General features: G+C 45.5%; 3 protein-coding genes and 1 long non-coding RNA gene across 4 annotated transcripts; 3 read left to right on the top strand and 1 right to left on the bottom strand.

The window, feature by feature from the left end:
• Positions 1–43295: 43295 nt before the first annotated feature.
• On the top strand, positions 43296–43794 carry LOC109941426 (uncharacterized). Its single transcript, XR_002264027.1, has 3 exons — positions 43296–43437; positions 43566–43656; positions 43732–43794. It is a non-coding gene; the product is annotated as an uncharacterized lncRNA (long non-coding RNA).
• Positions 43795–46528: 2734 nt separating this feature from the next.
• On the top strand, positions 46529–50486 carry LOC103636604 (putative cysteine-rich receptor-like protein kinase 35). The gene is made up of 6 exons (XM_008658964.3): positions 46529–47599; positions 47913–48199; positions 48292–48502; positions 48606–48849; positions 48946–49102; positions 49216–50486. The coding sequence occupies exons 1-6, from the start codon at positions 46720–46722 to the stop codon at positions 49561–49563; spliced, it is 2127 nt and encodes a 708-aa protein (XP_008657186.3). The 5' UTR covers positions 46529–46719; the 3' UTR covers positions 49564–50486.
• LOC103636603 (uncharacterized) lies at positions 50142–53002 on the bottom strand. Its single transcript, XM_008658963.4, has 4 exons — positions 52519–53002; positions 52320–52430; positions 51748–51816; positions 50142–50652 (listed from the first exon to the last, which is right to left on the bottom strand). Exons 1-4 carry the CDS (start codon positions 52771–52773, stop codon positions 50602–50604), a joined length of 486 nt encoding a protein of 161 aa, XP_008657185.1. The 5' UTR covers positions 52774–53002; the 3' UTR covers positions 50142–50601.
• Positions 53003–55362: 2360 nt separating this feature from the next.
• On the top strand, positions 55363–62612 carry LOC103636602 (conserved oligomeric Golgi complex subunit 1). The gene is made up of 6 exons (XM_008658962.4): positions 55363–57747; positions 58807–59001; positions 59668–59972; positions 60288–60473; positions 61136–61313; positions 61729–62612. Exons 1-6 carry the CDS (start codon positions 55549–55551, stop codon positions 61870–61872), a joined length of 3207 nt encoding a protein of 1068 aa, XP_008657184.1. The 5' UTR covers positions 55363–55548; the 3' UTR covers positions 61873–62612.
• The last annotated feature ends 8867 nt before the right edge of the window (positions 62613–71479 follow it).

Raw genomic sequence — 71479 nt, 5'->3', positions numbered from 1 at the left:
CGGATAACAAACCGTTGCCTCTTCTCAGGGCCCTGAGTAGGCCTGTTTCCTGCACTCCCCTTGATCTTTCCAGAACTTGCATATTTGGATTCGATTGCCAGTGCTATGCTGACAGCCCTTCCATAGGTAAGGTCAATGCAAGTAGCCATTTTTCTTTGCATCCTATCATTCAGTCCTCGCATGAAACAATTCTTCTTCTTCAGATCAGTGTTAACTTGATCGATTGCATACTGTGACAGATGATTGAATTTATTGAGATACTGATTAATAGTATCCCCTCCTTGCTTCAGCTTCATAAATTCTTCTTGTTTCATGTGAAGTACACCTTCTGGTATGTAATGTTCGTGGAAAGCCAACTTAAATTCTTCCCATGTTATCTGATGATTGGCCGGTTGAACAGCCATAAAATTTCCCCACCAAGTGCTGGCAGGGCCGCGCAGTTGCTGGGCTGCGAATAAGGGCTTCTGGGTTTCAGAACATCGCAGAAGTCCAAAATTTTGCTCGATGACACGAATCCATTCTTCTGCTTCTAAAGGGTCTTCGGCTTTGACAAACAGCGGTGGACGTGTTTCGGAGAAGTCTAAATAAGATGTCTCACGGGGTCCTTGCGGATAACCCTGTCCGCCTTGTTGTTGAAATTGCTGACCCGCTATTTCCCGTAGGAAACGGGTATTATCCGCGATTGCATTTACCAAGGCGGCGATAGCCTCGGCAAGCGTGGGAGGAACTGGAGGTGGATTCCGGGTGGACTCCCTCCCACTGGAGGTTCCGGCTGCATCCTGTGATCAGGTCTTGGACGGCATCTGTGGTAATAAACATTTGGAAACAAATATAATATGCCAAAGAAAAACCATCCAATTTACATTACTAAAAAGAGTAATGTTACAGACTCGATTTTATACAACAGGAGTACAGTACCCATTATACAATACACTACTAATCTTACAACTATACTATTCCTACTTCCTATCACTTTTAGTAGCTTCACTGTCGGGTGTGGGAGACCATTCGTCGACCAACTTCATGGAGGGAGGGGGCCTAAAAAGGTCCAGTTCACCACCAAAAGCTTCTCCCGCTTCATGAGAAGGTCTGGCTTCTGCCCCGACAGGATTTGCAGGTATGCTGGGGTGTAATTGCGAATACATTACATGAACTTCTTCATGTAGGGTATTGCAATATGCCTACAGATTATCAATAGCTGAGCTAAGTTCTTCGACTCGAGCTCGAGCCTTTGCTTCCTTAGCCCAGGCAAGCAAACGAGACTGAACCGCCCAGTAAAGCGCTAAGTCTCGATCAGCGAGCTGATCCTGCAGGCGGTGGATGTGGCTTCATAATTCATTTATTCTGTCGCCATTCTGCGACCCATATGTTCGTCCTGCGTTGAAGTTCCGCTTGAAGCTGATTTACTTGGGCTTCAAGATCCCCAATCGGATCGTTACTCCCACTACTACTATCGTCATGTCTGGGAGCGAGTTGATGACGGGGTACACCAATTGGGCCAGTTGACTTGCGCGCGGTTTTCCTCGTGCGCGGCGGCATCTCTAAGGGGGAAATTTTATTAGTATAGTTCTTAGCATGATGCATGTATAATTACAGAACCAACCTTAGTTGATTCATACCTTCTATACATTGCACTCCTCCTATCTGGTCTTTCATATAGATTCTTCAGATATAAGGGGTAAGAATGGAAGAAATCTTTCTAGGTAAGTCTTTAGAAAATCCTTTTGAAGATGCCTCATAATATCTGCAGGGAAGGGCTTCACTCCGATACCAGCTGTGATGGAACCTCCCAAGTTATTAGGCCCACCTACAGTTGTCCTTGTCCAACGGACCTCAGACAACCCTGTAGATGCCCCTGAATTACTTGAAAAGTTTGGTATCTGCTTTTCTTACTTTTCCCAAGAGCGTTTCACCCATCACGCAGACATTATAGACCATCAGAGATACAGAAATGCGGAAGCGATTACATAATTTACATTTATTCGAAAGTAAGATAAAGTTAGTTATTACAGACCAGCGTATAAACACGAGTGCAGAGTACTTATTATTATTATTACAATACCAAGGGAGTGTAACACCCCAGGTGTTGCCATGGCTGGAGCACACCTTGGCACTCAAGACTATGATCACATGTGGAAGAACTTAAGGAGCAAAAGTATAAGGGGCTTTGGAAACTAAGTTTTTACCAAGAGTTGGGAATGACCAAAGGCATTACCCTAATTGTGTGCAACTATCACCTTGGGAGAGGGGGAAAGAACCCTAGGCCTCTCTTAAACCCTATCTCCCAAAACCATGGATAAGAGGGGAAAGAGAGTGAGCAAATGTGCAAAACATGGGTAATCTTTACCCAAACCCTAAGCAACATTATAACCATCAATTAGGGGAGGGAAATATTACAAAAAGGCCCCTAGGGAAACCCCATTTCAAATCTCCAAGTGGAGAGAGAGAGCTAGAGCTCTCTAATTCCCTCTAAGTCCCATTTTAGCCCTAAATCAAAGATCAACCGTGTTCACTTTAAAAATGGCGCCAAAACCACTTGGGTTCTATACCAAAAATGTGCAATACCACTTAGGGCACCCACTGGAAAAAGTTGAGCTCGAGACTCGGACGTTTGACATGCCATGGCATGGCTTTTGTCGTGATATGCTCAGTATGACACACCTGTTTTGGCACCCGAAGATCTCCCTCCCTAGGCCGTATCTGCCCCGGCGTCTCACAGTTGAGTGACAGCCCTAGGTGCCAGGAAGAGGTCTGCGCCGGACTTTTGCAAAGATTCGCACGTTTGCGACCTTTGGCGACATTTGAACACTGGAAGAAACAAACCGCCACGTGTTCGACGCCGTCTGCCGCGCCAGAGCACGCCCGCGCGCGCGCCCGCGCCGCGCCCAAGCCAAGCCAGTGCCCTGGTCCGCGTCCGCGACTATAAAACGCCCAGGAGCCTTGGCCGTACCCCTCCGCACGCGCTCAAGCCTCACCGGAGCTCAGTTCGCCGCTGTTTGCCCATACGCGACGTGCCCGCGGCCACCCGAGCCCCTGCCACCGTAGACCGGCCAGCCCAGCCATTCCCAACCCCGTCCAGCCCTCGGAGAAGACTGTGCACGTCTCCGTGAAGCTCCCCGAGCGAGGAATCGGGCTCTGCTTCACCGGAGAGGCCGGCCCAAGGTCACCGGACTTCAACCGACCGCCGGCAACCGTGGACCGAGGTACACCGTGCACCTCTCTTCGATTCCTTGCACGGTTAGACTCCTTAGACCTCCACGAAGCTCCCTATGCCCTTGGATTGAACTATGCCGCCGTGGATAGGCCGGAGCACACGCCGCCGACGAGCTCGCCCGCCTGCTCGCGTGGACCGGGCGATTCCGGCCATCCCCGACGACGAGCCGTACCTCGACGTGATCGCCAGACCCTCCCCGAGCCAACCCTACCCTTCGCCGGACCTCCCTCGCCGCCGGTAAGCCGCGCCACCCTTTTCTTTCCCGCGGCTACTGTTTCAGTTGAGGGAGGGACTGCGGGTGAGAGGGAGAGAAACCCAGGGGGTTAAGTGAAAGGTCAGAGACTCAAGTGAATAGTGCCTTAAGGGTAGATCTGCGAGGTTTGAATTGTTTTAAACCCAGGGACCTCGGCGCAAACTGTTTTTTCAGGAAAACTTAATTAAAACCTAATTTAAATTCAAACAGAAACTTTAAAAACCCATAACTTCTGTTTGGTTTATCCAATTTTGGTCAAACCAATTTTGCCAGACTCTAAATCATGTAACCTATTTAGGAAAAATATAAAACCCCTTGGTGCTGTGGAAAACTTAAAAGTTCTGATTTAATGTTAACTTTGGCCAAAAGCTAAATAATAGTAAGAAAAATAGTTAGGCTATTTGACTAAGGTTAGGAAAATTTGGAGAAGTTTATATTCACCTACTAACCTGTTTAAAAATGTTAAACCCCTCTGTCCATTACATTAAGTTAGTTTTAACCCCTTATTCCAAATATGCTTAAGTTTAAGAAAAATAGGAAAAGTGACACAAATATTGAACCAGAGGGCACCCCTATTTTTGTTAAGATACTTAGTTAATGTAGTTCACTAGAAAAATATATCATACCCTGTTTTAGTGTAAAATAATTAAGATCTCTTTTATTTTAATAAAACAAGTGAAACTTAGAAAAATTCTACAAAAATAACCCCAAGGTAAAAACACCCCCACCCTTGGGATAACTATTGTTTTATTAGAAAGAACTTAGGAAAAATATGAAATCTGCTGTTTGACATTTTTCAAATAGTAATGTAGTAGAAAGAGCCTTTTTGACATGAAACTTAAGAAAAGCATAACTAAATAACCACCCCTTAGTTTTCTGTGATTTTTAGCCCAGAGGCCTATTATTACCATAGGATGCCAACAAAAATAACCTTTAGGACAGAGCCTACCCCTAACTAAGAGGTGTAGTGTAAAATGGCCCATCTTGCCCAACTGTGGTTATTTTTTTGTTTAAAGCCTAGCTTTTGTACTTAAGTCTCAAATTCTTAAAACAAGCTAAAACAACAAGTGACAACCCACTGTAATTTTTACAGAATTTTTAGAAATTATTAAAACCATGATGTAGTTCAAACCTACCTTAGAAACCCTAAATGGAAAATTAAATAAAGGAAAATGAATAATGTGAAATAATGATTTCCAAAACCTTGTACTCTGTCCACTAGAGTGTATCAAGACAATACAAATTCTACTGTGTTATCCTAAAGCCAAACCTAAGCTTAAAGGGTAATAAGTCAAAGTCCATGTATACCACTAGAAGCCCCACAGAACCAGGAAACCCTAAGTTAATTCTTAACTTAGTTTCTTTAACTTAATGTTCTTAAATCTTGCATAATCATGACATACATGTTCATTGCATTTCGATAGACTGTAATCTTGCGGACGGAGAGTACATCCTCGTGCCGGAGCAAGGAGCTGCCCAGGAGGTTGCCCCCGATCCAGCACCAGAGCCAGCACCAGAGGACCTGCCTGCCACTGCTTTGGAAGGCAAGCCCCGGTTTTATGCATAACCTATTATTTATGTTATTTTACTTCACTTAATGATTGTAGGATTGATTGTGCACTTAGGTGTAGGAATTGTTTGAAACCCTAGTTGCATGATCTCAGGAATCCTTTTGAAATGAATACTAGTATGACAGGTCGAGTAGTTGCTTTAATTAAATAGGATCTCGGTAGAAGACGAGTGATTTTTCTAGCACTCGCGCGAGATCAGGAAATTGATTGTACCCACTTTCACACTATCATGATACTAGTTGGTGGACAACAATCCATGGGGATTGGTTGTTTACGAGATGGAAAATGGAATAAGGATTAACGTGTGGATACCTGTGTCAAGCGTTTGAATGTACTAAACACATACCGAGAAATATGGTAAATCGGTAAGCCTAGTACCTGAGTGAACCTGCCCGCAGATTGCCCTCCTCACGCGACCTGAGACGAGGTCTCCCATTCCGGTTATGGTGGGTACAAGTGCGGTCACTGCACGACGGCCAGTCGGGGTCAGTGAGGCATTGTACGCCAAGGCGGTGAGCCCCTTTCTGTTGCCAGGGAATCGATGGGGACGGTTGACGTGTGTGGGGACGGAGTGCCCCTACATGTCGTGTGTTTAGGTTTACCTTGCAAGGATAAAAACTCGATTCGAATCGTCTGCTTCTCGCAGCTAATGAGACTGCTTGATCCATTGTACTGCATTGAGTAATAAGTGGAAGTATGATGAGTTGAGATAAGATGTTGACTGTTAATGATGCTTGCTACCATGTATGAGTAGATAGTCCACTTTTAGCCTTAAGAGAGTCACACTTAACTTTGATTAAGTTAAAATCTTGATTTAGAAACTCAGCTAGTGCTTTTGGCAACCAAACCCCACAGCCAAACAGCTGCATGTCTAGAGGTAGAGGAGTAGACTCCTCACACCGGGTAAGTCTAGCTGAGTATTAGTATACTCAGCCTTGCTTGTGGCATAATTTTTACAGGTTCTCTGGAGGACATGGTTGCTGGAGTGACTTGGCCGTCCACCTTACCACCGGGTTGGACTGTTGAGTGGGACCCTGCCTCGGCTGAGGAGGAGCATGAGGAGTGATGGGACAGGCTTCCCCATCTCTCCATTTATTTATCGTTAGTTTATTCCGCTGCACTTCAAAACAATGATGGGTACTTTTGCAAAAACTCCGATGATGATGATGGTGATGTAATAACTTAATACTCTGACATGTATGGTTTTATGCTTTATTGTATTTGCTCTGTGACTCACCTTCGAGTGAGATTGTGGTACTTGATCCTGTCAGTGGCCGTGTCGGACTAGATCCGAGGGATTGACGGGTTATTCCCATTTAAGTGTGGTCCAGCCTCTAAGGCGGGGCTTAGGCACTTAAGTTGGAATAATTCGGGCAGTTCCGCCACAGCTGGTATCGGAGCTTGTACCACCACAGAGGAATCAATAAAATGTAAATACCATCAATTTTTCTAAATAAAATTGGATAGAAACAAGGTTGGATAGATAGTAGGACGAGCAGGATAGACCTAGGACGTGAAGCCTTAGGTTACTAGAAGGGTAGCTAGGTGGCTAAGTAATTAGGCCCTACAGGCCACTTTTACAGGATGGGAGTTCCTCCCTATTCCTTTTAGCTTGTTGTGAGGTCGTTCAGGACGAGCATGCATGCATTCATAATTAAGCAATGGATAACTAAGTAAGGACTTAAAAACAAGATAACAACCAGCTAGGTCCTTAGTGCCTTTTTACTTAACTACAGAAAGGCTGAGTTTTATTTTTCTTGTTCTTTTTATAATTCTTTTCTTTTGCTTACGCTTAACCGTACACAGATGACTTCCCACGGATCCTCCGATGAAGGAAATGCACTGACCCACACTGACGGACTTGCACGAGAGGGCTTTCCCCGCATTTTGTGGGAGGTGCTTCAGGGGGCTGGATACACGACACCCCCTCAGTACGCGGTGCAGCAGTTCGAGAAGCACCGGGTGCCCCGCTGTAGGGTGAGGATGACTCTGCAGCCTCATCCCCTGCAGCCAGGCTGGCGCTCCTTGGACTCAGAGTCTTTCGGGTACCGGGCAGAGGACACGATCGAGGCGATCGCTCTGCATGGATTGACTACCTTCTGCGGGTTCCATCCCTTGGAGCTGGCTACCCATCCCATTGGCTTGTTCCCCGCTGAAAAGGAGGACGACCCAATGTGGAAGGATCGGGTGGAACATGCCAAGGACATCTGGGCCATCTACCTAGGACAGACTGCGCACTTAACAGTACGGTGCATGAATGCTCTGTACCGTCTGCAAGTGATGCGCGGTGAGGCAATGTCCCATTTGATGGCACTGCTGGAGGCAACAAAGATCACGCTGGATAACCGAGAGGAGCTTGTGGTTGACCTATCTCAGGAAATGGTGGAAAAGGACTTGCAGGTGGAGCAGCTATCCACTGATATTCAGGAGTTGGAGGAACTGGTGGGCACCAGGGAGAACACCATCGAGGTTCTCGAGGATCAGCTCCTTAACACTCAGCAACAGCATGCTTAGGCTAACGAGCACCTGGACATGCATCACCAAGAGATCCAGGACCAGGAGGACGACGAGGACGTCGACATTGAGGGAGGAGATGAGCCTGCCTCCAGTGTGGACACTGCTGGCTCGGGAAGACCACCCTCCCCCGAGTCCAGTGTTGCTTCGTTCGCTCACTAGGTGTCCAGGGTAGGCTTAGAAGTCGGACAGTCGGACTCCTCGCAACTAGCTTAGCTTTTGCACCCTTGGGGTACTAGGCTAGATAGAGTTGAGTCATTTTGGAACAATTTGATGTAACCGTGTTAAACTATCTTGGGAGCTTGTTTGATGGATGCTATTGTCAGTTTAATTTGGAAGGAAGAATTTATGCCTCCTAAAGAATCCCTTTTGTTGAAGTTAGATCTTTCATGCTGTTTTTAACTTTTTCCCCGTGTTGAAATCTTGAAATTGGAACTGTGGTGTTAAGTAAGTATGTGGTTTTTCAGATGGCTGGGAGGCAGCGCCGTGGCCAGAACGAGCACGTTCCACCACCACCCCCACCTCCCACTCTGCAGGAGCTCATGGCTCAGCAGAATGAGATCCTGAGGCAGCTGGCTCAACGTCAGCCACCACCCCAGCATTATGGTGGTGGAGACCACCAACGTCACCCCGCGGCGGCCACCTATCAGGAATTCCTCAGCACCCAGCCTCCACTGTTCACAAGGGCGGAAGACCCACTTGACGCAGATGTATGGCTGCGAGTGGTGGAATCCAAATTCCCACTGCTCCATGGAGTTTGCTCAGAGGTCACCAAAGTCAGGTTCGCCACCCAGCAGCTTCGCGGACCTGCAAGGACTTGGTGGGATCATTTTCTTGCTATGCAGCCAGAGGACCGAGAGGTGGAGTGGAGGGAGTTTAAGGCAGCTTTTAGAGGACACCATATACCAGCCGGGATCATGGACAGGAAGCTCAATGAGTTCTTGGCACTCACTCAGGGCAACAGGACAGTGTTGCAGTATGCCCAGGCCTTTAATGACTTGTGCCAGTATGCGGGATATCATGCGGATACAGATGAGAAGAAGAGGGACAGATTCAGAAGGGGGCTCAGCACTAAGCTCCGGGATCGTCTCAACGCCGTCAGGGCCAACAGCTACAATGAGTTAGTCAACATGGCCATCTCCCAAGAGGACTGCATTACCGCTAGGCAGGCAGAGAAGAAAAGGAAGACCCCTGTGGCAGGACCCTCAGCTCAGCCACAGCGTTTCCGGATTGTGTCCGACCCCCAGGGCAGGGGACCCCAGCAGCAGCAAGGGCGATGGGTAATTCGACCTCAGCAGCAGCAGGCACCCAACCGCAATCAATTTCCAGCACAGCGGAATAATCAGCAGCAGTACCGCCAAGCCAATGACAACAGGTGCTTCACTTGTGGCAACACTGGGCATTATGCCAAGAATTGCCCCAGGAACCAGCAGAGGCAGGGGCAGAATGTCAATCAGAACCAAGGCAAGAGACAGAGGGTGCAAGTGAGGCAGGGCAGGCTGAATTTCACCACGATGGCTGACATTCCAGAGGGAGCACCCGTCATGACTGGTATCTTTACAGTTTTGAATTATCCTGCTATTATTCTATTTGATTCTGGTGCATCGCATAGTTTTATCAGTGCCAAATTTAGTGCCAAATGCCAGTTGCCCTTTCACCATACCGATGGGGGCATTACAATTTCAACACCAGGAGGCAGAGTTGCCACTTATCAAGTCAACAGGCAAGTGCCTATAAAATTTGGTAGTCTGGTAATTAGAACCACCCTTCTCATCTTAGGATTGGATAGCGTGGATATTATTTTGGGAGCTGACTGGTTGACCAGGCATCAGGCAGTATTGGACATTGCAGCCAGAGCCATTGAAATCCATTCCCCTGCTTATGGCGAGACTGTATGAGTTTCTGGTGATGTCTTTTGGGCTGACCAATGCCCCGGCTTATTTTATGTATTTGATGAACTCAGTATTCATGCCAGAGTTAGACAAGTTTGTGGTCGTTTTCATTGATGATATACTGATCTATTCCAAGAACGAAGCCGAGCACACCAAACACTTGCATACTGTACTTCAGAGACTGCGTGATCATCAGTTGTATGCTACGCTGAGTAAGTGTGAGTTCTGGCTGAAGGAGATCAAATTCTTGGGTCATACCATTTCTCAGGATGGGGTATCAGTTGATCCTGAGAAGGTGCAAGAAGTGATGGATTGGAAACCCCCGACCACAGTAAAGCAAATTCGGAGTTTTCTGGGATTGGCAGGATATTATCGACGATTTATTCCGGATTTCTCCAGAATTGCCAAACCAATGACTGAACTGTTGAAGAAGGGAGTCAAATTTGAGTGGAGTCAAAAGTGTGAAGATGCCTTTCATACCTTGAGACAGCATTTGACAACAGCCCCGGTGTTAGCTCAACCTGACAATACCAAGCCATTTGAAGTTTATTGTGATGCTTCTGGTACTGGTTTGGGATGTGTCTTGATGCAAGAGAGCAGAGTGATTGCTTATGCTTCCCGGGCACTCAGGCCCCATGAGCAGAACTACCCCACACATGATCTAGAGTTGGCAGCTGTAGTTCATGCTCTTAAGATTTGGAGACACTACCTGATGGGAGCTCACTGTAACATCTACACTGATCACAAGAGTCTCAAATACATCTTCACCCAGGCAGATCTGAACATGAGGCAAAGGAGATGGTTAGAGTTGATCAAGGACTATGATCTGGAGGTGCATTACCACCCTGGTAAGGCCAATGTTGTGGCAGATGCCCTAAGCAGAAAAGCCCAGTGCTATTGCATGGGCATGGATGTGGGAGTTACCACCCTGTGTGATGAATTGTGCAAACTGAACCTGGAAGTTGTTTCTTCGGGTAGCCTAAGCTATATCTCGGTGGAACCCACATTGCAAGAGCAAATAGTTCAGGCACAGCTTGGGGATAAGGGAGTTCAGGTTATCAAAGAAATGATCAAGCTGAAGGCAGAGAAATATAAGTGTTTCCGTCAGGACAGCAAGGGAATCCTATGGTTTGGAGATCGATTGGTTGTTCCTAAGGACCCTGAGCTCAGAAAGAAGATACTAGATGAAGCTCACCTTTCCAAATTCTCCATGCACCCTGGTAGCAACAAGATGTATCATGATCTCAGATCTTTATATTGGTGGACTAGAATGAAAAGGGAAATTGCCAAGTACATATCCGAGTGTGATACTTGTCAGAGGATAAAAGCTAGTCACTTGAAGGCAGCAGGCCCTCTGCAACCCCTTCCCATACCATCTTGGAAATGGGAGGACATTTGCATGGACTTCATAGTGGGATTACCCAATACCTCCAGGCACCATGATTCTATTTGGGTTATCGTGGACAGATTGACCAAGACTGCTCATTTCTTGCCCGTGCACACCACCCACAAGACCGAGAAGTATGCTGAGATTTATGTTGATCAGATAGTGAGATTGCATGGTATTCCCAAGACCATTATATCTGACAGAGGAGCACTGTTTGTGGCACGCTTTTGGGAGAAACTGCAAGAATCACTTGGGACCCATGTCATCCGAAGCTCAGCATACCACCCACAAACCGATGGCCAGACAGAAAGGGTGAATCAAATTTTGGAAGATATGTTGCGAGCCTGTGCACTACATTATGGAAAGGATTGGGACAAGTGTCTGTCTTTGGCAGAGTTCTCTTACAACAATAGCTATCAGTCCAGTCTGAAGATGGCACCTTTTGAGGCATTGTATGGGAGAAGGTGTAGGACCCCACTGAATTGGTCTCAAGCAGGAGAAAGGGAAATTTTTGGGCCAGACTTAGTACTCGAGGCAGAGGCAAAGGTCAGGGTCATTACCAAGAACTTGGAAGCTGCTCAGGCCAGGCAAAGGAGCTATCATGATAAGAGGCGGAAGCCTCTACAGTTTGAGGTGGGAGATCATGTCTATCTTAAGGTATCACCCACCAAGGGTGTTCAGAGATTCGGGATCAAGGGCAAGTTAGCCCCTCGCTACATTGGACCCTATGAGATCAAGGCAAGTTGTGGACCCGTAGCTTACCAATTGGAATTGCCACCTCACATGTCAGCAGTGCATAATGTGTTCCATGTATCTCAGCTGCGGAAATGCGTTCGTCTACCCACTGAAGTACTCCCGGAACCAGACATTGAGATAGAACCAGATTTATCCTACCAAGAGTACCCCGTCAAGGTATTAGATCAAAAGGAGAGATCAACTCGGGCAAGGACAGTAAGAATGTATAAGGTTCAGTGGAGTCACCATTCAACAGAAGAAGCTACATGGGAGACTGAGGATTTTCTACGCTCTCGCTTCCCCGACTTTCTACCCAAAAGAGTCGGTATGTAACCACAGAACCCCACCCCCACCTGCCCTTTGAAATCAATTATAAGAGAAACTAAGATAGCAAGAATAGTCTAAGATGTGAATTCAACTTAAGAAGGGCTTCCTTCTGAAGTTGCAAAGAGAATGACATTCGAAGAGCAGTTAACAAGAGAAACTTGAGTATAAAGAAAGAGTAGCACCAACACACCTTCCAGCACCCTCCAAGGGACTCTACCTCAAATCTCGGGACGAGATTCCTTTAAGGGGGGAGGGCTGTAACACCCCAGGTGTTGCCATGGCTGGAGCACAACTTGGCACTCAAGACTATGATCACATGTGGAAGAACTTAAGGAGCAAAAGTATAAGGGGCTTTGGAAACTAAGTTTTTACCAAGAGTTGGGAATGACCAAAGGCATTACCCTAATTGTGTGCAACTATCACCTTGGGAGAGGGGGAAAGAACCCTAGGCCTCTCTTAAACCCTATCTCCCAAAACCATGGATAAGAGGGGAAAGAGAGTGAGCAAATGTGCAAAACATGGGTAATCTTTACCCAAACCCTAAGCAACATTATAACCATCAATTAGGGGAGGGAAATATTACAAAAAGGCCCCTAGGGAAACCCCATTTCAAATCTCCAAGTGGAGAGAGAGCTAGAGCTCTCTAATTCCCTCTAAGTCCCATTTTAGCCCTAAATCAAAGATCAACCGTGTTCACTTTAAAAATGGCGCCAAAACCACTTGGGTTCTATACCAAAAATGTGCAATACCACTTAGGGCACCCACTGGAAAAAGTTGAGCTCGAGACTCGGACGTTTGACATGCCATGGCATGGCTTTTGTCGTGATATGCTCAGTATGACACACCTGTTTTGGCACCCGAAGATCTCCCTCCCTAGGCCGTATCTGCCCCTGCGTCTCACAGTTGAGTGACAGCCCTAGGTGCCAGGAAGAGGTCTGCGCCGGACTTTTGCAAAGATTCGCACGTTTGCGACCTCTGGCGACATTTGAACACTGGAAGAAACAAACCGCCACGTGTTCGACGCCGTCTGCCGCGCCAGAGCACGCCCGCGCCGCGCCCAAGCCAAGCCAGTGCCCTGGTCCGCGTCCGCGACTATAAAACGCCCAGGAGCCTTGGCCGTACCCCTCCACACGCGCTCAAGCCTCACCGGAGCTCAGTTCGCCGCCGTTTGCCCATACGCGACGTGCCCGCGGCCACCCGAGCCCCTGCCACCGTAGACCGGCCAGCCCAGCCATTCCCAACCCCGTCCAGCCCTCGGAGAAGACTGTGCACGTCTCCGTGAAGCTCCCCGAGCGAGGAATCGGGCTCTGCTTCACCGGAGAGGCCGGCCCAAGGTCACCGGACTTCAACCGACCGCCGGCAACCGTGGACCGAGGTACACCGTGCACCTCTCTTCGATTCCTTGCACGGTTAGACTCCTTAGACCTCCACGAAGCTCCCTATGCCCTTGGATTGAACTATGCCGCCGTGGATAGGCCGGAGCACACGCCGCCGACGAGCTCGCCCGCCTGCTCGCGTGGACCGGGCGATTCCGGCCATCCCCGACGACGAGCCGTACCTCGACGTGATCGCCAGACCCTCCCCGAGCCAACCCTACCCTTCGCCGGACCTCCCTCGCCGCCGGTAAGCCGCGCCACCCTTTTCTTTCCCGCGGCTACTGTTTCAGTTGAGGGAGGGACTGCGGGTGAGAGGGAGAGAAACCCAGGGGGTTAAGTGAAAGGTCAGAGACTCAAGTGAATAGTGCCTTAAGGGTAGATCTGCGAGGTTTGAATTGTTTTAAACCCAGGGACCTCGGCGCAAACTGTTTTTTCAGGAAAACTTAATTAAAACCTAATTTAAATTCAAACAGAAACTTTAAAACCCCATAACTTCTGTTTGGTTTATCCAATTTTGGTCAAACCAATTTTGCCAGACTCTAAATCATGTAACCTATTTAGGAAAAATATAAAACCCCTTGGTGCTGTGGAAAACTTAAAAGTTCTGATTTAATGTTAACTTTGGCCAAAAGCTAAATAATAGTAAGAAAAATAGTTAGGCTATTTGACTAAGGTTAGGAAAATTTGGAGAAGTTTATATTCACCTACTAACCTGTTTAAAAATGTTAAACCCCTCTGTCCATTACATTAAGTTAGTTTTAACCCCTTATTCCAAATATGCTTAAGTTTAAGAAAAATAGGAAAAGTGACACAAATATTGAACCAGAGGGCACCCCTATTTTTGTTAAGATACTTAGTTAATGTAGTTCACTAGAAAAATATATCATACCCTGTTTTAGTGTAAAATAATTAAGATCTCTTTTATTTTAATAAAACAAGTGAAACTTAGAAAAATTCTACAAAAATAACCCCAAGGTAAAAACACCCCCACCCTTGGGATAACTATTGTTTTATTAGAAAGAACTTAGGAAAAATATGAAATCTGCTGTTTGACATTTTTCAAATAGTAATGTAGTAGAAAGAGCCTTTTTGACATGAAACTTAAGAAAAGCATAACTAAATAACCACCCCTTAGTTTTCTGTGATTTTTAGCCCAGAGGCCTATTATTACCATAGGATGCCAACAAAAATAACCTTTAGGACAGAGCCTACCCCTAACTAAGAGGTGTAGTGTAAAATGGCCCATCTTGCCCAACTGTGGTTATTTTTTTGTTTAAAGCCTAGCTTTTGTACTTAAGTCTCAAATTCTTAAAACAAGCTAAAACAACAAGTGACAACCCACTGTAATTTTTACAGAATTTTTAGAAATTATTAAAACCATGATGTAGTTCAAACCTACCTTAGAAACCCTAAATGGAAAATTAAATAAAGGAAAATGAATAATGTGAAATAATGATTTCCAAAACCTTGTACTCTGTCCACTAGAGTGTATCAAGACAATACAAATTCTACTGTGTTATCCTAAAGCCAAACCTAAGCTTAAAGGGTAATAAGTCAAAGTCCATGTATACCACTAGAAGCCCCACAGAACCAGGAAACCCTAAGTTAATTCTTAACTTAGTTTCTTTAACTTAATGTTCTTAAATCTTGCATAATCATGACATACATGTTCATTGCATTTCGATAGACTGTAATCTTGCGGACGGAGAGTACATCCTCGTGCCGGAGCAAGGAGCTGCCCAGGAGGTTGCCCCCGATCTAGCACCAGAGCCAGCACCAGAGGACCTGCCTGCCACTGCTTTGGAAGGCAAGCCCCGGTTTTATGCATAACCTGTTATTTATGCTATTTTACTTCACTTAATGATTGTAGGATTGATTGTGCACTTAGGTGTAGGAATTGTTTGAAACCCTAGTTGCATGATCTTAGGAATCCTTTTGAAATGAATACTAGTATGACAGGTCGAGTAGTTGCTTTAATTAAATAGGATCTCGGTAGAAGACGAGTGATTTTTCTAGCACTCGCGCGAGATCAGGAAATTGATTGTACCCACTTTCACACTATCATGATACTAGTTGGTGGACAACAATCCATGGGGATTGGTTGTTTACGAGATGGAAAATGGAATAAGGATTAACGTGCGGATACCTGTGTCAAGCGTTTGAATGTACTAAACACATACCGAGAAATATGGTAAATCGGTAAGCCTAGTACCTGAGTGAACCTGTCCGCAGATTGCCCTCCTCACGCGACCTGAGACGAGGTCTCCCATTCCGGTTATGGTGGGTACAAGTGCGGTCACTGCACGACGGCCAGTCGGGGTCAGTGAGGCATTGTACGCCAAGGCGGTGAGCCCCTTTCTGTTGCCAGGGAATCGATGGGGATGGTTGACGTGTGTGGGGACGGAGTGCCCCTACATGTCGTGTGTTTAGGTTTACCTTGCAAGGATAAAAACTCGATTCGAATCGTCTGCTTCTCGCAGCTAATGAGACTGCTTGATCCATTGTACTGCATTGAGTAATAAGTGGAAGTATGATGAGTTGAGATAAGATGTTGACTGTTAATGATGCTTGCTACCATGTATGAGTAGATAGTCCACTTTTAGCCTTAAGAGAGTCACACTTAACTTTGATTAAGTTAAAATCTTGATTTAGAAACTCAGCTAGTGCTTTTGGCAACCAAACCCCACAGCCAAACAGCTGCATGTCTAGAGGTAGAGGAGTAGACTCCTCACACCGGGTAAGTCTAGCTGAGTATTAGTATACTCAGCCTTGCTTGTGGCATAATTTTTACAGGTTCTCTGGAGGACATGGTTGCTGGAGTGACTTGGCCGTCCACCTTACCACCGGGTTGGACTGTTGAGTGGGACCCTGCCTCGGCTGAGGAGGAGCATGAGGAGTGATGGGACAGGCTTCCCCATCTCTCCATTTATTTATCGTTAGTTTATTCCGCTGCACTTCAAAACAATGATGGGTACTTTTGCAAAAACTCCGATGATGATGATGGTGATGTAATAACTTAATACTCTGACATGTATGGTTTTATGCTTTATTGTATTTGCTCTGTGACTCACCTTCGAGTGAGATTGTGGTACTTGATCCTGTCAGTGGCCGTGTCGGACTAGATCCGAGGGATTGACGGGTTATTCCCATTTAAGTGTGGTCCAGCCTCTAAGGCGGGGCTTAGGCACTTAAGTTGGAATAATTCGGGCAGTTCCGCCACAGGGAGGCAAAAACTCTTCCCGATGAGTTTTTACATAAAAGTTTTTATGGAGGACTAGGTCCTCCCGCAGCTTCATTCTTGCTTTTCTTCATTTGACACCACCCTGGTACAAAAGCAACAAAAATTTGCTGCTTCCTCACCTAAAAACAATAGGGAATAAAACCCTAAGTACGGAATTACTCAGCAAGACTTACCCGACTAAAGAAAAGACTCTCAAGGGTATGCTGGCCAGAGGGATTCAAGGTATGGTCTATCAAGAATCAAAGACTCTGTTTTGCAGAAAAGCTTACTAGAAGTGGATCCTTAAAATCCAGTTTTACTTGTCAGGTTAGGTAAAGTTACCTGCATCTAGAGTTCTTTCTACCCTAGTTCAAACACTTGACCTGTACTAGCCAATTTCTTAACAAGTCCTTCATCTTTACTGGAATTCTACGTATAGGTCAGTGGCCAAGTCTCCATAACCGCGGAGGTACGGCGATCCAAATCGATTATACTCAGCTGAGGATCTCCAATCACACGACATATGTAGCACTTAACCCTTGCATATGTCAACTCGCCACCGGGGTTCTTAAGACCAGATCAGGTTCACGCGAACTGAGAGCACAGATACACCACCGTCCAGCCTCTTGCCATGGAGGGTACACGCTACTCTCGCCACCGCTCCACGCCCATTCCGTGTTATCTTATTCTGGCCTTAGTCTGCCCGAGGCAAGGCTTACCCATGACGAGGCATGTGACCAGTTAAAGGGTCCTCGGTCAGCAGGCCTACATCGAGATAGTCCTTAATCGACTCAGACGGAGACACTACACCGAGACTCTTCCTTCTTGTGCAAGTCACCCGCCTGGTCTCAACTTAATAATTTTAAACCCAAAGCTTGGTACCTGGCAGAGGTACATCTTTTCTGATGTTGAACCCATCACGGCCATGATAGATCCACCATCAAGTTTTATTTTCAAAAACATCCTTCCCACTTTGCCAATCATATTTTGTAAAACAAAGCAGAGCAATACTAAGCATAGTAAAAACCTTTTGTAAAAACAGGGTGTCAAGGAATATAATCAAGTTCAAGGTAGGTAATGCAGGAATTGTTTAAGCATTCAACTCCTATCACCTAATGCATTAATCAAGTGAGAAAGATTTAAAAGCATCAAGGATGGTGGCAAATGCACTGGGGCTTGCCTTCGTTGATAGGTGAGTCAGGCTCGGACCCGCAGATATCAAGGTAGAAACAGTTTCCTGCCTGAGATTCCAAGGGTGGTGGTGGTGTCTTCTCTTCGATTGCCTCGACTTCTTCTTCGTTTTCTAAGCATTACCATATATGTGTATATAAGAATGAATGCCGTGTAATGCTCATGAGAGTGCAAAGATAATAAGAATTTATTATCTAAGTTTCTTGAATACAATTTTCCTTCACGGTTCTCCGGAGAACTAGGGTTTCCGGAGTCAGTAAAGGAATTCAAAGAGCAGGGGTGGGGGTTTTGGGTTCTAAGTATCAAACAAGGTCCAAATCAAACCAAACTCTACCCAAGGCTTCTAAATAATGTGTAGAGCTCATATAAAAAGTTTGGGCATTTTTGGACTTATTATCTATTTTCTAAAAATCCAGAACTAATGTTTTAGGCTATTTTAAATACTCCAAAATTCCCTATTTAATTTAAAAATCATGAAACTATTTTTATTACATTCTACGGAAAATAAGAAGTCTAGGAAAATTGGTTTGACATTTTTATCATTTTTCCATAATTTTCTACAATTTCCTGAAGCTTCACTAAAAAAGAAAAAGGAAAAGACTAAACAGTACTGGGCCGGTTTCAGCCCAGGCGGCCCAGTAACACAGGGAAAGCGGGGTGCTTTCGCGCCGCGGTGGAAACTTTACAGAAAGGCCCTCGGGGTTTTTGCTAACTGGGAACGGGTTCCTTCACTGTTACTCAGAGTCGCTGACAGTTTGCGCTAAGGTCCTTCGGTTTCTATTTCCTTCCACGTCGAAGTCCCCGACGACGGTGAGCGCGGGGAAGCTCCGGCGAGCTTGCAGACTGGCCGAACGAGGCAATGACCGGCGCTCCCAAGTGGCGGACACGAAATTGGACCTCCCCCGATCAATTCCCCCAACTTAATTTCACGATTGGTAAGCTATCAACCTCTGTCCACGTGAACCGCGGACGATAAGGACAATGGCACGCGTTCCCGGTGATGGGTGGTGGTTCAGTTCAATTGAGCGGGTTGGTGAGCATCACCAGTATACAAGTATGCTAAAACGAGAACAGAGAGGGCATGATCAGACCTGAGGAGGGCTGGCCACGGCGAGGGTGCTTTCATGGCGGCGGAGAACTGTTTTGGGGAAAACAAGAGATTCTCGAGCTCTAGGGAACGATTCAAGGCACGAATGGCTCCACTGGTTGCGCAATTACCTAACAGAGCGAGTGGTGGCGGCAATTTATAGGAGGCTTAGGCGCTGGCGCTCAATTTAGCCGAGCAAAGCTGGCGGCCGGAGGGGAAAAGGGCTCTGGCGCATGACACAGGTGGCCTTTCACCGTGGCAGGTGCTCCGGTGATCACCGGACATGCACTGCATGATTCACCGTGACGAGAGCTAGCGCATAAGCACGTGGCACGCAACGGCGACAGCTCGACGGCGGTGAGAGTTATCCGAGCAACCGGTGAGCTGGGGAGGAAGTACGACGGGCTTAGCCGCCACGAGGCTCAACCCAATCCGGGTGCCAGATATTTACCTGCCCGAGCTTATCTATTGACCATGGTGCACGAATCGCGGCGAGCAATCAACCACCAGCGACAGATCATCGGCAAGGGGGGAATCGTGATCTTCTTCAGTTTGGGACTTACTGTACCATGGCGAGTGCTCCTTCAGTAAGCCTGACAGCCATAGTTTAGGGCCAGATTTCTTCCAAATTTCTGTGGCAACACATCCAGATCTCTGCAGCAATATTATAGTGCTATAAACCAGCTACAACTCGACTACTGGGATTAAACTTAGTTGAGCACTGGATCAAGGTTGAATCCAAGTCCAATGTTAGCTCTGTTACACTGCAATTCTGAATTTCAGAGTTCCATCAGCCTGACAGTCCAACTTTGGGCTTAATTATCTCCAATATCTTCTTAACAACTATGCTTACACTCTCAAGTAAAGTTATTCTCCTATGATAGAGCTACAAATTTGATGTGGTGACATAGGGCAAATTCTCACAAATTTGAAAGTTATAAAGCTCCAAAGTTGAGCTTATAACACTAAAATTCAGACTTAGTATAGAACTCAATTGAGGTCTATTTTGCAAATTAGTCCAAAACCTAGGGTTTAGCTTGTAAATCTTCATAATTGTGAACCATGTGACTTTATATGCTTTAATATTGTAGTTTTTACACTTTAGTCCAAATGTGCACTGTTTTTGCACATAGGCCCCTAGGGTTTGAATTTAGGGTTTCCCAGGGTTTTAATTAGGATCTTTGGTATCACAGGGGTGTAAATTTGATTCAAATTCATTCTTGAGAGCATTTTATGACTATCCCATTAAAGCTTTTAGGTTTTCTCAATTTGGGTTATGTTTTACCCCTTTAAACCCTGTTTAGGGCTAAGTATCCTATTCCATGGTCTTATTTGCAAAACACTTAGAACAATACAACTTGTTTGAATTTTTACCTAGTGAATGCACTCTAGGTGTGTCAAACATATGCAATGCCAATGTTTATGATGTCATGCTCAAGTTTTAGTAACAGTAACACCAGGGGTGTTACAAAGGCGGTTTTCTCTGTTGTGATCTTCCTAATCGATGTGGTAGCACTCGCGAGTTGGGTCGCAACCCCCGTCGTCAAGGCTGTGACCATCATCAGAGCAGCTGGAGAGGCAGTGGTCACATGCGGACATGAAGTCACGCATGGCACTGGGATCACAGAGTCCGGAGAAATCCCAACTAACGTCAGGGTCGTCCTCTTCCTCGGAACCTACGGGTCCGGAGGTTGAGACGGCCGTCAGTCGGTCCCAAGTTGACCACATATGGTACCCCGGAAGGTCAGGATATGCCCTCACGAATGCGCTCACTGAAGCGGGGTCGCTTGGTGGGTCAAAGCTGAATCTAAAAGGGACAGGGTGGAAAACGGACAGTACCTTTTGGTCGATGGACGGTGGTGAAGTCGCGTCGGGGACGGACTGCACCGTTATCTCAGGTACGAGGCTAACGCCCAGCAAGTCCTTCATGAGGGTGCTGGCATCATCAGTCCGCTTGGGGTTGGCATGTTGCGAGGAAGCGACACCCGTCGTTGTCTCAGGTACGAGGACAACACCCGACATGTCCCCCGCAAGGGTGCCGGCGTCGTCGACTCGCTCTGGTTCGACAGCCGATAAGGTGACGCCTCCTACCTAGCCATGGTTGCCCCGTCTCCGTCTCCTCCGGTGAGGAGGGTGGTGGGGTTGACCCAGGTGTTCCTCTTCCGCCACGTGGAGATGCCGTCTTCGTCGGGTTCGTCTCCGCCGGGCTTGCCGACGACCGTCGTCGTTGTCGTGCTGCGAGGGGAGCAGTACCATGTCGTAGCCGCCGTTGAGGGACATGAACTCGAGACTTCCGAAGCGAAGCACCATCCCGGGCTGAAGAGGCTGCTGAAGGCTACCCATGTGGAACTCAACGGGAAAGTATTCGTTAACATGCAGCGAGCCCCTACCTGGCGTGCCAACTGTCGGTGTTTTGGACCCGTGAGGACCCTCAACCAACTAGTGAATTTGTTGCTGTGTGTCCCTGCCCAGATGGGTTGATGCAAGATGGAACACAAGAGGGGAATGGGGCCTATGTTATCTTGCACCGGGGTGCTCGTAGTAGGGGTTACAAGCGTTGCGAGGGAGCGAGAGCGAGAGAGAGAGAGAAAGAGAGGGTCCGGCCTTGAGGTGAGCTGTCTGAGCCTGCCTCTACCGCGTCTCTCCTACTCTGCCTGCCTCTGCTCGCCTGCCTTCGCTCGTTCGTACGTCGCACATTCGTACGTCGCACGTTCGTACGTTCCTCCTTTTCCCCCTCCCCCTGGAAGGCCCTGGACATCCCCTTTTATAGATACAAGGAGATGCCCAGCTGTACAATGGGGGTGTAGCTATGGGCTAACGTGGCTGGCGAAGAATTGCCTTGAGCCCTGTACATGTACTAACGTGGCCGTCGGAGCAGTGCCTTGAGCCCTGTAGAAGCATAGCTGGCGGTGCGGCATGGATGCTACTGACATTTCCTTGCTTCCGTAGGAGGTTGAGAGCATTCCGACGTCATGGGCGCACGCGGGGAACCATCATTACCTGTTACCGGAGTAACCTTAGATGGGACACCGGTCTTGTTCCTTCATAGCCTGAGGCAGCTAGCTAGGAGTAGGGTAATGATGTATCCCCTATAGCGTAGTCGGTCCGAGGTCGGGGTCAGGCGAGGCAGAGACTTCTCCTGAGGCCAAGGTTGAGGTCGGGCGAGGATGTGACTCCTCTCGAGGCCGAGGCTGTGGCCGAGGCCCAAGGTCAGGCGAGACGGGGACCTTCCCCCGAGGCCGAGGCCTGGGGTCGAGCGAGGCGGAGCTCCCTGTCGTGCCCGAGGCTGAACTCGGGAGAGGTCACAACTTGTTGTTGTCAGTCTTGCCCTGGTGGTTGGCACAGTAGCCGGAGCAGGGTGAATAGCGCTGTTTTCCTGTCAGAACGGTCAGTAAAGGGGCAAAGTGACTGTGGTCACTTCGACCTTGCCAACTGAGGCACGCGTGTCAGGATAAGGTGTCAGGCGATCCCTGCATTAAATGCGCATGCGATACGGTCGGTTGGTAAGGCGATTTGGTCGAGGTCGCTGCACGACAAAGTCTGCCCGAGCTGGGCTTTGGGCGAGCCGGGGGTGCGCCCACTGCCTGGGGAGGCCCTCGGGCGAGGCGTGAATTTGTCCGGGACTACTGTTCCCACCCGAGACTGGGCTCGGATGAGGTCGCGTCCCTCGGTAGACGTGGCCTTGACTTGAACTGTGCCTTATCAGCCGTGTATGGTTTGTTCTGAAGATGTTTTCCAGCCGGATTAAGGAGCATCGGGGGTACCCCTAATTACGGTCCCCGGCAAAAAGAGAGGGCGAAAACAAATCACAAGCAAATAGCAAGAGTGACACGGTGATTTGTTTTACCAAGGTTTGGCCCTCGAAGGCCTAGTCCCCGTTGAGGTGGTCACAAAGACCGAGTCTTTTTCAACCCTTTCCCTCTCTCAAACGGTCACCTAGACCGAGTGAGCTTCTCTTCTCAATCAATTGGGACACTTAGTCCCCCCAAGGACCACCACACAATTGGTGTCTCTTGCTTTAATTACAAATGACTTGGGAACAAGAAATGGGGAATAAGAAAAGTGATCCAAGCGCAAGAGCTCAAAAGAACACGACAAAACTCTCTCTTCTAGTCACTAATTGCTTTGAGTGGAATTGGGACTTGGAGAGATTTTGATTCAATCTTTTTATGTCTTGTATTGAATGCACTAGGTCTTGTATTGAATGTGTTGGCTGAAAACTTGGATGCCTTGAAGTGTGGTGGTTGGGGGGTATTTATAGCCCCACCCACCAAAATGGTTGTTGGGGAGGCTGTCAGTCGACGGGCGCATCGGACAGTCCGGTGCGCCACCGGACAGTGTCCGGTGCGCCAGCCACGTCACCCAACCATTAGGGTTCGACCGTTGGAGCTTCTGACAGCTGGGCCGCTGGACAGTCCGGTGGTGCACCGGACAGGTCCTGTTCATTGTCCGGTGTGCCTTTTGGCGCCTGCTCTGACTCTACGTGTGTAGTCCGCACTGTTCACTGTTCACTGTTCACTTTTGCAGACGACAGTTGGCGCGCTAGCCGTTGCTCCCGCTGGCACACCGGACAGTCCGGTGCTACACCGGACAGTCCGGTGAATTATAGCGGAGAGCATTTTCCAGAAACTCGAAGCTGAGGAGTTCGGAGTGATTCTCCCTGGTGCACCGAACACTGTTCGGTGGTGCACCGGACACTATCCGGTGGCACACCGGACAGTCCGGTGCGCCAGACCAGGGCAGCCTTCGGTTGTCTTTGCTCCTTTAATTTGAACCCTTTCTTTTAACTTTGTATTTGTTTGTTGTGAACCTTTGGCACCTGTAGAACATATATTCTAGAGCAAACTAGTTTGTCCAATTATTTGTGTTGGGCAATTCAACCACCAAAATCATATAGGAAAAGGTTTTACCCTATTTCCCTTTCAAGTAACACCTAAATCTGTAAAAAGACAGCTGTAACCCATTTTGCATAATTGAGAAACTGAAAGCAAATTGTAATCTAATGAGTCTACAAGAAAAACATTGGAAATAGAATGGTCAGGTGATATCGCAATTTTACCAAGTCCTTTGACCAAACATTGATTTCCATCCCCGAATGTGATAGCTCTTTGGGGATCTTGGTTTTTCTCATAGGTGGAGAACATCCTTTTCTCCCCAGTCATGTGGTTTGTGCACCCACTACCAATAATCCAACTTGAGCCCCCGGATGCATAAACCTACAAAATAAGTTTAGGCCTTGTTCTTAGGTACCCAAACGGTCTTGGGTCCTTTGACATTAGAAACAAGCACCTTGGGTACCCAAACACAAGTCTTTGAGCCCTTGTGCTTGGCCCCAACATATTTGGCAACTACTTTGCCTGATTTGTTAGTTAAAACATAAGATGCATCAAAAGTCTTAAATGAAATAATTTGCTCATTTGATGCAATAGGAGTTTTCTTTTTAGGCAATTTAGCATGAGTGGATTGCCTAGAGCTAGATGCCTCACTCTTATACATAAAAGCATGATGAGAGCCAGAGTAAGACTTCTTAGAATGAATTCTCCTAATCTTATGTTCAGGATAACCAACAAGATATAAAATATAGCCCTCGTTATCCTGAACCATGGGAACTTTGCCCTTAACAAAGTTAGACAATTTCTTAGGGGCATTAACTATAACATTGCCTCCCTGTTGGAAGCCAATGCCATCCTTAATGCTAGGGTGTCTCCCATTATAGAGGATGCTTCTAGCAAATTTAAGTTGTTCATTTTCTAAGTCATGCTCATTAATTTTAGCACTAAGATGAGCTATGTGATCATTTTATTGTTTAATTAAAGCTAGGTGATCATGAATAGCAACAACATTAATGTCTCTACATCTAGTACAAATAGAAACATGATCAACAGTAGATGTAGAGGGTTTGCAAACATTTAATTCATCAATCTTAGCATGTAACATGGCATTTTCATTTCTAAGATTGGATATAACATCATTGCAAACATTTAAATCCTTAGCCTTAGCAATTAATTTTTCATTCTCAATCTTAAGGCTAGAGAGTGATTCATTCAACTTGTCAATCTTAGCAATTAAACTAGCATTATCATTTTTAAGTTTGACAAGAGAATCATCACAAACATTTAATTTCTCTACCTTAGCAATTAATTTGGCATTTTCAATTCTAAGGTTAGAGATAGTGTCATGGCAAATGCTAAGCTCACTAGTTAATTTTTCACATTTTTCTACTTCCTGAGCATAAGCATTTTTAACTTTAACATGCTTTTTGTTTTCCTTAATTAGGAATTCCTCTTGGCTATCCAAGAGTTCATCCTTCTCATGAATAGCAGTAATCAATTCATTTAAATTCTCCTTTTGTTGCATGTTAAGGTTGGCAAAAAAAATGTAAGCAAATCATCCTCATTATCACTAGAGCTAGCCTCATCACTAGATGTTGTATATTTAGTAGAAGCTCTAGATTTTACCTTCTTCTTTTTACCGTCCTTTGCCATGAGGCACTTGGTGGCCGACGTTAGGGAAGAGGAGGCCTGTTGGGGACTTGTTCTCAAATGTTATGAATCAAGAACAAGGCAACACAAAGATGTTAAATATTAAATACCCTTCGTCCGCTGAAGCATTATATCCTCAAGGGTATAATGAACTTCGGACGAAGGTTATAGAAATAATATTACGAAGGTAACAAAAATAATATAAAACGATGTAAAATGTAGAACATTAAGGATAAATATGTTGAAGATAAATGGCATCATTCATATATTTAATTATTTGAATCTAGAATGTTTGAATACAATGATTGATGTATGCTTATACCTTTGCCTTGACAAGCAATAATTCCCGAGTGATGCACTTGCAATTACAGGAATGCGTGAACAGTAAAGGAATACTGTTCACTATTTATAGGCACAGGACACAGCCTGTGAGGAATTACAATCATGCCCTTCATAAAAGTTTACAACAATGACTCAGACCTCTACAGGCTAAAAGGTCATTCTATCTTTAAGTCGGTTCGACCCTTCATCTTCGGATATGTTATAATCCCGAAGCTTCATGAATGATACCTTCGTCATCATGTACGAGCAGCTTCAGGCACAGCTGTTCCTTTCTGCAGGCCCTTGTTGACGGTGATGTTGGCGGCGTCCTCGTCGGAGGAGGAATCGGTGGAGCTCTCATCGGTGTCCCACTCCCAGCATACATGGGCATCGCCACCCTTCTTCTTGTAGTATCTCTTCTTTTCCTTCCTCTTTCCCTTCTTGTCGTCGCCCCTGTAACTGTCACTAAAAATAGGACATTTTGCTATAAAGTGACCGGGCTTACCACACTTGTAGCAAACCTTCTTGGAGCAGGGTTTGTAATCCTTCCCCCTCCTTTGCTTGAGGATTTTGCGGAAACTCTTGATAATGAGTGCCATCTCCTCGTTGTCGAGCTTAGAGGCGTTGATGTAGACTCTTCTTTCTTCTCCTCCGTTGCTTTGAAAGTAACGGGTTGCACCTCGGGTGTGGAGGTGGCGCCTCGCTCGATGATTTGTTTGGAGCCTTTGATCATCAACTCAAAGCTCACAAACTTCCCTATAACTTCCTTGGAAGACATTAACTTATATCTAGGATCACCACGAATTAATTGAACTTGTGTAGGATTAAGAAAAACGAGTGATCTTAGAATAACCTTGACCATTTCATGGTCATCCCATTTTGTGCTTCTGAGGTTGCACACTTGGTTCACCAAGGTCTTGAGCCGGTTGTACATGGCTTGTGGCTCCTCCCCTTGGTTGAGCATGAATCGACTGAGCTCCCCCTCGATCGTTTCCCGCTTGGTGATCTTGGTCACCTCAACTCCCTCGTGCGCGGTCTTGAGTATGTCCCAAATCTCTTTGGCACTCTTCAACCCTTGCACCTTATTATACTCCTCTCGACATAGAGAGGCGAGGAGTATAGTAGTGGCTTGGGAGTTGAAGTGCCAGATTTGGGCAACCTCGTCCGAATCATAATCTTCATCCCCTACGGATGGTACCTGTGCTCCAAACTCAACAACATCCCAAATGCTAGTGTGGAGTGAGGTTAGATGGTGCCTCATTTTATCACTCCACAGGCAATAATCTTCACCATAAAAACGGGTGGTTTGCCTAATGGGATGGAAAATAAAGGAGTACGTTTGGAAATGCGAGGATAGCATAGGGGGATCTTACTAAACTTCTTGCGCTCATGGCGTTTAGAAGTGACGGACGGTGCGTCGGAGCCAGAGGTGGATGGCAAAGAAGAATCGGTCTCGTAGTAGACCACCTTCTTCATTTTCTTCTTCTTGTCACCACTCCGATGCGACTTGACGCGTGGAGGGCATTCCTCCTTGTGCTTGGTGCCGGACTCCCTTGATGGAGCCTTCCCATGGCTTGTAGCGGGCTTCTCGTCGGTCATGACTTCCTTCTTAGCGTGATCTCCTGACATCACTTCGAGCGGTTAGGCTATAATGAAGTACCGGACTCCGATACCAATTGAAAGTCGCCTAGAGGGGGGTGAATAGGCGGAATCTGAAAATTATAAACTTAAGCACACACTACAAGTCGGGGTTAGCGTTAGAAATAAAATCAAGTCTAAAAGAGAGGGCGAAAACAAATCACAAGCAAATGAAGAGAGTGACACGGTGATTTGTTTTATCGAGGTTCGGTTCTTGCAAACCTACTCCCCGTTGAGGTGGTCACAAAGACCGGGTCTCTTTCAACCCTTTCCCTCTCTCAAACGGTCACCTAGACCGAGTGAGCTTTTCTCCTCAATCAAATGGGACACTTAGTCCCCACAAGGACCACCACAACTTTGTGTCTCTTGCTTTGATTACAAAGGTGTTGAGAACAAGAATGGGGAAGAAGAAAAAGCGATCCAAGCGACAAGAACTCAAATGAACACAAATATCTCTCTCTCACTAGTCACTAATTGATTAGAGTGATTCCGGACTTGGGAGAGGATTTGATCTCTTGTTTGTGTCTTGGAGTGAAGTCTAGAGCTCTTGTATTGAACGCAATGGCTGAAAACTTGGATGCCTTGAAGTGTGGTGGTTGGGGGGTGTTTATAGCCCCACCCACCAAAATGGCCGTTGGGGAGGCTATCTATTGATGGGCGCACCGGGATAGTCTGGTGTGCCAGCCACGTCACCCAACCGTTAGGGTTCGACTGTTGGAGCTTCTGATAGCTGGGCCACCGGACAGTTCGGTGGTGCACCGGACAGTCACTGTTCATAGTCCGGTGCGCCTTCTGGCGCCTGCTCTGACTCTACGCGCGCTGTCCGCGTACTGTTCACTTTTTGTAGACGACCATTGGCGCTGTAGCCGTTACTCTGCATGGCACATCGAACAGTCCGGTGAATTATAGCGGAGTGGCTCTCTAAAACCCCGAAGTTGAGGAGTTCAGAGTTGATATCCCCGGTGCACCGGACACTGTCCGGTGGCACACCAGATAGTCCGGTGCGCCAGACCAGGGCAGCCTTTGGTTGGTTTTGCTCCTTTCTGTTTGAACCCTTTCTTGGACTATTTATTGGTTTAAGTTGAACCTTTGGCACCTGTAGAACTTATAATCTAGAGCAAACTAGTTAGTCCAATTATTTGTGTTGGGCAATTCAACCACCAAAATCATTTAGGAAAAGGTTTGACCCTATTTCCCTTTCAAGTACAATTGACGTTCCACTATTGACGTCCTCAAGCGACTGCTAGCTAGGGGAGAGAGGATTTCCTTGTACGATATGAGGTATAGAGTGCATGGATTAGAAATGGAGGAACAATCCCAATGAATAGAGAGGAAAGTTCACAACCAACCATCATGCTTGAGGTGATTGTCTCATATAACTTATGGAATTGACATGCTTTTTAGGGTGTTGTGGGTTCAAACAATGACATGAACGTGCTCAACCAATCATCATAGTTCATTTATGTTCTCAAGATTGAAGCACCAAATGTGAACTTCACAATAAGTTGTTGTTGGTCATCTGATAAGGTTCCTAAGAGAACCAGAACAGGACAACACAATTAGAGAGATCAAGTCTACAATTTCCATTAGTCCATTCTTGGACGAGGAATAAATTAAAGGAAGAAGATTATCGTAATCACATATTTAGAGAAAGTAGAACAAGTAATGTCAACTGAGACAAGTCATTAGTGATATGTTTCCTTTCTTTTTCCTTCACGATTACAAATAATTACAGTTGTACCTTCAAAAGGTAAAACAGAGGTTCAAAGACGGGAAGGATGGATAGCTTCGCAAGCTGAGCGACCTTACCCAGGATGTCATTCCTCTTTACGCATGGTATTTTTATCTCTATTCACAGTGACGATCTAGCATACAACTTCGTATGAGTACCTATACATACAAACTACAAAAATCCGCCAAGGGCGTCGCCATCTTTTTCCTTATAGACATGTTGAACAAACTTTCAGGATCTCCCTTCATCTGACCAACCAAAAGCCTCCTTCTTCCAATCGGTCAAGAGCTTCGTATTCAAATCATAAAGCTGAAGCTTTTAATTGCATCTTCGTGCATGTCATCAGGACGAAGGTGGTTCTATCATTCCCTTGCAACACCTAAAATAAACTTAGAGACAATCAATATCCTAGTGTTTTGAGGACCTTCGGTAAGAATAGGCTCCCAACAATAGTCATGATTACAACCAAGTGTTTTGCCTCACCAATGGCATGTATCCCCGATGACCAATATCTGTAAAGACCATTATCCTCCCATAGACTCCGAAAACAATGTGTATTTGCTGCATGCCAGGAGGGCACACAGAAGGATGTGGAAATGACATTTAGGGTGCCCAAGGTCTGATTCCATATTGTCACTACCCTAGATCGTTTTTCCACCAGGTACTTAGTGTGATCATGCGTGCATGTATCATTCTACACAAATGATTATCGAGGATGAGTGTGGAGGATCATAAGACGTTGACAACTATGAGATATTCGAGTCCTCAGTTGTAGCATTAACCGTCACATCCGAAGCATCGATCAGTTTTGCAACCATCCATCAGCGTGAAGCTGCAATGCATACTGAAAGGGAAATAGGGTCAAACCTTTTTCCTAAATGATTTTGGTGGTTGAATTTCCCAACACAAATTATTGGACTAACTAGTTTGCTTTAGATTATGAGTTTTACAGGTGTCAAAGGTTCAACATGAACCAATAAAAAAGTCCAAGAAAGGGTTCAAATAAAAAGAGCAAAAGACAACAGAAGGCTGCCCTGGTCTGGCGCACCGGACAGTGTCCGGTGCACCAGGGTGGATCAACTCCAACTTGCACTTGGATCGCTTTTCTTCTTTCTTCTTTCTTGTTCCCAACTCATTTGTAATCAAGGCAAGAGACACCAATTGTGTGGTGGTCCTTGTGGGGACTAAGTGTTCCAACTGATTGAGAAGAGAAGCTCACTCGGTCTAGGTGACCGTTTGAGAGAGGGAAAGGGTTGAAAGAGACCCGGTCTTTGTGACCACCTCAACGGGGAGTAGGTTTGCAAGAACCAAACCTTGGTAAAACAAATCACCGTGTCATACTCTTCATTTGCTTGTGATTTGTTTTCACCCTCTCTTTCGGACTCGATTTTATTTCTAACGCTAACCCCGACTTGTAGTTGTGCTTAAAGTTTATAAATTTCAGATTCCGCCTATTCACCCCCCTCTAGGCGACTTTCAACTATTATCAGAGCCGGTACTTCATTAGAGCCTAACCGCTCGAAGTGATGTCGGGAGATCACACCAAGAAGGAGGTGATGACCGGCGATAAGCCCGCCACAAGCCACAGGAAGACTCCATCGGGAGAGTCCGGCAACAAGGGGAAGGGATCCCCTTCACACACCAAGTCGCATCGGAACGGCGACAAGAAAAAGAAGATGAAGAAGGTGGTCTACTACGAGACCGACTCTTCGTCGCCATCTACATCCGGCTCCGACGAGCCGTCCATTACTTCTAAGCGCCATGAGCGCAAGAAGTTTAGTAAGATCCCCCTATGCTATCCTCGCATTTCAAAATGTACTCCTTTACTTTCCGTCCCACTAGGCAAACCACCCATTTTTGAGGGTGAAGATTATAACATGTGGAGTGATAAAATGAGGCATCACCTAACCTCACTCCACGCTAGTATTTGGAACGTTGTTGAGTTTGGAGTGCAGGTACCATCACCGGGGGATGAAGATTATGATACAGACGAGGTTGCCCAAATCCGGCACTTCAACTCCCAAGCCACTACTATACTCCACGCCTCTCTAAGTCGAGAGGAGTATAATAAGGTGCAAGGGTTGAAGAGCGCCAAAGAGATTTGGGACGTGCTCAAGACCGCGCACGAAGGAGACGAGGTGACCAAGATCACCAAGAGGGAAACGATCGAGGGAGAGCTCGATCGCTTCATGCTCAACCAAGGAGAGGAGCCACAAGCTATGTACAACCGGCTCAAGACCTTGATGAATCAAGTGCGCAACCTCGGGAGCACAAAATGGGATGACCATGAAATGATCAAGGTTATTCTAAGATCACTCGTTTTTCTTAATCCTACACAAGTTCAATTAATTCGAGGCGATCCTAGATACAAGCTAATGTCTCCCGAGGAGGTTATAGGAAAATTTGTGAGCTTTGAATTAATGATCAAAGGCTCCAAGAAAATCATCGAGCAAGACGCCTCCTCCGTACCCGAGGTACAACCCGTCACATTCAAGGCGACGGAGGAGAAGAAAGAAGAGTCCACATCAAGTAGACTCCCCATCGATGCCTCCAAGCTCGACAATGAGGAGATGGCGCTAATCATCAAGAGCTTCCACCAAATCCTCAAGCAAAGGAGGGAGAAGGATTATAAACCCCGCTCCAAGAAGGTTTGATATAAATATGGTAAGCCCGGTCATTTTATCGCTAAATGTCCTTTGTCTAGTGATAGTGACAGGGATAACGACAAGAAGGGAAAGAAGAAGGAAAAAAAGAGGCACTACAAGAAGGGTGGCGATGCCCATGTTTGTCGGGAGTGGGACTCCGATGGGAGCTCCACCGACTCCTCCTCCGACGAGGACGCCGCCAACATCGCCGTCAATAAGGGTCTTCTCTTCTCCAACATCGGCCACAAGTGCCTCATGGCAAAGGACGACAAGAAGAAGAAGGTAAAATCTAGATCCTCCACTAAGTATGCAACCTCTAGCGATGAGGATAACTCTAGTGATGATGAGGGTAACTTGCTCACTCTTTTCGCCAACCTAAACATGCAACAAAAAGAAAAATTGAATGAATTGATTAGTGCTATTCATGAGAAGGATGAACTCTTGGATAGCCAAGAGGACTTCCTCATTAAAGAAAACAAGAAGCATGTTAAGGTTAAAAATGCTTATGCTCAGGAAGTAGAAAAATGTGAAAAATTAACTAGTGAACTTAGCATTTGCCATGACACTATTTCTAACCTTAGAAATAAAAATGCTAAAATAATTGTTAAGGTTGACAAATCAAATGTATGTGATGATTCAATTGCCAATCTTAGGAATGATAATGCTATTTTAATTGCTAAGGTTGATAAATTGAATGCCTCACTTTCTAGCCTTAAAATTGAGAATAAAAAATTAATTGCTAAGGCTAAAGATTTGAATGTTTGCAATATTTCTATTTCCAATCTTAGAGATGAGAATGCTATTTTACATGCTAAGATTGATAAATTAAATACTTGCAAACCCTCTACATCTACTGTTAGTCATGTCTCTATTTGCACTAGATGTAGAGATGTTAATGTTGATGCTATCCATGATCACTTTGCTATGATTAAACAACAAAATGATCATATAGCAAAATTAGATGCTAAAATTGCCGAGCATGAATTAGAGAGTTAAAATTTTAAATTTGCTCGTAGTATGCTCTATAGTGGGAGACGCCCAGGCATTAAGGATGACATTGGCTTCCAACAGGGGGGCAATGTTAAACTTAATGCCCCTAAGAAATTGTCCAACTTTGTTAAGGGCAAAGCTCCCATGGTTCAGGATAACGAGGGTTACATTTTGTATCCTGCTGGTTATCCCGAACACAAAATTAGGAGAATTCATTCTAGGAAGACTCACTCTGGCTCTCATCATGCTTTTATGTATAAGAGTGAGGCATCTAGTTCTAGGCAATCAACCCATGCTAAATTGCCTAAGAAGAAAACTTCTTTTGCATCGAATGAACCTAGTATTTCATTTAAGACTTTTGATGCTTCATATGTGCTCACTAACAAATCAGGCAAAGTAGTTGCCAAATATGTTGGGGGCAAACACAAGGGCACCAAGACTTGTGTTTGGGTACCCAAGGTGCTTGTTTCTAATGTCAAAGGACCCAAGACCATTTGGGTACCTAAGAACAAGGCCTAAATTTGTTTTGTAGGTTTATGCATCCGGGGGCACAAGTTGGATCATTGATAGCGGGTGCACAAACCACATGACTGGGGAGAAAAGGATGTTCTCCTCCTATGAGAAAAACCAAGATCCCCAAAGAGCTATCACATTCGGGGATGGAAATCAAGGTTTGGTCAAAGGACTTGGTAAAATTGCTATATCATCTGACCATTCTATTTCCAATGTTTTTCTTGTAGATTCATTATATTACAACTTGCTTTCAGTTTCTCAATTATGTAAAATGGGTTACAACTGTCTTTTTACGGATGTAGGTATTACTGTCTTTAGAAGAAGTGATGATTCAATGGCATTTAAGGGAGTGTTAGAGGGTCAGCTATACTTAGTTGATTTTAATAGAGCTGAACTTGACACTTGCTTAATTGCTAAGACTAATATGGGTTGGCTCTGGCATCACCGACTAGCCCACGTTGGGATTAAGAATCTTCAAAAGCTTCTAAAGGGAGAACACATTTTGGGACTAACAAATGTTTATTTTGAGAAAGACAGGATTTGTAGTGCATGTTAAGCAGGGAAGCAAGTTGGTGTTTATCATCCACACAAGAACATCATGACGATTGACAGGCCGCTTGAGCTGCTCCACATGGATCTATTTGGCCCGATAGCTTACAAGCATCGGCGGGAGTAAGTATTCTCTAGTTATTGTGGATTATCATTCTCGCTTCACTTGGGTGTTCTTTTTGCAGAAAAAATCTCAAACCTAAGAAACATTAAAGGGATTCTTGAGACGGGCTCAAAATGAGTTCGGCTTAAGGATAAAAAAGATTAGAAGCGACAATGGAACGGAGTTCAAGAACTCTCAAATTGAAGGCTTCCTTGAGGAGGAGGGCATCAAGCATGAGTTCTCTTCTCCCTACACACCTCAACAAAATGATGTAGTGGAGAAGAAGAATATAACTCTACTTGACATGGCAAGGACCATGCTTGATGAGTACAAGACACTGGATCGGTTTTGGGCCGAGGCGATTAACACCGCGTGCTACTCCATCAACCGGTTATATCTACACTGAATCCTCAAGAAGACATCATATGAACTCATCACCGGTAAAAAGCCCAATGTTTCATATTTTAGAGTCTTTGGTAGCAAATGTTTTATTCCTGTTAAAAGAGGTAGAAAATCTAAATTTGCTCCTAAGGTTGTAGAAGGCTTTTTACTTGGTTATGATTCAAACACAAGGGCATAAAGAGTCTTTAACAAGTCCACTGGACTAGTTGAAGTTTCTTGTGACATTGTGTTCGATGAGACTAACGGCTCTCAAGTAGAGTAAGTTGATCTTGATGAGCTAGATGATGAAGAGGCTCCGTGCGTCGCGCTAAGGAACATGTCCATAGGGGATGTGTGTCCTAAGGAATCCGAAGAGCCTCCACGAGCACAAGATCAACCTTCATCTTCCTCCATGCAAGCATCTCCACCAACCCAAGATGAGGATCAAGCTCAAAATGATGAAAATGAAGATCAAGAAGATGAGCCACCTCAAGAGGAGGACAATGATCAAGGGGGAGATGCCAATGATCAAGACAAGGAAGATGAACAAGATCAAAGACCGCCACACCCAAGAGTCTACCAAGCGATTCAAAGAGATCACCCCGTGAACACCATCCTCGGCGATATTCATAAGGGGGTAACCGCTCGATCTCAAGTCGATCATTTTTGTGAACATTACTCTTTTGTTTCCTCTATTGAGCCACACAGGGTAGAGGACGCACTTAAAGATTCGGATTGGGTGCTGGCGATGCAAGAGGAGCTCAACAACTTCACGAGGAATGAGGTATGGCATTTAGTTCCACGTCCTAACCAAAATGTTGTAGGAACCAAGTGGGTATTCCGCAACAAGCAAGATGAGCATGGTGTGGTGACAAGGAATAAAGCATGACTTGTGGCCAAGGGTTATTCACAAGTCGAAGGTTTGGATTTTGGTGAAACCTATGCACCCATAGCTAGGCTTGAGTCAATTCGTATATTACTTGCTTATGCTACTTACCATGGCTTTAAGCTATTTCAAATGGACGTGAAGAGTGCCTTCCTCAATGGACCAATCAAGGAAGAGGTCTATGTTGAGCAACCTCCAGGCTTTGAAGATAGTGAGTATCCTAACCATGTATATAAACTCTCTAAGGCGCTTTATGGGCTCAAGCAAGCCCCAAGAGCATGGTATGAATGCCTAAGAGATTTTCTTATCACTAATGGCTTCAAAGTCGACAAAGCCGATCCTACTCTCTTTACTAAAACTATTGCAAAAGATTTGTTTGTATGCCAAATTTATGTTGATGATATTATATTTGGGTCTACTAACAAATCCACTTGTGAAGAGTTTAGTAGGATCATGGTTCAAAAATTCGAGATGTCTATGATGGGGGAGTTGAAGTATTTCCTAGGATTTCAAGTCAAGCAACTCCAAGAGGGCACCTTCATCAGCCAAACGAAGTACATTCAAGACATACTCACCAAGTTTGGAATGAAGGATGCCAAGCCCATCAAGACACCCATGGGAACCAATGGGCATCTCGACCTCGACACGGGAGGTAAATCCGTAGATCAAAAGGTATAACGGTCGATGATAGGATCTTTACTCTATTTATGTGCATCTCGACCGGATATTATGCTTTCCGTATGCATGTGTGCAAGGTTCCAAGCCGATCCTAAGGAAGTTCACCTTAGGGCCGTAAAAAGAATCTTGAGATATTTAGTTCATACGCCTAAGTTTGGTCTTTGGTACCCCAAGGGATCCTCTTTTAATTTACTAGGATATTCAGATGCTGATTGGGCAAGGTGTAAAATTGATAGGAAGAGCACATCGGGGACTTGTCAGTTTCTAGGGAGATCCCTAGTGCCCTGGGCTACAAAGAAACAAAACTCAGTAGCTCTTTCTACTGCCGAAGCCGAGTATATTGCCGCAGGCCATTGTTGCGCGCAATTGCTTTGGATGAGGCAAACCCTCAGGGACTATGGCTACAAATTTAGCAAAGTCCCTCTCCTATGTGATAATGAGAGTGCAATCCGCATGGCGGATAATCCCGTTGAACACAGTCGCACTAAGCACATAGCCATTCGGTATCACTTTTTGAGAGATCACCAACAAAGGGGGGATATCGAGATAGTCTATATTAATAGCAAAGAACAATTAGCCGATATCTTTACCAAACCACTAGATGAGAAAACCTTTACCAAACTTAGGAATGAGCTAAACATTCTTGATTCTCGGAACTTTGATTGATACTTTGCACACATAGCTCATTTATATACCTTTGATCATATCTCTTTTATGTATATGACTAATGTGTTTCCAAGTGTATTCTTATGCTTAGTCATAGAATTGAAAGGGAAATGGAGTATTCGGTAAAGACGACGCTTCCACTCAACTCCATCGGTATTATTTACTCTTTGCCGGTATTCCGCTATATCTCCATTGGTATAATCTTCACTCATGTTTATTTGTTTGCCATTGGAGAGAAGTTAGTAAGGGCTTATATTTCACTCACAAGTATCTGTTTTTGGCGATTCATGCCAAAGGGGGAGAAAGTATTAGCCCAAAGCAAAAGGACCGCACCACCACCGAATTTTAAAAATGAAGTTTTCAAATTGGTATCTTAATGTGTTTTCAAAAGGGGAGAAAGTTCTGATATCTTCAAAAATTTGTAAAACCCTCTAAAAACACTAAGAGGAGAATTTCATTGAGGGGGAGTTTTGTTTAAGTCAAAGGAAAAACATTTGAAACAGGGGGAGAAAATTTCAAATCTTGAAAATGCTTCTTTTAATCTTATTCATATACCTTTGACTATTTGCAAAAAGTTTTGAAAAGAATTTTATAAAGAATTTGCAAAACAAAACTTGTGGTGCAAGCGTGGTCCAAAATTTTAAATAAGAAGAAAACCATCCTAGTAGAAATAATTATTGGTTTCACTCCAAACAACCTTTGCACTTACCTTATGCAAACTAGTTCAATTCTGCACTTTTATATTTGCTTTGGTTTGTGTTGGCATCAATCACCAAAAAGGGAGAGATTGAAAGGGAAATAGGGTCAAACCTTTTTCCTAAATGATTTTGGTGGTTGAATTGCCCAACACAAATTATTGGATTAACTAGTTTGCTTTAGATTATGAGTTTTACAGGTGTAAAAGGTTCAACATAAACCAATAAAAAGTCCAAGAAAGGGTTCAAATAAAAAGAGCAAAAGACAACCGAAGGCTGCCCTGGTCTGGCGCACCGGATAATGTCCGGTGCCCTAGGGTGGATCAACTCCAACTTGCTAGCTTCGGGTTTTCGGGGAGCCGCTCCGCTATAATTCACCGGACTATCTGGTGTAGCACCGGATTGTCCGGTGTGCCAGCGGAGCAACGGCTAACTACGCCAACGGTCGTCTGCAAAAGTCTACAGTGAACAGTGAACAGTGCAACTGCGCGCGTAGAAGTCAGAGCAGGCGCCAGATGGCGCACCGGACAGTGAACAGGACCTGTCCGGTGCACCACCGGGCTGTCCGGTGGCCCCACAAGTCAGAGCTCCAATGGTCGAACCCTAACGGTTGGGTGACGTGGCTGGCGCACCGGACAATGTCCGGTGGCGCACCGGACTGTCCGGTGCGCCCGTCGGCAGCAGAGTTCCCCAACGGCCACTTTGGTGGTTGGGGCTATAAATACCCCCCAACCACCACACTTCAAGGCATCCAAGTTTTCAGTCATTGCATTCAATACAAGAGCTCTAGACTTCACTCCAAGACACAAAAGCAAAGATCAAATCCTCTCCCAAGTCCGGAATCACTTCAATCAATTAGTGACTAGTGAGAGAGATATATTCGTGTTCATTTGAGTTCTTGCGCTTGGATCACTTTTCTGCTTCCTTCTTTCTTGTTCCCAACTCATTTGTAATCAAGGCAAGAGACACCAATTGTGTGGTGGTCCTTGTGGGGTCTAAGTGTCCCGATTGATTGAGAAGAGAAGCTCACTCGGTCTAGGTGACCGTTTGAGAGAGGGAAAGGGTTGAAAGAGACCCGGTCTTTGTGACCACCTCAACGGGGAGTAGGTTTGCAAGAACCGAACCTCGGTAAAACAAATCACCGTGTCATACTCTTCCTTTGCTTGTGATTTGTTTTCGCCCTCTCTTTCGGACTCGATTTTATTTCTAACGCTAACCCCGGCTTGTAGTTGTGCTTAAAGTTTATAAATTTCAGATTCCGTCTATTCACCCCCCCTCCAGGCGACTTTCACATACAAACTGATGCATGATTAACTCCAAAATATGGATCATGTTTGGTTTGCAACACAAGAATCAGATTATGTTTTTATTAGCTATACAATTTTTTCCAAGTAATGAAGATTTATTTTTTATGCATTATGCATTCTCTATTTTAATTTGTCCTATATATTTTGTATTTTTAAGTAATGTATTTTTAGTTCTTTTATACTCTTATTTGCTTTATTTATGTGTTCGATGTTTTTATTCGATAAAACATCTTATTTCATTTGTAACTAAAATCTGTAAAAGAGAAGCTGATGTGGCGATGAAGTAGTTGTTGGCTGATGATAACAAATGTACACTAAACCGTCGTGGTAGATAAAGGTTGATGCTAATAGATATAGGTTGGTCGATAGCGATGTGACAATAGATATAGCCTAGAGACGAAACCACTTTGATAATCATAGATCCAAATGAATATGGTGGATATGAGTAGACTTATCTCTACTACTCCTTATGTCCTTAGTGTAGGCGTCCACATTTGCTTTGTTCTGTCGCGCCCGCGCTTCCCCGCGCCCGCAGTCCCCGCCGCCGTCATCGCGCCCGCTGTCCCCGAATCCGCCGCTTCCCCGCAGTCCCCGCCGCGCCCGCAAAGCTGCAACGGCCGTGAAGCCACCGCGCCCGCAGTCCCCGAATCCGCCGCGCCAGCAATGCGTCGTCCCCCACTGCCCAATCCTCTCGCCCCCACTAGATCCGACACTCTCCTCTCTCCCTTAATCCCCGCTCACCCCTCCCCCGCCGTGGAGGACCCCGTGCTTAGCTCGTGAAACCCTAGGAGCAGCAGGAGGCGAGGTTTGGCTGGCGGCGATGGACGTGGATTCACGCATGGCGACGGAGTCCGACTTTGACTCCGACGCGCGTGGTGGCAGCGGGTCCGGGAGCGAGACCCCCACGGCATCCCCGTCCCCATCTGTGGTTAGCTTGGCGCCGACAGCTTCCTCATCTCCTTCTCCTTCCACGCACCCAACGCCGAGGAGGACGGCAAGATCAGGCCTTTGAAGCCGAGGCCCAAGAAGACGGCGGACGACGAGCCCAAGATTCATCCGTTGAAGCCGCCGCCGGGGCTGCTCGACGGCGGGAGCGTCACGCCGTCGCCGCGGTCGCCGGTCGTGGCCGGAGACGCAGGCGCCATGTGGTCGCCGCGGCGGAGGAGCAGGGTCAGCTCCGACGTCGACTTCGACCGGTTCACCGCCGCTCTCCTAGAGGCAACCAAGGCGCCATCGCCGCTCGGTGGCAAGGACGACGTGGGTGGTGTTGCTGCTGTTGCCCCCCATGGCTCGTCGCCCACGAGACCGACCACGCGTACCGCGTTGAGGAGCGTCGGGTGGAGACGGTGGCGGCTCAGCGATCTCCTCCTGTTCCGGAGCTCGTCCGACGGCGGCCACGTCAACAGCTTGACGTGCCCGTCAAGAGGGCGAGCGCAGCAGCCGCCGGTGGTGATGATCAAAGCCAGCGCCGCAAAGCGCGAGGACATGGGCAAGGGCTGGAAGCACGGCGATGGGGACGCGGCCGCGGCCACGGCCACGGCGGCGGACAGCGTCGCCGGGTGCGCCCGGTTGAGCCCGCTGCAGCGGCTGGCCAAAGGGCTCCGCGCGTACTCGTGGCATAATCACCGCGGCATGGCCGCGCCGGCGACCAAAGGGTGAAGAATCATCCAGGCCTTCCTCGCGGAGATGGAGAGCGCCATCAGGGACCACCCGCTCTAGGCCAATGCCACCGACCAGGAGATCGACCACGTGCTCGAGGTGAAGCCCTGCCCTGCCCCTCACTGAATCATGTGCTCTCTCCTCCCCCCATCAACGCTCCCTCCTCACATTCCCAAACTGACCAGGTGGTAATGTGGCATCTAGATGTAATAGACCTAGAATTTGATCTAATTAAACATCTGTTTCCCAAATTATCTAGATGCTCAAGAATGCTGGTTTCAGTCATGTCATTGCTGAAGACCGAACTGACCAGGTCTACCTATCTAAACAGATGTAATCTGCATGTTCTTATTCCTGTCTAATGCCTCACCATGTCTGGACATTTGTAACTACTGAGTTCTCTTTGTTGTTCTGTTCTGTTCTGACCCAATTCTATGTGCTGCTTTTAGCTTCGTGGTTCTCTACAACCGCGACAACGTGGAGTCCATCGGGCTGGACGAAGCGGCCAAATGCCTCGGTTGTGTGTGCCCTGAAATGCTTTTATTTAACTTAGCCACTTGATGGTCTAATTCCTCTTCTGTATGCATTTTTCAGAAACCTGCTGCCCCACTAAAGAAAACATCTGTGGCTGTTGCACAAAAGAAAAAGGGAGATTCTTCTGAGAGTGACTCTGATGATGACTCAGATGAGGTGTGTGCATTCTGCTTGTTTGTTCACATATATTTGGGTTAACCATTGTATATCATGTTCCTGTTCTTCACCTTGAGCAAATAATTTGGTAGTAGCACTGAACAGCGAGTGGAATTTCTCTAATACTGTCCAGGATCATGGTTCCTCTCTGTGGTTTCTGTGGGAAACAAAGGTCAATGATCTACTGCAGATCGGATCCGGCATCATTGAGCTTATCATGCGACCGTAGCGTTAATTCAGCTAATGCACTGTCTCGGCGTCATAGAAGGACCCTTCTTTGTGATCGTTGTGGTTTACAGCCTGCATCAGTCCGATGTCTTGAGGACAACACATCACTTTGCCAAAACCGTGATTGGAATGGGCATGATGCAGCATCAGGGGCTTCTGGCATAAAAGGCAGGCCATAAACTGTTACTCAGGGTGCACATCATCAGCAGGTAGCTTTAGGTTAGATGTAATGTGCTTGCCATTTTCTGAGCCTTTGTTCTTCTCTTGAGCATCCTGATTTTCTGCCTCCTTGGTCTCGCTAGCCTCTTCCTTGGTGTTATCCTTATTATCAGGAGTAGCAACATCAACAAACGCTGCTCCATTTGCGACAGCCTTCTCCTCCATCGCAGGTGTTGGGTCGACCTCGGGCAACGCACGGGCACATACCTATTAGATTATTAGAATTGCCCCATGGTAGAAGCAAGGTTTATTCACACTTCAAAATTCTGAGGCAACTAGGTGTACTAAATTTTTTCTGCCTGTACCGAGCTTATATATTTAGAATGGTATGCTGTGAAATGTCACACATAATATGGTGTATTGCTAAAGAAATTAAAACATCATCTAGGCACAAACTCGACACTATGTAGAAATCTCAGACAAGTGAAGCCCTTCTGCAGTGAAGTCTGGTAGCTGCTGCATCTTCGGAACACCTAAACTCCTTTTCAGCTTGAGAACATTGTATTGGTTGGAGCAGCAGGTAGCATCCATGATTAGAAACAAAAATAGGGGAAATAAAATTAAAATGCATTTCAAAATAAGAAAACTAGAAAATGCAGTTGTCTATGTTTTTAATAAGCTGAAACAAATTGTTGGTTATTAAGCCGTGTGTTCCTACTGATCAGATGGCATCTATTTGCGTGCGCAGGTGCAGGAGTGCTACGAGCTCTCGTCGGAGTACAATAATGACCAATATCAGGCTCGACTTGGTGAGCTCGAGTCATGATTCATAGGTGTGCTCCCTATTTTGGATGCGAAGTAGGCATGTTTTTAATATTCGTGCTCGATTCATCAATGGAAATTAGAAGACCTATGATGTGATTTGAGGAAATATGTATATCTATCGACCACGTCTCTGATCTGTGTTTGTGATCTTCGGGAAACCTGGTTTTCCATTGACGATTCAGCAGGGCGGGAGGTGCTTCAACCCCGACACCGTCCACGACCACGCGTCCTACGCCTTCAACAGCTACCCGCCTCAACCAGCTGCGACTTCCGTGGTACGGCCACCATCACCAATTGTAGGAGGAAGAGGCTTACGCGGACGCATCGACGCTTGTAGGAAAGCTAGAGCAAAAGGTATTTGCAATCCTAAATATTAGAAATCTAAGTACATTCACAACATCTGATGTGGTTATTACCCTTCGATCCCAAATTTACTGGGTATTCTGTCTGCACTCACATGACATTAGTATTGAACATGTATGATGTTATGACAAATGGTGGTATGACTTTGGAATACCATCCTCATAAGTTGCAGGAGTTTCTTGGTGGAGTTGACACTTCTACTTTTTTCTTCTAAGAATAGAAACTATGTTGCTAATACTGTAAAAAAAACTACGCTGCTAACAGTGGCTTCATTGAGTTTGTCATGTTTTATTGGTTGCTAACATGCTTATTTGAGCTTGTGTTTTGTATGAGTAGCGATTCTTAACTTACCATGAGATTTTTTTCACATCTAACTTTTCAATGATGTGTAAAGATCTTTCATTTATATGCAGGTGGTAATGTGGCATCTCTAAGGTCGTACTTGCATATCAGTAAGTCACTACTCATGTACGACTATTTAATTGTTCGGTAATTTCATTTATGAATAGATCTATCTATTTGGCAGTCTATTTATCATTTGAATGTACTTATTGACCTGTTAAGCTTTTGTTCGTTTATCTATTTATCAGTTGATTTCTTTCTCTGGGCTATACATGGTCAGTATGGCTCTTCTTTACTGCACATTGTATCACACAGCAACCATGTCATTCGAAGCCGTATCCATTGCTTAAAACAACAAACAGTATGTCTCTTTTTTGTAGCTAGCTACTGATTAGTGTCCAAAATGGTTTAATGTCAGTATGTTTTGTTTCGTGCTTGGTGCAGAGATGAAGAACCAGAGAGCGCTCAAGGGGATCATCCCCACCAAGAGGATGTTGTTTCGTGCCATGGCCGCCACATCAGTGGCAACTGACGAGATCGCGGCAGCAGGAAAGGGCCGATCCAATCTGGCTAATAGATGACGACACGTCAGGGGAAGTCTAATTCACCATAAGACTTTTTTCTTAAAACCTCTATGTGGTGCTCATATTTTTTCAATCTACAGGTGTTCCGAAGACTTTTGTTGCAGATGATCCAAATGTTGTTGCTATCCACATGAAGAAAGGCGTGAGGCGATAGCTGTAGAGACATGACATTGCCACAACAGCGGTAGTGCCATATCGGTGGGCTTGTAGATGCTTCTTCCATGCGGTCTGCAGGTTAGTCCTCTTCTACATCCTCTGATGGTCTGATCACAAACATGTGCACAGACTGATATGGATAAACTCATGGTCTTCTTTAGCTTCAGAGGCGAGTGACTTATTAAGTTGTTTCCATGTCAAATCAGACGACAGTGACCTCCTGGTGGCGGTGGTGCTAGATCGCTGGGGCTGAAGAGGCGCCCTGTTGTCACAACAAGTCTTAGACGTGGTCTGCAGGTTAGTTCTCCTACATCCTCCGATGGTCTGATTGCAAACATGTGACTTATTGATTTGTTATCATGGGCATGGCAGATTAGATGATAGTGACCTCCCTTCCTTGCGACTCATGGTTTGCTGGAGCTGTAGGATTCTCCCAGCACAATGGAGGTGCTATCGTCTTATTTGGAGCAACAAGGAAATATAAAGTAGTAAAACAATTTCTTTACGAAAGATAAACTTTTCAGGGTCATTGAAAATTATGAGTCAAAACCTAGAGCATAATCTTTAGAATGCCTTGCTTTTAATAAGTGATTACCTATTTATGAGCCCACTGTAGCTATATTGTTGGCACCACTATTTATGAGCCCACTGACCTGTAAGCACTTGACTTTCTGGTATCGAATTCAAAACTTTTCATATACTTCTGTGCAACATGCGCAATGTTTCCTATTGGAAGTTTCTTATCTCTCATCATTTCTTCCTCTGTTTCAGCTTACTTCATTTCAGAGGAAGCGCCCTTCGACTGCAAATGATTTAGCTTTATTATTGGCGAGTTTCTTCTTGGTCAGTCCTCTTCCTCTCACGGTCATGGTATAATTAATTGCGACTAGAATCAGCACTTATTGTTTTTTCTCAAATTCTAAATATTTTTTACAGGCAATCTCGTTCTGCCTCGCTTGGATGCTTAACCCAGGAATCAAGGACAAGGGCACAAAAGCTGTCGTTTCAGACAGCGCTGATGAGGAAGCAGCGCAAGCACCATTGTTGGCAAAATGGACCAGACCATGACTCCAGGAAACTGAGCTATAAAGCTCAGCTGGAGTGTGCATAAAATTGTAGGATACGTGAATTAGAGTGCCAACAACATAGGGCTTGCCTATAGTATAGTGTCTGTACATACCCCAGAACGAGAAAGATGACTTGTATCAGTATCAGTAAGTGCCAAGTGATAGATTTTGGGTTGGTGCTAAAAGCCTAAAGCTCGGTGTTTTGTGCGATCCAGCCTTCACTGTTTCAGGCAAATGGATCTTTATATTATGTGCTAAAAGCCAAGTGTAGGAAACTTAGGCATAAAAATGTGTGGCAATTTTTGGCAACTTAGGTGTTTGGTTCCATACCTAAGTTGTAAAAAATTGCCACAAATTTTTATGCCACATTTGACTAAGGTGTTTAAGGTTAGAGCAACTACAGTAGTTCTCTAAAAGACTCCCTAAATCAATAATTTAGGTAACTAAACTAAAAACTCGAGATGAGCATCGACGCATATTTGACTGGATATTTTTCTTCCTTAGGGATCTGGGAGTGTTGCAACGGGAACATATAATACCATTGGTAACTTATTTATCGATTTAGGTGGGGCAGCAGACTGCTGCGCTCTTGGGAGAGCAGCCCGTCTACCATGTCGTACAGCGTACCATTGGCTACGGGGCCGCCATGCCCCCAATGACGCTGCCTAGCAAGGAGGGTGGGTATTTGGGGGAGTATCGGCGAAGTATTACTCAGATCATATAACCAACTCAGCTAATTTGCAGTTCCAGTGAACACAACTGAAGTCGCGTGTATTCCGTTTCATCATCGATTATATGCATTATTATATACAAGTTAATGCAGCATAGATACTGCTTTCTACCCACCCAATTCTCCTAATAATATGCATTCACAGTAAATACAACAATCTCCTAGCAACAAAAACCTTAAAAAACAGATGTATTCCTGAGCGCGTCACTTGTAGGCATGGATGTAGTCTTGGAAGTAGAAGTTCTGGATGAAGTTGGCAAGCCAGCGAGAGGTAGCGAAGCACAGCACGGCCGCTGACACGACCGCGGCCCTCTGAACAGTCGATGTGAGGACCGTTCTCTTGGCGACGGCAAGGAACCCGACGACGGCGACCGAGGCCACCTGCAGGCAGCCTCGAGCGCCTTCATGGCCTTGAGCGCCGCGTTGCAGCTCCTGCACCACGTGCGACCAGTACCTGCCATGGGCGTCCACAGTTATATGTTTCCGTTGCAACGCACGGGCACACACCTAGTAGATCTAATAAGTTATACCAAACAAGCCCTGTAATTCTACCATCCACCTTCTCCCGTCGCAAATCTCAACGCAAGATACATGGCAGAGAAGGCCATAAGGCTATATCCAAAAGCTTACTCATCCATATCTTTTATTTTAAACTTCACTTTATAACAGTACAAAAAAGTGATTTGCACGGCTGTATAGGCCATAGCCTAAGGGGGTTATTTGGTCCTCTGACTAAAGTTTAGTCCATGACAGAATGTTTAATATTATTATGAGTATTAAATATAGACCTAATTAGACTTAATAATTTTGTCTAATTGTCTAGCTTCTATTTAATTAGTTTTATAATTAAACTATATGTAATACTGGTAATTATCACCAAACATTCGATATGAGATAGACTAAATTTTAGTTAGGCCTTGTTCGTTTATACTAATCTAGCTCTGGATTAGCATGAATTGAAACTATATCCATACCACAATCCACACCCCAAAATAATCCAAACCTACTTAAAAATCTGTATTCGGTTAAACCCATTATAGATTCTAACATAAGGGTTTGGAAATTTTTTAAACTACGAATACATGCATTCTATCCGTAGCTCATTAGATAATAGATATAGAAGTGGAATAAGTCCATGAAAATATTGCACAAGTTTATATTAGAATCCATAGATAAAAAAATAACTAGCTTTGAGGGATACATGAATCAAAAAATAACTAGCTTTGAGAGATACGTGAATTAAATGATGAATTTAATTCCACTATGGGATTGGGTGATGTACAGATTCACCTAATCTGGACCCGTATTAAATCTACGGTGGAATTTCATCCCTTATAAATTGTAACCGAACAAGAGAACCAAACAGGCAAACACGAAAGAAGTGCATGTGATAAATCCACTCTCAATGAACTCGGCAAGTCGGCAACCACGTACAAGTACAGGGTACAGCCGTGCATAGGCCTCGCCGCCTCGTAGCTCAACCACACGGACACGGTACTCCCCGAGCACGCTGAGATGAAGCAATAAAACATCCACGGTACTTCGACGCAGCTCAACCACACCATGGCCATGCCGTCTCTCCTCCGCTTCCTCGTCCTCCTCACCGCAGGCGCCGCCGTCTCGCAGGTCGTCGCCGCATGGGTGGACTGCGGCGACGCCTCGCCATCGCCTCCTCCATATTCGTCCTCCCCTTCGCCGTCACCATCATCGACGCCCGCCAACGGCAGCAGCAATGCGCCGTTCCGCGCGAACCTCATGACGCTCCTGGACGCGCTCCCGCGCGCCGCGGCGCCCACGGGGTTCGCGTCCCTCTCCCTCGGGGCCGGCCGCGACCGCGCCTTCGTCCGGGGCCTCTGCCGTGGGGACTTCGACCCTCCCCGGTGCCTCGCGGAGCTGCAGGAGGCCGTGCGCACCCTCGGCGGCAGCTGCCCCAGCAGCAGCCGCCGCGGCGCCGTGTGGCTGGACGTGTACGTCGCCTACGCCGACACCAACGTCTCGACCCCCCGCGAGGACGACGTCCGCATGGTCCTCTACGACACGCGCCTGGTAGCCCACCCGGCCGCCTACTTGCAGGCGTACAGCGCGCTGATGGGGACCCTGGTGGCGCGCGCGGTGGGCGGCGGCGGCGGTGAGGCAGGGACGTCGAGGCAGTTCTTCGCGACCGGGGAGGCAAATTACGCCAGCGACGACCCCAACGGCACCATGTACGGGCTGGTGCAGTGCATGAGGGACATCACGGCGGCGGACTGCGTGCATTGCCTGCAGGCCTCGGTGCCGCAGCTGCCGTGCTGCAAGGGGAACCAGGGGGGCGTCGTGCTGGCCTACAACTGCTACCTGAGGATCCAGGTATACACCTACTATGACCTGGCGCTCGACGCGCCACCTCCAGCTGCTGAACCGGCGCCGCCGGTCCCCTCGCCGCCGCCCGCTGGGGAAACAAGCGGTGAGTGTGTGAAGTGTGAACAGAACAGTGGACTTGTTGACTTTCTTTCCATTACCCGTCAAGTCAAACCGCGCGCCACTGCCCCGTCCGATACTCCGATGGTGCGAGACAAGCCGATGAGTCGTCGTAGTCGTCGCCGAACTGCCGAAGTCGCTGCCGCTGCGAAACCCTTTTTCCGTGTTAGCAGTTCGCCACGTCGCTCCTTGGCGACCCAGTCTCCCCGCGCCGCGTTCGCGTCAACCCGTGGACGACATTGACTGTCCCATATCAATGAACGTTGGTCTGGTCCTGATCGCCGGCGGCAACCATGCAGGAACGGGGACGAGACCAAGAAACACCATCGTACTCCTTGCCGTCGTCGTTCCACTCGGGACGCTACTCCTCCTCGCGTTCGTGGTGGCTGGTGTTTACTTGCGAAGGAGAAGAGGCGTCGTCGTCGAAGAGAGGGGACGTGAGCGCGGGTGCACGGCGGTCGAGGACGAGCCCAGCATGACCTACGTTCACCCGGAGAAATTCACTCTGGCGGCGCTGAGGGTGGCAACCGGCAACTTCGCTGCGGGAAACAAGCTGGGAGAGGGAGGTTTTGGAGAAGTTTTCAAGGTATATACTGTCGGTCAGAACTAATTAAGCAGTTTTGAGTTCGTAAGCCCTCCTGACAATGCAAGGCTCGCGCTTGCTTGGCGTGTTCGCAGGGCAGGCTTGAGGATGGACACCCCGTTGCAGTGAAAAGGCTCTCCAAGGGCTCCTCGCAGGGTTTCGACGAGCTGAAAAACGAGCTCATTCTCGCCGCCAAGCTGAAGCACAGGAACCTCGTCCAGCTTCTTGGGGTTTGCCTGGAGGAATCGGAGAAGCTGGTCGTGTACGAGTACGTGCCAAACCGGAGCCTGGACACCGTCCTTTTCGGTAGGCGCTCCTCTTCCTCTGCACCGCCGCCGCGCGCGCACATCCCACTGGTGGCCACTGTACTATGGGGGTCCTTTCTTTGTATTGTACGTGTGTCTGGCAGATGCAGGGAGACGGCCGCAGCAAGCGCTGGAGTGGAGCGAGAGATACAAGATCATCCGCGGGATCGCGCGCGGCCTGCTGTACCTCCACGAGGAGTCCCGGCTGCGGATCATCCACCGGGACCTCAAGCCCAGCAACGTCCTGCTGGACTCCGACATGACTCCCAAGATCTCGGACTTCGGCCTGGCCAGAGCGTTCTGGGGAGACGAGTCCAGAGGGGTCACCAGACGGCCTGTCGGAACCCTGTGAGTATCGATCGTACTCGTATCGTCATCATCCATTGTACTGTAGCATCCAGTTCTATAACTCAGCACGACACACGCACACGCCACCTGATGCAGCGGGTACATGGCCCCGGAGTACGCGTACTACGGCCACGTCTCGACCAAGTCGGACATGTTCAGCTTCGGGGTCATCGTCCTCGAGATCATGACCGGCCAAAGGAACAGCAGCCCGTCGGTTGAAGACGGCAGCAGCAACAGGAACCTGCTGAGCTACGTACGTGAGTGAGCACCTGCCGGCACGTCGTCGGCCAGACAACACCAGGGCAGATGAAGCTTCCCCGATGGTCAGCGTGCTTATTTATTGCCACCCATATCTTCCTGCTGCAGGTCTGGGACCAGTGGAGGCGCGGATCCGTGGCGGAGGTGGTGGACGCGTCGCCGTGCGCGGGCGGCCAGTGCGCCGGGACCGAGGCGCTCTCCTGCGTGCAGATCGGGCTCCTGTGCGTGCAGAAGGACCCCAGGTCCAGGCCAGACGCGTCGGAGGTCGTCCTGATGCTGGAGGGACGGTGCGCGATCCAGCAGAAGCCGTCAAGGCCGGCGTTCTACTCCGGCCACATCAGCGTCGCCTCGGCGCGGCGTGCTGCACGCGGAAGTGCGGTGAGCTACGGGCGTCTTTCTGCGATCGGGACTGTTTCCGAGAACGGCGTTACAGTTTCGGAGCTCGACCCGCGGTAGATCGTAGAACACGTTTAATTTTTCACTGGTAAAGCTGTCCAGAGTCCAGACAGACAGCTGACCTGTATCCTTCCTAGCCACGCCGGTGCTGCTGCCATGGACATCGGGACCAGATCGAATTTTCCTCAACCGCCCTCAATGTGCACGCATCGAGTCGCAACTTGCTGCGTTCAATGCAGAAAAAACATCATCGGCCTTTTTATCCCAACAGGGGGCAGGCACCGTTGAATGACAACCGGAACTTGAAATCCAGAAGCTGAGGGTTGCCAATTCCCGTGGATTAGTGCACCGATTTCAACGCTCCCGTTCAGATGTCGCTCATCTGAGACAAAAAAAAAAACAAAGATCTACTGGCGTCAAACTGCCGTGCCTACTGCCTACGAGAAACACCACCGCTCGCTATATACCTATCCGTGTTGCCATCTTTGCACAATTATGCTTGTCACCATCGCCATCCGCGCCTCGATACCATGCGTGAACTGGCAGGAGGATTGTGTGGCCTGAAAGTCTCCAGAGCCTGCAAGAACATTGATCTGAAAATTACAGGATAACACGGGTACAAACAGGCTCGCACAAACTTTCCCGCAGAACCAAACACGCTTCACAAATGCTAACTCGAAGGAATTCAGACTTCGTCACCACATGTTGTGGTGGCCTGCGCCCGAGAACAAATAAATAAATTGACCTAGCAACAGAACAAATAAATAAATTGCGTAAGATATTTTCCCCCAAATCGACCCCTTGCCACCTGACGATATATTTTATCAATGGATCAATGTTTCATGAACATAAAAAATGTATAACACGTAGATCACTTAATACTGGCAGAGGCTGCACCCAGGCTCCATACAGGACTGCTCACTAATCATTATTGCGCGCCCGATATCTTCTCTCAGGTGAAGGTGGGCAATATATGCAAAACACTGCGGCTTCCCTCCATGGCCCTTCTTCCAATTTCCTATTTTTCGGGTCTTGTAACTTCAGCAAGCAGATGGATACAACAATAGCCGTATTGGTCGGAACTGATGTGCCATGTGCCTACTTGTTAGCCATAGATGAGTCCATAACACTGCACGACTTGTCCATGAACTGCGGAAGTGCAGATTGCAGAACAGTAATATTAGAATAGGAAGCATGATATTTACCCAAGTAACTTTCTAAGGAAGGCAATAATGAAGAAGAGAATCGACAATTCGGTCTTCAAATCAGTACAGAGTAACTACCATTGTAACAATGAAACTATCTTCTCTTTTTGAGCAGAGCATAAGAACATGTATGATCTAAACAATTCAACCATTGCACAATTAGTTAGCAAAAACAGCTATTGCATTTGCATCTGCATATACTATTCAAAAGCTACGAGACCAGAGACCATGGGCCCAACAAGAGCCAAATCCCCTCTCCATCGCCATTAACTCTACGAGGACCTGAACTGGCACAATGGCTAGTTCATTGCCTGCCTGATATGAAGTGCAGAATCATGGTTACCTGTACAAGACTGGGTCCTATACTCCTATTATATGATGTTCATCTCACAAGGTTAAATGGATGACACATATCAGGTGAGACTCTTCTCAAAACTATATTCATTTTAGAAATTAACCCAGTGAACTAGAATCTATGCCTGAGTAAGAAATCTTAATAGCAAATTAATTATGCTCTTGATTTCTTCATATTACTCAGATAAAAACTTGCTGGACTATATAAGTAGAGTTTTCAATCCATACTCAATAGTGGACAGATTCCTTATACCATTAAAACCACTAGATTGCCCTGAAATATTAGATAAGAGGACATAACCAGTTTATACATGGCTGCACTTAGCAAGTTTGCACTCTAAAGGAAGTGTATGATAACTACAATGTTTCCCAAGCTACCATAACCTGATAGCGTAGCACTCTAGCTAATACTATATTGATAACTACATGTCCTACTTATCTCTCTCAACTTACTGCAAACAAGTCCACCAACGGCTACATGTTGTGAATCCTGTAATGATTTACATGAAAACACTGAGCAAAAGTCCCACCTGACGAGTTCTAGAACCCTAGCAGGTTATATCGTGACCTAACCCATATCATTGCTAGCTAGTAACTAGTTTATAATTGAGTGAGTTTCATAAATCAAATAAACAGTGATTCATCAAAGGAAAACATGAAGACAAGTCCAATGCTAAAGACTCACTTTTTTCATTGAATGTAACTCCCGTCCAAATGGCTCTAGGAACTTCATATCTATATCAAGGGGCCAAACCTGCACACAAGGGGGGAAAATGGTAAGTTTTTAAAAAGATCAAATAAAATATGACCAAAATATCTAATAATCATCAACGTACAACATAGAGTATGAAGCCAGGCCCTGCAGGTGTGTAAAATGTGAAGAACTGGACAGATGATGTATTCCAGTACACAAACACCATGACGTGAGCTGATTTATAGCATATAGTAGTCTCATATTACTGTACTAGGTGTTTCTTTCTCGTTATTTATACTAAAACTAATACGACAAATCGACCAGACAACCTGTCCAATAGCAAGCGAGAGATGGCAAATGATGATATAACCAACGACGGTTGATGCATGGATGGATCAACGATCAACCACAGGCCCGGCGCACATAGTTGAACACAATCACGAGTACCATCACGAAACAGCCTTAACACCATATTACATAGAATAACTAAAAGCGAGAACAACCACATATGGATCACGATGGAGTTCTTAACATGAGGGAGAAGGAAACGGATGGATTCGTACCTTGAGCCCCATGAGCCTTAGAGGCGCTTGCTGTCCGGGCACGATGCACTCCGGCCCGGCGGCTTCCGCGAACGCCTCCATGGCCAGCCCCTCCCCTATCGGATTCGGATGCTGCGGAGCAACCAACCAACCTCCAGAATTAGCCTTCCCCACCAACCCAACCTCAATCAAGCAGGGGGGAGGAGGGGTGTATGCGTACCTTCATGATGTCGAGGGCGTAGGCGGCGTAGTCTTCCTGCGTAGCAACGCTGAGGACGGGGGCATGGTGGATGCGCGGGACGGGTCGGATCCCCTGCCCCGCGGCGGTGGCAGCGGTGGCGCGCCAGGGCGCGTCGTCCCCCGCGAGGAGCGGCCGCTTCGAACCGGCGTGGGGGGATATGGACGATGCCGCTGTGGCGGTGGTAGCCGCCGGGAGGGCGGCCGGTGAGGACGTGGTGGTGGTGAGGGACGCCATCGGATAAGGCGGAGGTGCGAGGAGGAAGCGTTCCGTTTTGCGTGTTGGGCTCGCTCGCGTCGGGGAGGCGAGGCGAGAGACGGGAGAGAGTGTGGGGAGGGATTCTTTTATTAACCGCGGGGTTATCACTGCGTGTGGGGTTGAATTGTCGGTCCGAAACTCCGAACCAGCCGACGCGGTGCGTGTGTGGTTCTGGGAAGGCGGGGGTGGACGCGGAGAGTTTGTTGCAGTGCTGGGTGACTGGGTCCATGACAGGTGGGGCTGTACTGTTTAATCACGAGCTGGAACGATTCCACTTTCCCCTGGGTGTGTTGCAAAAAGGGTTCATCAATGGTTTGAATGATGCTGCTTAAATTGAACTGCCTGCCTAGCGCATACACTGTTACACGGTACTCTAAGTATAAGACACAACTAAAACACAACATAATACGAGTACAGTGATCATGTCTAAAACATGTGTCTTACCATATCCATGTACCAATCAGAGCATTCAATAAATTAAAGTGACCAATAAACTAATCTCCTGTCTTGAACATAGAGCTAAGACACTGTGTCTTCGTCAAGATACATGTCTTGAGATTTTTTACATTCACCCCCCTAGATACATTCTAAGACACACATTGTATATGCCCTTAAAGCTGGGTCCAACGCTCGTCCTAAGGCCGGTACCAAATTACCAATGGAGGCTAGAATAGAGGCGAGAGTGGATATTTCACGGCTGGTGATGGGCGGGAGACAAGAGAGGGTGGAAGGGGGCGATGACCGCATCGCCGGACAACAGTGTGCCTATCGCCTTGCTCTAGTCCGTATTAGAGAGGAGATTGGGGCGGTAGCCGGTAGAGAAGGACGAGCGAGAGGGGTGAGGCGAGAGTGAATTGACGGACTCTGATTGGTTCATGCCAACCACGTCAGTGTCACGTGTACTAGCTGTTGATGATTGTTTAGAGTAAAAAAAAAGAAAATATAAATTTCATCCTCAGTCCATTTATAAATACTCTCGATTAGATGAAGCTCATTTCACACACTGTTTCTATCTCATGATTTTTTTTAATTACTATATATTTTTATTTTAAGTATTATGCAATACATAATTTTAATTCAATAAGAAATTATGGTGTGTAATTTTTAGATGTCGGAATAAATCAACATGAATGGTTAATTGTGAAAAAAGATGATATGGTTATGGGATGAGGCTTTAAACTACTGTAGTATATGCATTGAAACAGTTACGAGAATTGAGTCGAGAGCTAATGTGGGCATGAGCGAAAGAGGAATGATACAGTATAGCCAACCTAACTGCCTGATGACGAGGCTGATCGTCGTGATACATAGGGTCTGTTTTGTTTGGACTGTGGTTGTGAAAAAAGTTAATATGGGCTGTGAGCTGTGAAAAAAAGTTGTTGTGAGTTGCGAGCTATTAAAAAGCTAAAAATTGTTTAGTAAACATCACTAAAGGCCGTTAAAAGTTTTTCGATATATGTTTTCATATTTTGATATGAAAAGCCACTAAAAACAGGTTCAGAGGTGCTTTCAGTTTTGCACTGCGAGAAAGCCGAACTTTAGAAAAAAACTCCTTTCTGGATCTAGACCTTTGGTTTGTCTTTTGGTTTTTATGAGACAAAAGTCAAAGCCAAACTAAACACATCCATAGTTTATAAAGAAAATGATACAATATTACTCCTCATCGTAACTATTCTTCTCTATCTACTATGCATTTTTATTTCTCATCTAGTTTGTGTTACTTCAATTTTATAGAAATAACTCGACCAGCGTATACGATATTATATTAATTGAAGCCTCGGGCGAAAGTCAAAAACTGCCTCACGCAGAACGAGGGTCTGTCCCATAAGTTCTTTACTCGTTGTTATCTATATCTTTATATAATCCACAACTTAAAACTTTGCAAAACCCAACCAACCAAATTACCCTCACACACATAACTTCCACTAATTTTACTAAACAAATTGGATCTAGATTTAACACACTATTAAATCTAATGGTTCGGATCACTGAATTACTCTTTCTTTTTTACTCACTAAAATTAAATGAACAATAATATTTTAAATTATCCATCATCCTTTATCCCTACTTCTCTCCTCCCTCGGCGACCTCGTCGTCCATCCTCCCCCGCGACACTACCCCTTCTCATCTCCTCACTCGCATCGTTTATATCGTCTTCCCTTTGTCAAGATCATAGCATTAGCACGAGATATGTGCTAGTTTTAAATAAGGGTGTGGTTAATGATATGATCGATAGTTGATGTGATAGTTGATATGGTGACAAAAACATACTATATTTATTTTCAAATATTTGACGCTGGCTAATTATTTTTAACTAAAAACGTTAAATTAAAAAAATAGAGGGAGTACTATTCTAATAGCGATTTTAGTTTTTGAGGACATATATGTTGCACATATTAAATTATCACCAACCATTTTAGATCTAACGTCTCTAATTGATCATTCAATTTACAAATAACATTTTCCACCACTATATAGCACAACGTTGGAGGGTGTCCTTAGCAAAATATACCAAACAACTAGAGACGTTAGATCTAAAATGAATGATGATGATTTAATATGTACACCATATGTACCAATCTTCTATGTGCAGCAGATATGTTCTCTTAGTTTTTTTTGTAAGGAGTGGAAAAAGTTAAATATTGCGCTAACTCAAAGTAACGTGCCGTTTCACTAGTCACCCTCACCCCTTCCTCCCGATCCTCTCTCGGATCTCGCCGCGCGCTGCCGCGCTCGAAGGTGAGCGGGGCCGCGATGCCTGCGGTGCCCGTTCCCGGAGGCGGTGGCTCCTCCGACGCCGAGGAGCTGTTCCGCACCAAGCGCATCCCGGAGATTCGCGCGGTTGAGGGCGCCACCCGACGCGAGATCTCCGCCAAGGAGGAGGAGCTCCGGCAGCTCGTCGGGCGCAGCTACCGCGACCTGCTCGACTCAGCGGACTCCATACTCCTCATCAAGCAGTCCTCCGATGCAATATTCTACAACCTCGCCCGCATCTCCGACTCCTTGTCGTCGCTCTCGCCTCCCCCTGAACCCTCTCTCGCCGTAAGCGCCGTATCGCCGTCTCCGTCAGCTGGAGGGCGCGCGAGGCTCTACGCGCTGGCCGCGCGCGCCAAGTACCTGGTTGACACACCGGAGCACATCTGGGGCCGGCTCGACGAGGGCCTGCTCCTGGAGGCGGCGGGGCGGTACCTGCGGGCTCAGGTCGTGTACGGGCGACTCTCCCGCGACGCCGCTGCCGCCGCGCGGTTCCCACTCCTCGCGCACCAGGCGCAGCTCGTGGAGGCGTTCCGGCCGCAGATCGCCCAGCGAGCGCGCGAGCGCCTCGCTGACCGCCGCCTCCCTGTAGCGGCCCACGCTGACGCGCTTGCGGCCGTGGCCGCGATCGACGCGCCATCGCTTGCCCCTGCTCCGGCGCTCCTTCTCTTCCTCACCTCGCGCCGCGCTTGGATCTCCCAAGACCTAGCTGGTCTCGCCTCGGATCTGTCATCCTACACCTCTGTGCTGTGCGATATAGCGAGGATCGTGCGGATCACGCTTGGCCACGTTGGACAGTTGTTTGTGCCTGCACTCAGTGATATGCCGTTGTTCTTCAAGACGGTGACTGAGAAGACGCCGCCTGAGCAGTTGTTCGGTGGCATTCCGGACCCTGATGATGAAGCACGGTTGTGGAAGGAGCACATGAACCAGCTTGAAGCTATAATGGTGCTGCTTAAGCCAGATGTTGTTGCAGCGGCCTGTACGGATTGGCTCAAGGAATGTTGCAGTGAAATTTTTGGTGTGATTGCTGGTGAGCAAAAGTTGGTTGATGCCATTGGGAGTGGGGAGCTGCTTGGATCAGTGCAAAGACTTGTACGTGATGCCCTAGATGGGAGAGATGGATTGGAGAGAAGTTTGGAGCAGTGGCTGAAAAGTGTCTTTGGGTCAGATACTGAGTCGCCATGGGATCAGATCCGTGGGTTGATCTTGAAGGACGACAAGGATATTTTCGAGGATTGGATGGAGGAAGCATTTGTGCGACGGATGAAGGACATCGTGCATTCAGAGTTTGATATATTGGGTTCTAGTGTTAACGTGAAGGAATCAATTCATGCTATCGGTGCCAATGCTGATCCAAAGGATGCTGGAGATTTCCTTGCATACCTGCGGAAATCTTCAAAGGGTGGTGGTTTCTGGTTCTCAGAGTCTAAGATCAAGAAAGGTGGAGTTTTGGCACACTTGAAACCAATTGCTGATGAAAATGATTTCCGTAGCTGCCTAACATCGTATTTTGGGCCAGAAGTTAGTCGGATCAGGAGTGCAATTGACAGTAAATGCAAGAATATCCTGGAGGATCTGCTAAGCTTTGTGGAGTCACATAATTCAACCACAAGGCTGAAGGAATTGGTGCCATACCTTCAGGAGAAATGCTACAAGACCATCTCGGGAGTACTGAAAGAATTAGAAGCTGAGCTCAGAAAGCTCTCTGCTTTGTTGGGAACCAAAAAGGAGGGTAACGACATACCTGCAGCTTCTATTATAGCGGAGAGGTCTCTCTTCATTGGTCGTCTCTTGTTTGCGCTGAGATACCATTCAAGTCATGTACCCCTGATACTAGGTTCCCCAAGGGAGTGGGTAAAGGAGGTTGGTGGTGCAGCATTTGCCAGGTTATCATCACCTACAGCAAGACATTTAAGGGCATCTTTTACACCCAGAAGGCACACATTTGACAGTCCCAAGAGTCCTGGAAGGCAATTCTCCGATAGCCCCAGAAGACAAACTATTGCTGCTGCAGTATCTTTGTTTGGAGCTAATGATAGATCTAATCCTAGACTTGATGAACTCAATAAGACCCTGCAGTCACTTTGCATCATGGCTCATAATGTATGGATAGCATGGGTGTCCACTGAATTATCTCACATTCTTTCATATGATCTCAATAAAGACGATTCACTATCCTCTGCAACTCCTTTGAGGGTACGCCTTTGAAACCATGGTATCTTTTAGTGTATAATACAGTGTACTTTTTGAATTACATGACTGGATTTTATTTAGTTTGGAAAACTTAAGTAGATTAACATGTATAATAATATAGCATATGGGACCATCTCTGAACAGATTGTTAGAATAAATCATGTCATATGCGTGGCCGTGGCGTGCGCGTGTGTAGTGCTGTGGGTGTGCAGACGCAGCAAGCTGATGGTGTGAGTGCGTCGTGTGCGGATCGTTTGGTGATCCAGGAAGTGTTGCAGGCATGTGTCGAGTAAGAGTCTGTTAGAGAGTCATGGTGATCCGTCAGAGTCAAACGAGTCGTACGCGTGCATGGCGCGTCATGCGCTAGGTGCCGTATGGGTATGGAACTATGGATCAGCAGGAAAGCTGGGTTGAGGAGTACGCGCTCCAAGAGGCCAGGCTATATATCGACCTCTGTACTGCTCACTACAAAACTGAGACAGAGAAGAACCAGCGTTCGTGTGCTGGGCGTTTGGGCGCAAACATTTGTCTCAGCCACTGTTCATCTTCTACCTCCAGCTCTCTTCCTCTCTGTTATTCGAGTTCTTGAGCCTGTGAGCGCTTGAGATTTCCAACTCAGATTGCAAGCAATATGTGTTTCTACCTTACCTAGAGGCTAGTTGAATTGAGGAAAGTCGTGGGTAAGTGTACAGTGTACTTTTTGAGGCCTGATGAAGAACACTAGCTTTGGACATAATGTCTCATAAGATTTCGAGAGTGAATTTAAAGGTACACCTGGATTGATTGAGGAGCTAGAAACAGTATTTATAAAGAGACAGGGACTAGGTACTTGGTTTCACCCTCGTGCATAGTGCAATTGACGCGTACCCTACCTAGGTGACTGCTTATCAGTAATCAGAAACTTAGCATCACTGATATGAACTGGTCTAATCCAAGCACTATTTTGTACTATTTGACCTAGAGCTTTCAAGCTATTTAGTGTACCAAACAAATATTATTTCATTTTTCTTGCAGATACAGAATTCTAATCGCTATAGTTGTGTGGTTTGGTTGCATTGTTAGGGCTGGGAAGTCACAGTAATTAAACAAGAGGAAACAACTGAGGGTCCCTTGGAAATGCAAATAGCTCTTCCATCGATGCCTTCATTGTACATCATATCCTTTCTTTATCAAGCATGTTTGGAGATTCATAAGGTTGGAGGGCACATCCTGGACAGGATTATTTTGCATAATTTTGCTTGGGAGCTACTGCAGAAGGTATGTCCCTGTTACAAGTTCACAGTCATGATGCATTGGACTCAAAAAGTATTTTATATAAACCTCTAGCCAAGAATCCAAGAGTTGGTACTTTGTTTTGTTGTTATGTAATTAAGCTGTTTCTTGGATCTGCACAAACCACAAATAGCTTCTTAGTTGGTTTTATTTGGCACACTTTAGCTTTTTGGGCATTACAATTTTCTTTGTGGTTTCTTTATCCATAGATTCAGCGTGGAGAATGTTGGATTTTACTAAGATATTTGACATCATAAGTTCATAACGATAATAACACTGACACATCTGATAGAAAATAGTGCTGGGGAAATCTAATTCCTATTTCACCAGTATGGGAATAGTTTGTCAGTCAAATTATTGCAACTTAAGGAAGATTTCTTCGTTTTCTAAAAATAGTAACCAGTCTACGATTTAGGTGTCTTCAGACTGGACCTAATGCTTCATCTAGACAATATGCACTAATGCTTGGGTGCTTCAGCAGTTCAACTCCATGAATATTTTAGTTGGCATTGTTTTTAGATGACCTAATTGTTGCCTGTTTCATTAAAGTTGTCTCAAACCTGTACTGATGATGATTCCATATGAGCCTGGCAGTAAGTTTTGAAGAAATGTGATCTGGCATTGACCCAACTTTTACTTGAACATATGCAGGTCATCAATATTTATGAAAATTTTCTTTCATCTGTTGAATCTGGGAATTCTCCGGTTTCAGAGAAAGGAATTCTGCAAATACTGCTAGACTTGCGTTTTATTGGTGATGTCCTATCAGGAGGTACAAGTTCTTCCACAAACACTACTGAAATGCAGACAAAACAGGATTCTTTGCCAAGCACCATCTCCAAGACTTCCTTCAGGAGAAAACAGTCACAATTACATGCAGACTCAGCTGTCATAGAGCCTATAAACAAGTTAGTCAACAGGCTCTCGCAAATACTGGATCCTATAGACTGGGCCACGTAAGATTTTTTTCCAATTTAAGTTGTTACCTGTCATGTTATTGAAATATATAGAAGAACCTGGTATAGTGGTGACGAGTCACTATGTCGCATGTTCGAAGCAACCTCTCCACGTGCTGGGAAGGCTTGCCTTAAATTATCACTTCCTCATACTCCACTCATGTGGGAGCCTTCAGCACTGGGTCTGCCCTTTTTTCCCATGTCATTAAAATATGTAACAACCCTTTTTTCCATGTTATTAAAACTGTAACAAATTAACTAGACTCTGCTTTACGTTCCTCTCAAGTCTCAACTGAAACCTGTGTCTTTAAATAGGTATGAACCTTACCTGTGGGAGAATGAGAAGCAATCTTACAAGCGTCATGTTGTTCTTTTTGGTTTTTTGGTCCAACTGAATCACATGTACACTGGTACTATGCAAAAATTACCAACAAAATCAAATACAGATTCAAATATCATGAGATGCTCTCAGGTTCCAAGATTCAAGTACCTACCAATCAGGTAAATGATCTGTGCCATGTGTAAGTAAATATTGATTTATATATTGTCAAGTGCATGTCCCATTAGATGATTTGGAAAGTTGTTTTAGACTTAGTTTTGCAACCTGTGAGCAGTGTAACTACCATTGCAATCAGCAGGTATAGTTATGATATGGAAATTTTGTGCTTGACAACATTTGTCGAGAAGATATCCATGGATACCTGTAAACCCTGATGTATTTCTCTCCCATAATTCTGGATCATATAATGGCAACTTTATAGCATTCTGCAAAAAGGCCATCTGCTAAATGTCAGGAGCTTACATTAGTGAGATGTATAATTTTACAGCTTCAGTGTTCAATCCTTACAAGTGATATTACAACCTGTAACTTTGGATAAACTTTGTACTCCATTGTGGTGCACTGTATGGATGACTAGATAGTAGTAAATGACCAGATGAACTATTAAAATGGATGATAAAGAAAACAGTTTTTGAGTGTGCCCATTCTGCATTTAGAAGACTTGTGTAGGATAATTCTTCTCTTCGTATTTTTTGCATTTAGCAACCTATGTTAGTGTTCTGATTTTCTTTGGGGCATTTTCAGGTGGCTTGTGGAGAATATATTATGTTATTTTTTTTTGTAGATTCTGATCTGTTCCTTTTTTTTATCTTCTTACCTACAGTGCTCCAGCTATATCATCAAGATCACACAAACCATCACTACAGTCTCTGTCTAGCGAGTCCACATCTAAAAATCCTTGGAAATCCTATTCAAATGGAGATAGATCTACTACACCAGAGTTTGATGATAATGCAAGTCTTGTTGGTGCTGCTCCATTGCTTAAGTCATTTGTTACTCAGGTAACTGACTACAAGTTTATTGATTGTGATTTGTGAACTTAAATCGTAGCCTAAACAAGTGAACAATCCTTGTGTTCTGTATGACTTATATAATTTATCCATCAAAGTTCGTTCTACTTGGTTGAGGAAAATTTCCTTTAGAGTGGTATGAAATACTTGCAGAATTAGCCCTGGAAACAGCGGAGAATTTATCAGCGCTGACTGATTTGTACCTTGTGATTGTTGCTAGCACATTTATGTTTTCATTTTTGAGCCAACAATGTCTTTTTTATACTTCGAATTTTTCATGTTGTCCTAGATATGTGGAAATTAGAAGACATTTTTCTTTCTTTGTACGAAAGACAAATCAAGTTGTTTTGTTTTTCTTTTAAGTTAATCCAACTATTCAGCAAAACATCTTCATTTCATTTGTCAGGTGGGGACCAAATTTGGGGAGAACACATCGAGATGGGGTTCCATGCTCTCTGATGGACAGGTTGGTAAGCTAAGTGACATCCTTCCTGGACCAGCAGCTGGGTTTTTCTCTTCTTTCACATCTGGAGCTCGATATGATTCATAGTAATGCAACGGTGACCATTGATCTTTAGCCCTTACTACACGTGACACGGAAACCCACATGTGTCATCAAAGGAAGAAAAAGAACTGTTGGTCCTTTGGAAATCTATTGCTCACTGAATGATGCCACATCGCTGGTCCCGTGTTGCTTGGCATATCTGCCGTGCCTATTCACATCTTATTGTGCCTAGACTTTCATGGGGAAGCTGAGGAAATTATAATGGAAAAGATGAGATTTATTCTATATCGGTTGCCCAAGGTTGAATGAGTGGTTAGGAAAAATCAGATTTGGGTTCAGTATGTTTCTTGCTTGCATTTGACTTGGTACATAGGACAGAACAAGTGCAACGATGCCGCTGATACTAGCTCACTTTGGGGACTCCTGTTGTGGATACGCGGCACTTGAAGTTGTGAAAAGAGTTTTGGGGGGTCCATTCTTTCTTCCTTGTCTTTGGCTCGGTTAGTTGGCTTTTTTTTTTACATCGGATCAGTGGTGGAACTGCGAGGTTGTGGTTTTATCATGTAGGCAAATTTGCCAAATGTGTACATCGGAAATATGGGAATAAAAGCCTCTATCAATCAGCATTCAGCATCATGCAGCGCTCAAGGGCCTGTTTGGTTGGCATGCTGATTGCCAATTTGCCATAGTCTTTCTGTATTTGTCTACATGTCTGTCTGGGTTGAAGTTGTTACAATAGGTACAGTTGCTGATTTTATACGTGGCTAAGAGCATCTCCAACCGTCTTTTCTAAATTTTACTCGTTAAATTATTATTTGCAGAGTGATGAATTATTATTTGCAGAGTGATTTGCATAAAACCATTTTCTATATCTTTCCAATGACTAACAACTTTTCTATATCTTGTTTGCACTATAAAGAGCTATTTATATTTTCTATTTTTGGCCAGCGAGAAATCCGGAATATGAGAAGACTATATTTGGATAACATATAAAGAAGCTGTTAGAGGGTAATTTTTTTAATAAAAATCTCTATTCATGTTAATTAGGATGAATATAGAGAGTCTCTTGGATTTGCTCTAATTAGAGCAGAAATTATAGGAAAACAAGCATCTAAGCAAGACAGTGGAAAATTTGGCTGGCATGAGGTTTTTGATTGGTTCTCCGTATCTCCGTTATGCATATGGATGACCTATCTGGGTGGCAAAAGGCTTTGATTGGCTCTCCGCGGAAAGCTGTTTTGGCTGTTTGTATCTCCGTTATGCATATGGATGGCCTATATGGATATGCCTATTTGGTGTAAAGAAACTGGTTGTATTTGTTTGCCTGGACGGTGGCTAGGGTCCGGGTGGATAACGAGCCGGCTCGGCTCGTCCGAGTTCGAGCTGGCTCGTTAAGCTAACGAGCCAACTCGGCTCGGCTCGTTAAGGTAACGAGCCACAGAGTCAGCTCGGCTCGGCTCGTTTACGAGCTCGAGCTGGCTCGTTTAGCTACGAGACAGAGCAGAAAAAAATAAAATGTACATAATAATTAGTTTTAGTTAATTTCAAACTAATTTAACAATAGAAAATAATAATTATACTCATAGTTTCACAAACCACATCAATATAACACCAAATTAGCACAATTCATCACTCATTAATTTACAATTCACATACATTTCATCAGTTTAACTCATAATTATATTTGCATAGACCAAATTAACACATAGACATAGTTCATTAATCATTAGTTTAATTCATAGACCATAGACACCTCACGTATATATCAGATGTTCATCAATTATTCTGTAAATGATATGTATATAGTTTCGTTTTGCTGGAATATGGTAGCTCGTTAACGAACCGAGCTAGGATGTCAGTTCAGCTCGTGAAAAAATTCAAACGAGCCGATCCGAGCCGAGCCGAGCTGACCATGAACCGAGGGAGCCAGCGAACCACGAGTATTTCGTCCAGCCCTAGCTAGGGATATTTGTCTGTATTGGGTCTATTTGTTTGTCTGGACTGCGCGCTAGCGTGATTGGTTCCCTTCCACGAGAACAGGGCCCCACCTGGTCATGCTCGTAGTATGCAAGGCGGATGGATCATGCCTAACAAGTTAACAACATCCTGGCTAACAAGAGCACTTGTTTGGTTGGCATGATGTAAAAAAAAACGCACGATGGGTCAGGCTCTTCTTCGTAAAGAACCTGTGTACGTACGGTGAGGCCAAAGAGAACTAGACAAACAAACACGCTAGTATTCTCCTGGCCTGCTCGATGTGCACATAGACCCAGAATGAGCTTCATTATCACCGGTTAACCTAGCTAGCTTGTTTGGATGCATCGCGTCTCAAGAAAAACACCTGCTACGACTGGGTTGGGTGAAAGGTCAGTCTACAAACAAGCTCATGCATACACATTATTTTCACACTACTGTATTGCACTAGCTTGTAGGTACAGTTACTTGAGGGCAACTGAAACCGTTCATGTACTGTAACCGACTTTCTTTCTATACTAGTAGGATCACTACATCCACTCAATTTCGTTTCACTTCTCCTTATACCCAACCCAACATGGACGACGTGGCTCTGTGAAACCATGTCGAAGCAAGCAAACACACACAGACACCCAGAGCCGCTGCGCGGTGGATGAGATGTTACCATCTCGTGCTCGTGATTGTGGCCATTGCCATGTACTAGTAGCTAGAAAGCTTCGGCGGCCTGGAAAAGGTCCCCCCGGCCCGCTGCTTTTCGTGACGCGTGTGCGAGTGATGATCCACATGACCGCGTGCACGGACCACAGCGCGCAGATGGCGAAGCGCGAACAACAATGCCCCCGTTTGTTTGTGTTTTTTTTTTCAGCTTCTCACCACCAAAAGCTGCTGCAGATCGTCAAACGTCCTAACTTTTCCGTCAGCTTCTATAAAAATCGTTTTGGTAAAAACCGTCCAAAATCAACATGAACACAAAATCGATCGAACATGATAGTAGGAATCTATTGCTTTCTAGATCATAAACCCTTTAGACCACTTCATATTCTTCTGCACGTAATCCACACAATACTCAGATTCTTCCCACAACTATTCTCTCCACAGCCATATTTTTAGAAAAGCTGGTCAGAAAAAAGCTAAACCAAACAAGCTACTCGTTCATTCGTCCAAGACTACCGGACAGACACTGAGCAACCGGGTCGAGTGGACGGACAAGCGCCGTACGTGCCCGTGCACACGAAGTCGAAGTGTACTATGGGTACGGTATATATACGCATCACGTGTCTTGAAGAAGAAACCTTTTTTTTCTCGGAATTCCTGGACAAGAGATATTGTTTAATTTTACACATTGATTAGTCTACTACACGTCGTCATATCCGATCCGACCGGCAAGGCTGGCTAGCCGCTGCAAAATAAATGTCGGCAGCTGATCGGCAGGACGTTCTCCATCTGGTCATATATGAGGTAAGCACTCACTTTTTTGAGCTTTTGGCCACCAGTCAAATACCCAGCTTTTCAGCCAGTTTCTATAAAAATCATTTTAGTCAAAATCGTTTAAAATAAACGTGAACACAAAATCTAACGAATCGTTATGTTATGATAATAGGAAACCGTCACTTTTACATCCTAATTTCTATGGATTCTTTTATCTTCCTTCGCATGTAATCTCCACAGTACTCAAATTCTCTCCACAGCCAGATTCTCCTTACAGTCAGATTCTCACAAAAACTCCTCAGAAATAAGCTGAACCAAACAGGCCTAGGTATCCTACGCTCTATCTCACTCTATATTTAAAACTGAAATCTGTAAATTTTAAACGTACGTGGTAGCCGCTCCGTCTCCGAAAATTCCGATGCCATTCGGCTCCGACGACTTGTCTCCGAGACCGCCTCTTGGGATCCTCAGGACCACGGGTGCTCCGTCGTGTCATACTGTCACCACCTCACCCGCGTCGGCACGGTGTTGTTGGAACAGAAAAGATTTCGGCTGGGGCCGCGTGGCCAAGGTCAAGCAACTCCAAAAGAACGTGTAACCCAAAACCCAAAACAATAAATATCCCCTCTCATATTTTTAACGTATTTCATCCCTCCTCAATCTATTTCTCAACTCATCGGATCCTCAGATATTGGAGCCACACTGCATCAACGATGGCAGAGGATAGGTTGCTTGCTGCCACCTTGCTGCTGCTGTCCAAGAGCGCGGCGGAGGTTTAACATGACCACCAACCTGTGTCATACTCCATCATAACCCTCCCTTTTTGGTACTCTGTGTATCCTACTAGTGTTGTTACACAACGATAGTTACTTAGGAAGCTAGTATAGAAAAATATTAGAGACTGAAATAAATTAAGTTTGCTACTTATTTTGTTAACTTACTATATTTATCAATTTGTCAAGTTATTTGTAAACAAAGTTAATTACATAATACACTCTAAACTGTTTTACCTTCATCTAGATAAAAAATCAAAATTGTTTGATAAAAAATGTAGAAATGTATATGAACATATATAATACTAAATAAATGTCCTATCCACATATATTTCATTTTTTTAAAGGGAAGGATTTTTATTCATTCAAGAACAATACATCGAGATGATACAATTCCTTGAAAGTCACTTCCGGCCTCTGCCCATAGGAGCACACAGCCCAACGGAATCTAAAAACACACTAGTGGCTATCAATCTGAAGACTAGACCACCAACCATGCTCCAGAGAAAAAACTCCTTGGCCACTTGAGTCAAATGTTGCGTAGCCATTACCAAAAAATTGCATGAGTCCTGCCTCTGTAGCACAGCCCATGCATGAAGCCTCTGGGCTACAGTAAAAATGACCTGCAAAGGAGATAAAGAAATTTTGTTTTCAAAAATTAAACCATTTCTACCTAGCCAAATAGACCAACATACGGTTGCTGCCCCAAGTTGAGCTAGACCTTTATGGTCATTTCCGAATCATCCTATCCAGTTACCAAACATATTGTGGATATTAGAAGGTCTAGAAATACCAAAAGCTAGAACAATAAAGTCCCAAACCCGTCTCGCAAAATGGCAGTAAAAAAGAAGGTGCCTGATCGACTCATTTTTGTGACAGAAGCAGCATTTTAGACTACCTTTCCAGTTACGTTTTGCTAAGTTATCCTTTGTTAGGATGACTCCCCTTTTTAGATACCACAAGAATACTTTGATTTTTAGGGGGGCCTTTAGCTTCCAAATGACTTTATTGTGATTTGGGATGTTGATTTTGATCAAGACTTGGTAGAGCGACTTCACCGAGAATTTTCCTGACTTAGTTAGACCCCAAGTGAACTCATCTTCACCCTGGTCCAGCTGGACTCTCGCGATACGTGAATACAATTCGTTCCACGCCACTAATTTTGGTCCTATCAAAGATCTCCGCCAGGAAATATTTGGTTGTGGGGTTGATAAAACTTCTGCAATAGTTATAAATTTTCTTCTTGTTATGCAATATAACTCTGGGTACTGGTGTTTTAAAGTCCCATTCCCAAGCCAGTTGTCTTCCCAAAATCTCACCTGAGAGCCATTTCTAATTTTGAAATTGCCGAAGCGAAGGAAGTCATGCTTCACTTTCATCAGGCTGGCCCAAAAATATGAATCACCAGGTTTCCACTGGACTTGTACTAATGGTTTTGACCCTAAATATTTATTTTTGAGTAATTGCTGTCAGGTTCCCTCTGATGTTACCAGCTTATATAACCATTTACTTAAAAGAGAGATGTTCTTTATATTTAGGTCTTCGATCCCAAGACCCCCTTGCTCCTTAGGTTGGCATAAGATGTCCTATCTGGCCAATCGATATTTTTTCTTGTTCTCGTCCCCTTGCCAGTAGAATCGAGAACGAAAATAATCGAGTTTTTGAAGGACTCCCTTTGGAATAGCAAAGAAAGACATCATGTACATTGGTAGGCTAGACAAGATTGAATTTATCAGAGTCAACCTTCCCCCACTGAAAGATGCTTGCCATGCCAACTGCATAACCTTTTTTTCAAACCTCTCTTCTATTTTCTTCCAATCCGTGTTCCTTATTTTTTTGTAATGGATTGGGATTATGATGGATGTGTAGTTTGATTGTTCATTTTTTTTTCTAAATATAGATTAAAACACAAAGCAGCTTAACTTCTGATAAAACTACAACTCGCGTTTTACAACAGAGCTAAGAAGACTCAGAATACTTCGCCTGTGGTGCATAAACTAATCGCATTCCTGTTGTCTTCTTCTCTAATCGTACTACTACAAAATCCACCCAACATGTGCACATGGAATCCGTGCCGGTCTCTCCTCGAAATGCCAAGCACACCTTTGATCGAAATGTGCCGTACAAAGGCAGTACTAGCGCCGCGATTGCGATTTCTATGTTTTGTCTCGGCCAGTGGGGTTAAGAGAGAGAGAGAGAGAGAGAGAGAGAGAGAGAGAGAGAGAGAGAGAGAGAGAGAGGCTTTGTCGTTGGGGTGGTGGATTGGGCTGTGCTGGTAATGGTATGGTGGCCGCCGCGGTAAAGCCGGCCAGTGGTGACATGTCCACATCCATCCCCGGCCAGGTCTTATTTTCTGCTTCTCCTTTTCCGGGATCTTTCCCTTTCGAAAACCTGTGTCCCCCCCGACCCGAGCGAGGTTGCTTAGCGCCAAAGCTAATTGTTTAGTTTCAGCCTAACTAGAAGCAGTTAGCGTAACAACGAGGAGGAAGGGCCGGGTTGCATCTTTTATGATACACAGTTTATTTAGCCTTTTTTGAGCGAACAAGCAGCTTGCATTGTTAGCACTTCAGCAGATTTGCTGTTTAGTCAGTGCAGCACTTCAATTATTAGCTTATTAGTAAATATTTCTTACTTGTTCTTCCTACTTTATTAATTTCATTCCTGTTGCTTCATGAGATGTTCAATTACATGCTACTGATAAATACCCGTTAAAGACAGAGACCAAATAATAAAAAAAAAAGTACCATTAAGCTGCCAAAAGATGGAAAACACTATGCATGCCCTTGTGTGCAATACAGCTCAGTAGACCACTTCTTAGCACAGGAAAACGGAGACGAAATAAAGGCGAAGGAGAAACCGAAAGGCGAAAACTTAATCATACAAGGGAAAAAAAATGTTTTAGTACGACGTGGAAGAAGCTTGGTCGATCCGGGTGGATAAGAACGGCAGTTGATGCTAATACGGCGAAAGTGCCACCACAGCTGGCCTTCCTTTGACTAGATGATGTAACGATTCTTGAGCAATGATTTGCCTTCCTAATCCCGAGTTGACTTTCTTCAGTTCTCACCGATTACGATTAGTCTCCTCGATCACGGTAGTAACGACTGGATGCTTTTGTTTGGTACAATATCAACTCCAGCTGATTAAACTAGTATCAACTGGCTTTGGCCATGTTCTTGTAAACAGATATAGGCTCCGTTTGTTTTCGCTTATAGTCCTCGTACCATTAACCATCTCCTTTTCGAGTGTCGGTTAGCACGATCAGTTTGGAGTGTGTTTAGGTTTCCACACGAATTAATCAACCACAAAATGTGAACCATATGTTTGGAGATTGGCTCCATGGCTTCAACAGTGTGATAAAAACCGTGTTTCTACTAGGAGCGACTGTGATATGCTGGGCGCTCTGGATCTGTAGAAATGATTTAGTTTTTGAGAAAAAAACATTTTGCTCTCCTTTGCAGGTTATCCATCTGGCGGCTCAGAGGCTAACAAGTTGGGTCATTCTTCAACGCGTGGAGGTGCGGCCGTTGGTTGCGGTGGGATCGCAGCTCTTGGTGCGAACGACCATGGATGTCTTCTCCCGAGCGCATGGGTGACGGTCTAGTCTTCGGATTGATTGCCGCTAGTTTAGGGAGGCTGTTGTGTTCTCGATCTTTATATTTTCTTTACTTAGGGCATGTGCGTTAGGCAGAGGCCGGGAGCTTATGCCATGACTTTGTATCCGCTTGATGTAATGTTTTTGTAACTTTTCTATAAAGCTTCCTTTATAAAAAAAAAGTCCTCGTACCATAGGGATTTTTCGATTTTTTTGGTTCTCGATTGTGCTAGTTTAAACGGTCAAAACAATCAGAACGTCTGGCAAGATTTTCGTTTTTTCCCCACCGAGAATCAGATTATAAATTTAAACAAACAGGAGCATACAAATCCTGAAAGCGTCAGAGCTCAAAATCATTCGGTGCACTAGAAGTATATAGTATTACCCTAGGCCTGTCTAGAGTACATTGTTTGGATGCACATCAATTGCAGAATTCTAAGTTAATCTCTCTTTCTTTCTATCATATTTTTATTTTTTTTACGAACCATCTCTATCAATCATATATCTTTGTGTGTGTTTAGGAATCATCATCACACAAGTATAATACTGTAAAGAGAAATCCTTGAAGCGAACGTGGCACGCTGTACTACACAATAAACAAGCGCTTTGTGCTAATAAAGATCACTGAATCTTTTTGTCGACTCTTTATCAACCCTAACCAACTCAGCACTAAACAAATGCCCCCCAAAACCAAAAGGCAGTTATTGAGGAGTACCCCCATTATATTGTTCAGATAAGAGGACGGCACATCAGGATCAGATCAGACCACCGGTTCCGGCAACTTGGGTTGGGAAACAAAGCAGCACACACGTTAGAACGCTAGATGATCCGTAGATTCCGTGTAGCACATTCGATTGCTTGACCTACGCATGTGACCAATCCATTGCAGATGCAGCAGCAGGAGTAGTGCACTTCAGGCTTTGTTCTTTGCTGCGGCTAGTACGGCACGGGAGACAGGAAAAACTGGAAGCTTTGGAGTTGGAGGAACCATTTCGCATCTTTTTCAAAATAGTTTTTTTAACAATACAGCGGCACAACGCTAATCAATTGTTCTAATAAACACCTTGGAGTGCCAAGATCTTTTTTTTTGTGTATAGATAATTCTAGTTGACCAGAAGAACGCGTGTGGCAGAGGCTGACGAGGACACGCCTTGCGAACAGCAGCAAATAATGCGCAACGCATGACTGGAATAACTTGCCGTTGTTCCGGCGTTTCTCAGCCTGATCGCCTGAACGTCTGAACCAAACCAACCAACAACTTGCGTCTAGGCCAGGGCAGCAGTGGGCACCAGCAGGCATGCCATGCCAAGGCAACTACCTGGAAGAAGGCTTCTTCTACCTGCCCCGGCCCGTCAGGGGAGAGGAAGAAGAAAAGATGCTCAAGTAAAAAAAATAAAAAAATCTGGCGGCAAGGTTTCCTTCTAGAGTTTCTGAATTTTGGTCAATGGGTACACGAACACGAACATGCCCAGATCATTTCAGAAGTTTCTCCCCCAGTTGTGCTTGTTCCTTGTAAATCTAAGGTGGTCTGGACCACCTGCTCTAGATCAACTTCTCTCTCTCCCCCCCCCCCCCCCCCCCCCCCACACACACACTAATGTCTACGGTAAAGAACGATTCAAATTCAAAGTTGCTTGCACGCTAACTTGTTAAAATAAGGGTTCTAGAGAGATGACTGGTTCAAAATCTGACAGGTTAGCATAGTTTGCATTGGTCATAGAAACCACAATTTCTGTGTGTCGTAGTATTGATCGGTTGATATTATATTATTGTTCCTCTCTTTTTCAATCCAAGAGCCATCACCACCAAAGTAAACCCTTGCCTAAATTTTCTACGCGCTTTCTATTTTATGAGCGCATGATAGTTGACTCTAGAGAATAAT

The sequence above is a fragment of the Zea mays genome, chromosome 8, assembly GCF_902167145.1.
Source record: "Zea mays cultivar B73 chromosome 8, Zm-B73-REFERENCE-NAM-5.0, whole genome shotgun sequence".
In the NCBI taxonomy this organism is placed as follows: domain Eukaryota; kingdom Viridiplantae; phylum Streptophyta; class Magnoliopsida; order Poales; family Poaceae; genus Zea; species Zea mays.
This window is presented reverse-complemented; position numbering and strand designations above follow the sequence as displayed.

Excerpts from the sequence above, each read along its gene's own strand:
- LOC103636603 (XM_008658963.4), bottom strand. The coding sequence starts at position 52,773 with ATGGCGTCCCTCACCACCACCACGTCCTCACCGGCCGCCCTCCCGGCG. Across the intron at positions 52,431-52,518 it reads ACGCCCTCGACATCATGAAG|CATCCGAATCCGATAGGGGA; the intron begins GTACGCATACAC and ends GTTGCTCCGCAG. Across the intron at positions 50,653-51,747 it reads AGTTACATTCAATGAAAAAA|TTCATGGACAAGTCGTGCAG; the intron begins GTGAGTCTTTAG and ends GCACTTCCGCAG.
- LOC103636602 (XM_008658962.4), top strand. The coding sequence starts at position 55,549 with ATGCCTGCGGTGCCCGTTCCCGGAGGCGGTGGCTCCTCCGACGCCGAG. Across the intron at positions 59,973-60,287 it reads GATCCTATAGACTGGGCCAC|GTATGAACCTTACCTGTGGG; the intron begins GTAAGATTTTTT and ends GTCTTTAAATAG. Across the intron at positions 60,474-61,135 it reads TTCAAGTACCTACCAATCAG|TGCTCCAGCTATATCATCAA; the intron begins GTAAATGATCTG and ends TCTTACCTACAG.
- LOC103636604 (XM_008658964.3), top strand. The coding sequence starts at position 46,720 with ATGGCCATGCCGTCTCTCCTCCGCTTCCTCGTCCTCCTCACCGCAGGC. Across the intron at positions 48,503-48,605 it reads CCTGGACACCGTCCTTTTCG|ATGCAGGGAGACGGCCGCAG; the intron begins GTAGGCGCTCCT and ends TGTGTCTGGCAG. Across the intron at positions 48,850-48,945 it reads AGACGGCCTGTCGGAACCCT|CGGGTACATGGCCCCGGAGT; the intron begins GTGAGTATCGAT and ends CACCTGATGCAG.